Source organism: Chamaea fasciata, unplaced genomic scaffold, assembly GCF_029207755.1.
Source record: "Chamaea fasciata isolate MVZ Bird 193981 ecotype frontalis unplaced genomic scaffold, bChaFas1.0.hap1 SCAF_9, whole genome shotgun sequence".
NCBI lineage: Eukaryota > Metazoa > Chordata > Aves > Passeriformes > Sylviidae > Chamaea > Chamaea fasciata.
The window spans coordinates 35,511,414-35,577,035 of NW_027094094.1; the positions used below are offsets into that span (position 1 = coordinate 35,511,414).

General features: G+C 47.9%; 3 protein-coding genes across 3 annotated transcripts; 1 reads left to right on the forward strand and 2 right to left on the reverse strand.

Moving 5' to 3' along the window:
- The first annotated feature begins 14,232 nt into the window (after window positions 1-14,232).
- Window positions 14,233-20,114, forward strand: PCBD1 (pterin-4 alpha-carbinolamine dehydratase 1). The gene is made up of 4 exons (XM_066191908.1): window positions 14,233-14,437; window positions 17,559-17,690; window positions 18,042-18,122; window positions 18,633-20,114. The coding sequence occupies exons 1-4, from the start codon at window positions 14,435-14,437 to the stop codon at window positions 18,729-18,731; spliced, it is 315 nt and encodes a 104-aa protein (XP_066048005.1). The 5' UTR covers window positions 14,233-14,434; the 3' UTR covers window positions 18,732-20,114.
- Window positions 20,115-21,131: 1,017 nt separating this feature from the next.
- Window positions 21,132-51,033, reverse strand: SGPL1 (sphingosine-1-phosphate lyase 1). The gene is made up of 14 exons (XM_066191907.1): window positions 50,941-51,033; window positions 42,304-42,469; window positions 40,387-40,454; window positions 38,667-38,814; window positions 37,307-37,386; window positions 35,912-36,040; window positions 28,793-28,881; window positions 27,996-28,101; window positions 27,461-27,559; window positions 26,556-26,705; window positions 25,285-25,523; window positions 24,592-24,738; window positions 23,582-23,702; window positions 21,132-23,500 (listed from the first exon to the last, which is right to left on the reverse strand). The coding sequence occupies exons 1-14, from the start codon at window positions 50,941-50,943 to the stop codon at window positions 23,360-23,362; spliced, it is 1,686 nt and encodes a 561-aa protein (XP_066048004.1). The 5' UTR covers window positions 50,944-51,033; the 3' UTR covers window positions 21,132-23,359.
- A 4,901-nt stretch (window positions 51,034-55,934) lies between these two features.
- On the reverse strand, window positions 55,935-57,689 carry LOC136294287 (natural killer cells antigen CD94-like). Its single transcript, XM_066191924.1, has 6 exons — window positions 57,665-57,689; window positions 57,165-57,278; window positions 56,943-57,074; window positions 56,672-56,826; window positions 56,292-56,407; window positions 55,935-56,204 (listed from the first exon to the last, which is right to left on the reverse strand). Exons 1-6 carry the CDS (start codon window positions 57,687-57,689, stop codon window positions 56,081-56,083), a joined length of 666 nt encoding a protein of 221 aa, XP_066048021.1. The 3' UTR covers window positions 55,935-56,080.
- Window positions 57,690-65,622: the final 7,933 nt, after the last annotated feature.

The following is a 65,622-nucleotide window of genomic DNA, read 5'->3' on the forward strand; positions in this document are numbered from 1 at the left end:
CTTCCCTGTGCCCTGTACCAATGAAAGTGTATCTGTAATTGTAAACTATATAGAGTGTATAAAACCTGCCATCTTACACAGTGTAAAGGAGAAACGTAGCAGTAATCATATTGATTGGACCTGTGTTTGCTTTGCCAACTTCCCTTCATTATCGGGGTTCCCCTGCGACTTCGAAGACTTGCCTAGGAACTTCAAGGAGATCCTAGGAAAGGTTCTCTAAAACAACTCTATTCTTGCCCTAACATGGTTTGAGCATTGTGCACACATATGAATAAGGAAAATTCCCATTACCCTATAGATAACACCACCTGAGAGCTCCTCCACGAGTCTGCTGTAGCTCTGAGGAAAAGGGAGTCACCAGCCCTAGGGAGAGGAAAACAGGGATCACAGCTTTAACTTCACTTTTCACACTTTCCTTTGCAGGGGAAATACTGCATTAAGATGTTGGCTGAAGGATAACACATCGCACACTCCCACTCTCAGCTCAAAACGTGTAGCCTTCTGTTCCAGAATCCCAAATTGCTGTGCTCAGGCAGGTGATTCATTTATTAAATCATTTCTTTGGTGTTGCCTGGACTTGAATTAATTTTAGTGAATTCACATCCAAAGATGCCAGCCCTTGTCCCTGAAAGCCTGAACTGCTGTGACATTCTGTTTTCTCTGAGAAAACAGGGATTTCTCTTGCCTCAAAACCATCTCCTGGGCCTTGGTACCAGCAACACACAGATATTTGGTTCTCCACACAGCTTGTTTTGGGGTTCTTTTAGGGCTTTAAATAAGCTGTTGCAAAGACGGTGACTTTGCAAACAAAGTTTCCACACAGAGCAATTTGTCTGCTGTGTGGCAGCTTAATTTGGATGTGTGCTTTAAGAAGGGTTCTGCGGGCAGCAGCCGCCAGGCTTTGGGAAGTTACATAAATCAGTACATTCACGTCTGTATGTGCTAACAAGGAATGAATGCCTTTCCCTTCCAGTTAGCATTCGTGTGTTTCACGGGCGCCGCTCCCTCTCCCCACCTTTCTCACTGTCTTCAGGATATGACCACAGAAATTGTCACACTGAATTACACTGATAAGCCATCCAATTCGGTGCCCTCTCTCCAGTCATACCCCACACCAGCTGCTACGGATTTAACTCTCCTGCTAATTGACAATGATGGAACAGCACCACCACGAGGGACATATTTCCTTTGCATTAGGGGCACCCCTCCTTTCCTTCCACTCTTTGTCGTGGGGATTTTCATCCTGCCTCACATACCTGGGAACATTGTATATTGAGAACGCCTGCTGTGGTTGCCTGGGAGAGACATGGCAGTGCCAGCCATGAAGATGTTCTAAGGGCTGGAGCACCTCTGCCACAAAGACAGGCTGGGAGACCTGGGGTTGTTCAGCCTGGAGAAGACTCCAGGGAGACCCAAGAGCCCCTTCCTGTGCCTAAATGGGGTTGTATCAAAAGGAGGGAGAGTGACTTTTTACATGGGCTGATAGTGACAGGACAAGGGGCAAAGGTTTTAAACTGACAGAGGGAGGTTTAGATGGGATATTAGAAAGAAGTTGTACCCCATTAGGGTGGGGTGGCCCTGGCACAGGTTGCCCAGAGAAGCTGTGGCTGCCCCTGGATCCCTGGAAGTGTCCAAGGCCAGGTTGGACAGGGCCTGGAGCAACCTGGGATAGTGGAAGATGCCCCTGCCCAAGGCAGGACAGTGGAACCAGGTGGTCTTTAAATGTCCCTTTCAACCCAAACTGTTCTGTGATGCCGGCAAGGAGTTTTGCAGTTTGGCACATTGAGTGAACAACTACTGATTCCTGTATTGCCCCTCAGTCACAGGTGACCATCACTTAAACCTCCCAAAAGGGCTACCTATACAAGGGCAGGATGTGACTTGCCAGTATCATTCAGTGACTTGAACATCTCAGTTATTGTTCTGTCTCTTCTGCAAATAGGAACAGTCTTTGCAAGTAAAGCAACCTCAGGAAGGACAATTTAAAAAGTGTGAGGCTTGCTGTAGCAGGGAGGCCTTCCCTTGCCTCTAATCACTGTCAGAGCCTATCTTCACAAACCTTCTGTTTGTGCTGGATGGCCCTTCCTGCCCACTGGAGGGCTCCAGGCAATGCGCCAGATCCTACAGATACATCCAAGACCGCCTCTCACCCCAGGGCAAGGAAAGAAGGAGCCAGGCCAGACTCAGCCCAGCTGGAAGTCTTCCTCCTGTGCACCAGGCATGCACACAGCCCCGCGACTCAGATGAACAAAACCCAAGGATAATTGGATGTTGCAGGGATCCCAGACAAGGAGGGGATGGGGATGGGGTTGGACGACTCTGCAGAGTTCAGCTTTCTCCCTCAGCCAGGAAATTTGCGGCGTAATTAAAATGAAATGTTGGTGTCTGTGTTGCACATTGAAATATTGATGGAGGGAGGCATAAAGCATTTTATGAACACAGGCCTCCACTTTGTGATTTACTGCCCCCAAACACCACTTTCACAGAGCCTACTTGGGAAAAAACGGGGAGAGATGAAAGAGCAATAGGGGTTTTATCACTGCAGAAAATGGGAAAGGAATTGGACAAAGTTAAATACAATGTATTGAGATAGTCTTTGGCTCTGAACTTCAGATACAGCAGGAGCTCACTCACACCTGGAAAAGGTCCTCTGAAGTCTATGGACATTTTTGTCCCCTTTCCTTGTGCCATAGCAATGCTGGAAAGGGGCTACACTGCTTTTAACTGCAGTTAAAAAGAGGTCAAACCTCTGTTTATGATGAGACTTTCAATGAAGTACTCACAGCTGTGTGGGAAGGCACAGGAAGGACTCCCCATCACCTTTACCTGCCATTCTGTCATTATTACTCAGCCCACCAAGCACAGTTCGGCCAAAGGGACCGTGGCTCCATCCTTGTTTCAGAAAAGGGTAGGAGGAAATATTTAAAGTGTATTTAATTAATGACCTAATCACAGCACAGGCTAAGACAGAGGCCTTTGCTGTACCAACAGCAGCATCTAACCCTGCCTGACATATATTTGCCACAGAAATGAGAGGCAAATTTGCCTCCAGGATGAGAGAAATCCCAAATTTGAGACAAAGATGAGACATACACAGAAGCACTTGAGTCTGTAGGCTGGTACTCAACCTACCCATTCCCAGGCTCCTTGCTCCCAGTCCCAGGCACTGCCATGTCCAGCTGAGGTCATGGACAGACCCTGGTGAAGCAGTTCAACACACCCAGGGTGTGAGATAAAGTGCCCAAATGCTTCACACGTCAAGGATCTGTGCTGGTTTGCTCAGCCCAGCTCCCCCAGCTGGAATATTCTCTTGCTACTCGATGCAGGCATAACCTTGTCTCATTTATTTTAATTTCCATTTCTTACAAAAATGAAGTTCATTAGATTCACCTTTACATTTTCTACCTGTGCTACTTTCAAGTTCCATTTCCTCTGCTAAGCTTAAGAATTTGGCTTTCTGAGCCAACTTTAAACCATTAATTTTTGACCATACCTTTGAATTCAAGTGTTTACAGGTACAGTTTTGAACCCCTGGCACAAAGTAGCTGTTGTCCCACAAGCTGAGGCAGAAGAGGAAAAAAAACAGAAGCAAAAACAACCAGGCTGAATATTCAAAGCTGGCTGGGTGGAAGAGCCTTTACTAACTACTCATCTTGCAAAAATACATTTCATTTTAAGGTCTGAGCCGGTTTTAACATAGAGATGGGATTCATCTAACAAGGCAACTTCCTTACAAGATGAATTTTTATATTCCATGCTCCCTTTACAAGTAATTCACTCAGAGCCATGCAACAAAACACTTTATGAAGCCCCTTGATTTACTGGTTCCTCAGCAGAAAATATCAGCGAGAGGTCTGTAGAAAATTAAATATATGCACATATTGAGAAAAACAGTAAGTGATAGATACCACTCAATGAAGTTTTATGTGACCAATTGCTGTTGGTGGATATGTGATTTAAAGATTGCCTTAAATATCTGAAGCTTTAACTAATCACTGTATAAATAACTTACAGTGGTGGCTCCAGGCAAACGACTGATTTTCATCTTCTCAGCAGACCTGCATCAACAGAGGTGGATTCAAATCAAGATCTACAAGAGGATGGAAAAAAAACCCTAATTCCAGGAACGCTATTGGAAAACCAGAGAGCAAGCCTGAGCACAGCAACCTGCAAGGAGCAAAAATATCATCTGTTGTTCAGCTCCAACACCCACGGCGCCACAGGGAGCAAGGCTCAAAAGGTCTGAGAGACACAGGGAAATTATCCACTGCACAATCCTTCCCTGGATCACCCATGGGATTGTTAATAGGAGACAAATCCACCACCCCCAGGACATTCATGGGGGATTGGAGGATCACACTGGATAATCCAAGAGCAGGGGACAAACTTCAACAACTCAGGAGGCCTCACTGAGTCCTTTTAGCTCTTCAAATTAAATAATTTTAATCTGACAAAAGGAGGAATTGCTTCAGGGCAGATTCACCTGTCAGAAAGGAAATTACGTGACTTCCCAACATGACCAAGTGTTTTCTGTGTTGCAGGAACATTCAGAAAATGACCTCACAGATGAGCAGGGAGAGCAATACCCCCTTGTTTTGGGGAGCAAGGGTGAGCACACACCCGTGGCTTCCCAGGAAAACACCAGATGTTTGCCTGGGTCAGGAAACATTTCCAAAAAGTGTAGCTCCTCCTTCCAGGTTTTGAGGTTGTGCAGACAGCTTTGGACAATTTCAGGTTACCTGTGTGCAGATGTGGCTTCACCACTGGCCAAGTTAATAGTTAGGAGAAGAAAGGTAATTAGGACATCCATAAATATTCATTTTCACTTTCTCTCCTTTGTAGCCCAAGAGACATTCTTGGATTCCTTAGAAAACGAAGATAATCGTGTGCTATTTACGACCTTTAAAGAGCATCCTGTCTCCTTGTTTCCCCAAGGATGGTCACTTGGGATAAGGAGAGGACCTGAAGCTCCTGCCCACCTTCTCCACAACCAACACACAAGGGCCAGGGAAGGGAAGAAAGAAAAATATCATCAAGGTCAGTTTGCACTGGATGAGGAAGAAAAGTGCCCTTTCACTGTCCCTTTTGGCTCCTGCTCCTGATGTTGAAATCCAAGAGCTAATGAAGATAGATGGCTTCATCCATACAGCTGGGGTCTGGATACTAATGAATATTATTTAATGGTCAAGAGCTGTCACGGGGTGCATTGATTAATTAGCAGAGTTAGGAGGAGAGTGACTCCACCAGCACATCAGCTACTAATAATAGAACCCAATTCAGCTGGGAAGCAGAGCCAAAAGGATGAGGCAACTGTAGGCTCACAGCTCACCTTTACCGCAAGAAACAAAGGTAAAAACTCTTCCAGATGGATTTTTTGCACCTCCCACCTCCTGCTAGGAAGAGATGTGTTGTTACAGGGCCAGGTCTCCTTAGGGAGGACCACTGGGGGTGGAGGTGACTGATCCATGATCATGGCTGTGGGTCACTGCTGGGAGAGGTCAGTGAACGGAAGCTCCTTTCCCAAAGGACCTGCTGTTCCTTTTCTGCAAGGGGATCTACACCACTTTCAGACCTGATGAGAGACCTCAGCACAGCCCCCCTTTAAAACTTTCTACCTTTTGAGGATACAAACTTCAAGTCAGAATTGAGTCTTGAACACTTTGAGGTCTCAATTTCTCCTTGCTTCTGTTCCCTACCTCTACAAATAATGCTCCCCTCCCCCAACCATTTCAAGCATAATCTACTCAAAACACGAAATCTTTCACCCTGTGTGGCTATACAGCCTAGGAAAAAAACCAGACAACAACAACCACACAACAAGCAGCTTGTTATAGAAGTTTTCTACAGTACTGGAAAACAAACCAAAAAACGAATTAACAAAAGTGACCCCTGGGAGAGGAGAGCTGCACTTAAGATAAGCTTCCCAGGTGTCTGGAGGAGTGCAAGGAATGATGAGGAAATAGCTCTATCACATACACACACATTTGTTAGAGCATACACTGACACAGCTGGGAGACACTGACAGCTCTGCGGAGTAAGACTAATTTCTAAGCACTGAAAATCATCTTGGTGGAAGGCTTAGGAGTAAAAATTATCCAGCCAATCTGACAGAGTGGTCATAATTTTTGTGCCTAACATCTCAGTCATGCCTGAGCCATAAATTATCTTTCTGCCACAGCAGAAAGCAGAGGTCTTCATGATTTTGGTTGACATGGCAGGCTTGATAGCTTGCTACAGAGGTTTGGAAAGTAAGACAGGTGGGTTTTGCACCATGCTTCCTGCCAGTGAAGACAGAGGCACAGGGCAAAGAGGGGAAAAATCCTGGCCTATTCCCCACTTTGCTGGTTTCCCACAAGCTCTAAAATACCCTTTCTGAAGCTCTGTAAGGAAAAACCACAATTCCATGCACTAAAGCGCAGCTAAATCTCACAGCAGTGTAAATGGCAGCAAGTGAAATAAAAGCCAATCTAGTGTCCCTTAAACAAGGATACCTGGAGTGTATCTCAGGCTGTCCCTCAAATTTTATCAGAGGATGGTACCACAAAGGCAGCAAAAAACCTTCTCCCCAACTCCTCCCTCCTGGCTGGTGACTTCTGGCAATGAACACCCAAAAGGTGCCCCAGAACCCAGCACCTACAGTCAGATTTATCAGGTTTGTAGCCCAGAAACCAGCAGGTTTGTAGCAGGTACTTTACAGCACTAATTAATGAAAGCTGTGCGTCACTAATCAAAATGGGAGCCTGATGCTGCAGTCCACACCTGAGCTCCAGACACAACAATTCAGATCCCAAATTTTGCTGTGTTGATGAGGAGGGTAAGAGACGGGTGGGCTCTCACTGATGCCTTAAGTTTTGGCTTTCATAATTTCCAGATTCTGTACTGCATTAGAATACAACTCTGAACTTCATAGAAAGTGTTAGCAAGCTCTCTCCACAGTCTAGTTAGACAAAACAATCCTTTTCCAGCCAGATCTGAGGATTCTTGGGCTCTGATACCCTCTGGACCACCGCTGGGGCCCCCTGGGCATTTCAGTGAGAATGGGAGGGCAGGAGCTGGGTGTTCCTCTGGCCAAGGGGTTTCCCAGATGCCTTGCTGTCCCGGCAGAGTCACCAAAAAACTGATGCCTTGAGAGAGGCTACCTAGAACAGAGGCTAGACAATGTTAAAGGAATGAAGTAGGTATTTATGAAAAGGCCTTCAAAGGATACACCTTGGGCAGTACAAGAGCCTGGCCAGGGCTACACCCAAGATGGATGACCTGTCACACATATATTCACACTTTTATAAGTTTTGGTCCATTTACATATTGGGGTTAATTGTCCAATTACAGCTTCAGGCTGTGAAGTCCCATCCTCCCAGGTTGCTCTCCTCAATTTGCTGTTGTTTGCACTTTTTGGGCCTGAAGCTGCAACAGTGTCCTCGGTTCTCAGGCTGGAAAAGCATTGTTTTAAACTGTGAAGAGAACTTGCTAACATTTTATATGAAGTTCATAGTTATATACTAATGCAGTACAGAATCTGGAAAATATGAAAGCGAAGACTTAAGGCGTCACCACTCCTTTCCCCTCACAACAGCCACATCTGTGAACAGGAGAACTGCAGTGGCACTAGGAGGGTGCCCAAAACTGCAAGTGCTTTTAAATATCACAGTTCTGCCTCATGCTCTAAGCTGAATTTGCCCACAAGAGCAAGGCTGAATTTCCAAGGAGCTATTGGGGTGAGACACCCTCAAACCCTTCAGCTGATTTAAGGCACCTGTCAGTCACATTTAATCCTCAGTTACCTGCTTAAGAAGGCAGAGCAGCTGCAGTCACTAGGCCTGAGTGAATCAGCCTCACCTACTCCACGGTGCATCAGAAGAGACAGCTGAGTTATTGCAGAGTTCCCTGTGGCCTCAGGCTCAGGTCTGCAGCACCACCACAGAACCGGTATTTATTTCCATGCTGGGCATTTGTTATTAACTGCTGATCAATACCTGGAGGAAAACCTTCCCTTCGCTGACTGATGCTGCTGCTACTGCCCAGAGGTTGCTCTTTGATCTTGCTGGCTTTAGCTGCCCTGGTGGGCAATATCATATCTCCCACTTGCCCTGGAGCTGTTCAACCTTTTTGTTATCACAACAGAAATAGGAGTTTGGGGAGAAAAGTTCCTGGTTTGTTCTCCCTCTTCTTCTTCCCTTGGCCACCGGGTCTGTTCCTTCTTTTCTTTGTGGGCAGTTTGTCCAAAGCCACTGATGAGCTCTCCTGAGCCTGACGATATATTAGAGGTGGATTCCCTGATATGCCCTCACAATGGAAACCCTGCCATCCCATTAACAAACACTGTCTACCCCTGTGGGACACACTCCAACTCCTCTCCTTCCCTTGGTGTGACCAGCACAAGGACCAACATCTCCAAGGACAAGGACCCTCTGAGGGCCTCATGGCTGAGAGAAATCCTACAAGACACAGAACCCCAGAATGGTCTGGGCTGGAAAGGACTTTAAAGATCACCCATTTCCACCCCCTGCCATGGGCAGGGACACCTTCCCCTACGCCAGGTTGCTCCAAGTCCCGTCCAGCCTGACTTTGGACAGCTCTAGGGATGGGACAGCCACAGCTTCTCTGGCCACCCTGTGCCAGTGCCTCATCACCCTCACAGAGAACAATTTCTTCCTAATATCCCATCTAAACCTTCCTGACATCTAATTTAAATCTAAAACCTTCCAGAAAACAGTCAGGTCTCCTTCCCAGCACTACAACACTGTCACCAACATCTTCACTCCCCACGGTGCCTCGAGCGGGCAGCAGCAGCAGTTTGCAGTGAAAGCTCTGTTGCCACAGGACATTAGCTGTGAGATGATAACACAGGACAGCTGGTGCCACACGTCCCCCAGGAGCTCACAGCACCAGCGATTTTCTACTCTGGGTCAGAAATAACCGCTTCCTTTTCTCCTTCCTCCCCTCCAGCTCCAACACTCCAGCTCTGCAAGGTCGTAAACACTGAGGAGTCATTTCCAAGACGAGTCCAAGCCACTACTCAGACAACCTTCAGCAGCACTTTAGAGGGATGTCAGCAGAAGCCCAAGAGCTGAAACAAACCACCACGAGTGACAGGTCCCACCTTTTGAGCCCAAAGCCCTTCCAAGTGAGACACAGCTGTCAGAGGGGCAGCAGAGCTGGCTGGACTCACACACAGCTGTAGCGCACCCATAAAGAGCCCAGCCCAGGCTGTGAATCAGTGACACTTTGTAGTATTTCATCTCTCCCCTCCTTGCCATGCCTGCCTCAGGAATTCTTTATCCCTAGACTTTGAAGCAAGCTGCTCTGTTATCTAATTTGCTTCCCCCAGCGGGTGAAGCACAGTGGCATTTGGGTTCTTAAGATTGCCACGTACACAATTTTCCCATTAATTTTGATCCTGCTTTGAACAAACACTGCAGACAGCATGGTCCAGTGGTCCTTCCCACTAATAGCAAGAACAAGCAGAGCAGACGAATTCAGTTTGTGAGAGGCAGCACAAAGCTCATTAGGCTGGGGAGGAAGAGAGGTGGTAATGTAAATAAGAGAGTAACCTCATCAAAAGAGTACGTTTAATGCTAACAAGGAGAAGAAAAAAAAATCACTGCTGCACCTGACATGAATATCATGAGTTTCCAGTAGCAGGTTCTGCATTAAGAAAAATGCAAATTTTGACAATGTGTCTCCAGCAGCAGCAGCTCCATTGCCTGGATACTAGCCCGTGCTTCCAGCAGTGTGCTTCCACACCTCCCCGGTTCACCTACCGCCCTCCTGGGAGGGCTACAGATAAAGCTGAGCACCCGAGCACACTCCCACAGACAATCTGTGAGAGACAGGCACACTCCCCAACCACCGGGAGACCATTTATCACAAAAAGAAAAAACAAACCCCAAACAAACAAACAAAAAAACCCACCACCCACTCTGTCTGCTCTCTCAGCTCTGATCAGAGAAAAAAAAAATACTACTATGAAAACCACCCGAAGGCAGATTTAGGAAATAAAATCCACAACTCTACCGTATAGCAAAGCTGCTGAAGTTGGCCCTTGTCCCCTCTAGCACCCTCATCATTTGCCTTCGCCCACAAACTGCTTCTCTGTCTCCAAGGAAATCGCTGCCTTGGCATATCTTTTCTCCTCTCACTATCTCCTGTGTGTTAGAGTCACTCCTTCCTTCTAAAGCATCCCCAGGTGTTAAATACCTCACTAATTTCTGAGCAACTCTTCTCACCAAGCTTTGTAGCCTGATGTTTCTGGTTCTGATCAGAGGGTTTTTATGCCCAAAAGCTTCCCTACCTTCTCTAATCCTACCCCATAAAACACTGGTATAGACAGACCTCACCTTTACATCCACACTTAGGGCCCTTCTCCTGTCCCCTTACTGCTTTTTTTTCCTGCAATTGCAAAGTCGGGAATAAACCCCTAGGACTTCCAGAACTTGAAAACAGAAACGGCAGCCAAAGGATCTGGGAACAAAGCTTTTAGCAGAGCCTGTTGCAATGGGGACCTACAAGCTGAACAGGGTCTCTTCATCACGAACTGGAGTGATAGGACAAAGGGGAACGGTTTTAAACTGAGAGAGATTTAGAGGGGATATTGGGAAGAAATTCTTCTGTGTGAGGGTAGAGAGGAACTAGAACAGGTTGCCCAGAGAAGCCGTGGTTGATCCATCCCTGGAAGTGTCCAAGGCCAGGTGGGGCAGTGCTTGGGAGCACCCTGGGGTAGTGGAAGGTGTCCCTGCCCATGGAAGGGGGTGGCACTGGATGGGCTTTAAGGTCCCTTCCAACCCAAACCGTTCCATGATCTCCAGCAATCTGGCAAGAATGTCCCAGCAATGGCAGTGATGTTCCAATGGCTTTGGAGCACAACCAAAGGATCTGGAAATGCTTCTCATAGGAAACAACTTGATCCCGAAGGTCCAGTTGAAGAGCTACTCCGTCGAGCACAGCCACGCAGGGCTGGCAGGGCCAGGAACTACTCCTGGTTTTCGGGACCAGGCGGGTTTCTGAGAGCCCTCATCCTGTGCCCTCCTGAAAGGGACTGCCGTTTCAAGAACATCCCCGGTTTTCCAGCATTTTCCTGACCTCTAGTGACAAGATGTGGCTGTACAGCAGCACTTAACATGCAGTGTTGAACTCTCCCTGAATAAACAAGGAACAAAACTCCTTAACATGGGAAAATGGTTTCTAGATCTGTCAAGATACTCACCCTCCGCAACCCCTGCAAATTTGCCAGAAAATCCAGCCTGTTTAACAAAGAGACTCAAATTTGGACTGAAAGTCAGGAAACAAGCTGAATGAATACAAGAAGCTTCCCTTGCACCAGGCTCCAGCTGTGCCCAGGGAAGCCGAGTTACAGGACTAATCCATCAGCAAACCAGAAAAAACAAGGGGTGGGGAGGAGGCAGTTTGATGGATTACCTTCCCCCGGGACAAATGCATCCTGTTGCACGGACCCAGTGACCTTGGCAAGGCCAGAAACTCGATGGTCTCACCGCTGTCCACTATGGACCATGGAGCAAACTCCTGGGAAGCGGATAAGACCTGTGTCACAGGGGTACATCAGCTGCCAGGACCCAGGGCCCTTGTGTTTGGTTTCAAGGGCAAACACAGAATCCAAATGGGATTATTCCGTCCCAGCTCTGAGTTTCCTATTCTAAACCATGCCAACTTTCTCCACAAATTGGCTTGGAATGGGAGGTGTCTTCCCGCACCAGTCTGACACAGGAGAAAGAATCCACGGCAAAGTGCTCTTGGATAACTTGGACTCAGGTTTGAATCACCATCCTCCTCTAGGAAACCTCCCTTCAATGAAACACTGCTCACTCCTATAAGCTCTGACATTCCTGAAAGCAGTTACCTCCCACTTTGGGATTCATGCATTCGACATATTAGAAGTGGTTATGCCATTTTATTGCTCTTTTTTTCCATCTTATTTTCTATGCAGGGTACTCTGCCTGAGACAAAAGACCTTAACCTGACACACAGTGTGAGCAGAACAAAGCCAAAGCCCCAGTTTCTGCCAGCCTCCAATTTATTTTCTTTATTGCTCTGAGGGCCTCACTGATTTTGATAAAACACAGCTACAAGAAGAAATCTCGCACATAATTAATTAATGATTCATTTCTATTTACTGGGCCCTTTTGTCAAATTAAACTTGTCACATCTGCCATAAATCCCCTCCAGTGCTAAACAAACTCTTTAATTAAATCTATTGTGCCATGAGAGCAATGTTTCAGATTGCAGATGACGAAAGGGTTTGGCCCACCCTAGTTTAAAACACCCTTTGGATCACAGCTTCTCTGGGCAACCTGTGCCAGGGCCTCGCCACGCCCACAGGGAAGAATTTCTTCCCGATATCCCATCCATCCCTGCAAAAGCAAATTTTGAGGTGGGAGACAGAACACTGCTCCCAAGCAAAGCAGCTTTCAAGGTCAGATGTATATTTTTAAAGAGTTATTGACAAAATAAGAATATCAGTACTGAGCAGTATGAGACCTCCCTCCAAACATGCAGAATTCTGTACACATGTTGGTTTAGCTGCCACCAAAAGCAGCACAGCTGTAAAACAGACAAAAGGGAGAGGGAAAAAGAGCAAAACTGTTCCCAGTAAACAGGTTCACCTCTTGCACAGGGTGCAAACTGCTCTGAGCAAACACCTTGCCCAACACCCCTCAATTAATCATTAAAAACAAACCTAGAGGGTCCCATTTCACAAAGGGAAATTAAAACTGTGCAGAAGGGGAACTAAGAGGTTCAGGATTTGGAGTCAGCCAAAGGATGCCCCTGGACACCATTTCACTTTGTAGAGTGAGGAAAAATCTCAACTGCCCTGTCATTTTTCAGGACCAGTCTGACCCTCTGCAAGAGACCCCTCCCATGAAATGTTGGCAGTTAGGGCTGGATTTATCACCCAGGAGAGAAAATGCCATTACAAAGGAGCTGAGCAATCAGAAGACAGTGCAAGGAATCCTTTTTCTCCTGATGTTCCCCACCTTTAGGGAGCTGAGGTGGCCATCAGTTGCTCTGCACTGGCAGCACACGTGTTGCCAAGGGAAATAGGATCAGATCCCAGGCAGGCTGGAGCAAAATCCAATGAAGGGAAAACCAGGTAACATGAGGGATTTGCTTCCTTCCCATCTCCAGATCAACAGGGAGGCCAAGAGAAGCACTGCCACCAAGCCCAGCTGCCCTCAGTTTACCTGCTCCAACTATTATTTACAAGTACTCTTCTTCTGGGCTGTGATGAAACTGCCAATCCTACACTTCCAGCTTAGGTCAAGAAAAGATTCTGCTGGCCTTTCCCAACCCTATGAGCAACCCCACCTCCTAATGTCATTGCTGGAAACCTCAGAGCACACCTCCGCCTGCCATCCACAGCAAAGCTGCCAGCCCCACATCTGCACACTATTATTTTCTTCTGAGGTGCTTCATTGCTCTCTAAGTCTTTTTGCCCCGGACAGACACTCAGGATCTCCCAGGACACAAAAGACGCTCATTTTTCCTTTTCATTATCCTGGCAAACAAACCTAGAGAGGGGAAAAAAAGCATTGCTTCCCTCTGACTTGCATGCTGGAAAAACAAATCATCTCTGCAGTGCTCACAGTCCCTTACAGTAGAAAACAAAATGTGCACAAGGGTATATACAAGGGATGTATGTCACACTGTTTTTAAAAAAAATTCTGGAATTAGTTGCTTCAAAGGTGAGGAAAGCCATGAGGGAATAGCAGGGGGCTGAATATCTGTCTGCCACATACACCAGCACAGTAAAAAAATTGTTGTCAGCACTGGAAAACTGCCCATCATGTGACTGGGTTTAGCAGACGACGAGCTGCAGGACATGGGCACAAATCCAAGTTCCCTGGAGAGGGAAAATGCCAGGGAGCAGCACTCAGCATCCATGAGCACACCATTCCCTCGGCAACGGCAGAAAACACCTTTAAAACGCTCGGAAACGTTGTGTGGGGCACTTCGCCTTCCTCCGCCCCATTTCCACGGCTCTCAGGGCTCGTGCTGCGATTAAACCCGGACTGCAGACGATGCAGCCAGGGATTATCGGTGCACGGAGTTCATGGACCACCCTCCTCACACGTGCTGCCAGCGGCATCCAGCGGTGCCATCTCCAGCTGCCCCCCTCCATTCCCGCTCCACCTTCCCCTTGTACCCCACGTTAAGGAAGTGACCCGCAGGGGAGGGGGCGAAACGCGCCGCGCCTTCGTCGTGCAGGACTTCCAAGAGAGCCTGTGTGGGCATTTCCCGAGCCCCACGGGGCCCCACAGGCAGGTGGCCAGCGGTGGAAAGGCTCGGCGGGCCGTGGGTGGACCCGGTAGCCTCGCCACGCCTCCGGCCGTCCCGGACAAGCCCCGGCTCCAGCGAGATCCGGCACGGCGAGCATCACCCGAGGCGCACCGGGGACGGAGGCCACGGAGAGCCGCGGGCCATGGTAAGTCGCTGCTGGGAAATGCGGCTGTTTGTTGTGCCTTTTCGAAGGCAGAAATGTTTCAGCGGCAGCTTGAGGCTCTGAGGAGAGGCAGGAGGGAAGGGAGAAAGGAGTAGAGCGCGGCGCTGTGGTTAATCAGTAACGCGGAGGCTGCTGCTGAGTTTCCAAAGGCAGCCGCTCTCCAGGCTCATTCCTCTGCGAGGGGGAGAGAAAGGGTCCGGCAGCAACGACTCCTCCTCACGTTCCGTAGGGCAAGGACGTGTGCTCCATCTTCACAGCCCTGCAACACACCCGGGCCGGCTGGAAATCGGCTTTTCCACAGCAGCAAAAGACCGTGGGCCTTGTGGAATACACCGTTCCAGCCCTGCCCGCTCACCCAGGGCTGTCCACCGTACTTTCTCCTAGGTAGAAATTCTACCTTTCATTAAGAAAAAATCCTTCCCTGTGAGGGTGTGAAGCCCTGGCACAGGGTGCCCAGAGAAGCTGTGGCTGCTCCTGGATCCCTGTAAGTGTCTAAAGCCAGGCTGGATGGGGCGTGGAGCAGCCTGGGACAGTGGAAGGTGTCCCTGCCCATGGCTGGGGGTGGAATTGGATGGGCTTTAAGGTCCCTTCCCACCCAAATCATTCCATAATTCTACAGAAGGGAAGATTTTAGTTATAGCAAAGAGGGTTCAGATTCTCCCAATCTCCCTTGCTGGTTCATTTCCCTCAGCTGCACAATGCATCTACTTGGTTTCCTGCTGGCAAAACAAAACAAAACAAAACACGACAACAACAACAACAACAAAAAAAAAAAAGGAAAAAAAGAAAAAGAAAAAAAAAACCAACACCACCAAAACCCCCAACTTTTTGGCAGGTGAGAACCAGCAGAAGAAAACAAAATAATTTTATTTCCCTAACGAGAAGAGTGTGTTTTAAAGGAGCAAGAGCACATGAAAGCTCTCACATGATTAACATGCCATCCTGACAAAACTAGCAGGCTGGCCAATGTCCTGGGGTGCAGAAGGATGGATTGGAGCAGGATGGAGGGCAGGGGGGTGCTCCAGGCAGGGGGTTTGCCCTCTGACACAGCCAGAGGAGTTGGCTGTGTGTGCTCAGCCTTCCCATGCCTCCCGCTGGTGCTGGGAGGAGCTGGGCTGGAAAAAGCCCCGGGGGCCATCCTCCAACAGAGTCACAACGGAGAAAAAGAACAATTACACCACGTCCCTTTGTTGCCCTACCCAGGGAAAGCTGCTGTGGAACCCAGCCCCCTGCATCCATACCCCTCTGCTTCAAGCAACAACTCCAGCTTTTACCTTTCCTCTCTTTAGCACCGATAAGGAGCAGGTTTCAGCCCGTGGTCCCAAATCCTTCCCTATTCCCATCAGAGCCTCCCCGGGTGCCCCCCTGCCAGCGCCCCATGCAGAGCCATCCTCTGTCCCCACGTTATCCAGTTGCTAAGCTACCTGTGCCCGGCTTATCACACCATCAGCAGGGCAGGGCAACGGCTGAGAGTTTATTGAGCTAAGTCATGTTTACTCACTGCCGTCCCTCCCAGCCTAGAGCTCCCATGACATTTGGGGGGTGGGGAGGGGGTGACAGAGCCGGGGCTGCCAGGGGGTCATCCATAATGCAGTGAGGCCAAAATATGCAGAGGCAAGGAAGGCCTTCCCCAAAAGTCCTGCAGCTACAATGCCCAGGGGGACAGGAAGCATGCCACCTCCAGCCCACCCCACGCTAGGGTTCAGTGACACCCTGGCACTTCCCATTCCATGCAGTCTAAGGGTCGTGGATACACAGACAGGCACCCACACAGCCATGGAAATGGGGTATCATCTTTCCAATCTTCCCCAAAATATGCAAGAGCCACCCACAAAAACATCAGCTTCACAGCTGGTTCTCTGTTTTTGTACAGCCTGGGAGGGAGCAGGAAAACCACAGGAGAGGATGATTTGCCTCAGTTGCTCAGTTGTTTAAGATGCCATTTGTGAGCACTGATGCCCAAGCGAAGCGTCTCAAGGGGCTGCTGACCAAATACCCACAAAAAACTGGGCCAGATTTGTCAACTCATATCCAACTTGCCACACTTGGCTCTACAGCACACAAAAAGGAAAGAAATTGCAAAGAGGTCTTTATCATCACCAGCTGGAAAGATCACCTCACCCAAACCTGACAGAGCTCAAGGAGTGTTTGGACAATGCTCTCAGGCACACAGTGAGATTCTTGGGGCTGTCCTGTGCAGGGCCAGGAGTTGATGACGCTAGTGGGTGCCTTCCAACTCAGAACAATCCGTGATTCTGTGAAAGAATTTTAAGTGCCAGAACATAACATTTCAGAGAGCAGTGCCCCTCTGCATTCACTCCTGCCTTCCATACTGAGCCAGAGAAGAGCTGGCTCAGGCAGCCCCCATCCCCAGGAGCTTCATTTTAGTTTTATTGCTAGTAGCTTTATTGCCTATAAGTACTCCTCAAAGCCAAGAACTGCTGCTTCTCCACTACCATCCCTTAAAAAGTACCAGCAGCTCTGCCTTGGGCACACAAGTACAACCACAATCCCTCCCTCTGCCCTTTGTCCCTCACAGGCAGAAACAGCCTCTTAAAGTTCATTGTAATATAAAGGAGATAGAAAAAGGAGCTGAACTGCAGCTTAGTGTGACTAATCCCTGATCCACACTACTTCTTTCTCCTCAAAAGCAGGCTGCTAATAAATGAACGAATGAATGGATAAATAAATAAATAAAAAGCCCTCCTGCTTCAGAAACCCTAAAGCAACTCACAGATCTAGAAATAATCACAAGAGCTTCAGCTTTTAAAGCTTTTATTTTCCCAGAAGATAATATGTAAAAGAAAATAGATTTTGGAGTTTAACTTCACATGGGTATCACATTTCTTAGTACTTCAGGCACTGTGGGAGGTGTTGCAGGTGAGAGGACAGAAGGGACCAGCTGGACTTTCTTGGTACATGCAGGATGTACTCCAGGCAGGGTGCGGAGTACATTGATATTCCAACCCTCCCACCCACTCTGCAGCTGCCTCCATGTTCCCATAACTCCAGGACCCATGGGATGCCTCATTGCTCTGAACATCTGCTTCATCCCACTTCTGCCGCACTGACCTGCTCCTCTTCACTTTCCTTTCCTTGCCAGGCAGGAAAAGCCCACAGACTGAGCACAGAGGAGAGGGAGCAGCTGCTGCCAAACCTGCGAGCCGTGGGGTGGAATGAGGTGGAAGGCAGAGACGCCATCTTCAAAGAGTTCCACTTCAAGGACTTCAACCGGGTACGAGCACCACGGGCACAGAGTTTTATAGACTGGGACACCTGGTTTGGGGAGCAGGGAGTCCCCGCTGCAAAGCTCAGCCAAAGAAAGCCTTCTGTGCCCCTCCTGAAATGGAATGGCTGAGCAAAATAACCTACCCAAGACACCAAAGTGCTCGACCCGGCATAGAGTTTGTCTGGGAAAACACTCCTCAGGAAGAGGAAAACCCATGGATAACTCCCAGAATATCCCAGGCCTTCCATTTTCGTTGGGTTATGTAGGCACAGGCAGTGTAAAATTATTGTAATGGATTGAAAATCAATATATGGCAGGGTAAATGGTTCAGAGTTAACTTTCCTTCTTACTCTGCAGGCCTTTGGCTTCATGACCAGAGTGGCTCTACAGGCAGAAAAACTGGATCACCATCCCGAATGGTTCAATGTATACAATAAGGTAAGAAACACGGATGGTGGGGACAAAGCAGAGCACTTCAGGGAACAACTCCCTTTTTTGAGGGATAAAACAGGAGCAGCAAGTCCTGGTCTTATCAGCAGGACCTCTTCCCTCAGATGCTATTTCCATATCACCGCCAGCCTACAGCTATCACAGATCCTTTCTTCCTCCTTTTTCCCTCATCCAGCTGAGCAGTAGCTGCCAAAGGCTGGCACCAGGGTTGCTTTTTTGTATCTATATCAAGTAGCAGCCAAAGGAAAAGCTTCTGGGGAAAAAGTGAGTTGAAAATGGACACAGGTGGCTGCTGTGACCAAGGCAGGGGTGGCAGTGACAGCTTGTGGCCAGGATGAGCTGTAGGAAGAACAAAAACCAGGCAAAGTGCCAGAGCGCCTCTACCCCCCCAGGGAATTTTGCTAACAAGTTTGGAGCTACTGCCTCATCAGATGCAGCACTGGGGAAACCAGCCCTGCCGTTTCTGTCACCAACACTCAGCCTGTCTGTCTGCCTTAGGTTCACATCACCTTGAGCACCCACGACTGCGGGGGTTTATCAGAGCGAGACATCAACCTGGCCAGCTTCATCGAGCAGGTGGCAGCTTCCCTCTCCTGAGCAGGGATACAGGCAGCCAAAACCCCACTGTGCCACTGTGTCCTGCCTAGATGGCTGCACCCAGAGCCTTTTCCCATTTCCAAGCTAGATCCTGGATCCAGACAGCCAGGCACCTCACCAGCCTCCCCAGCGCAGCTCAGATGGATGGAGGCACTTCTCAGGGTGCATGTATCCATCTCTGAGCTTGCAAATGCCATCCTTAAATCCTTCCCTAGCCATGTGATCCCACACCCCCAACTGCTGAGCCTCTTACCAGGAGTCAGTCATAGCACAGAGTCACAGGATGATTTGGGTTGAAAGAGACCTTAAAGATCATTTTTTTCCACCCCCTGCCATGGGCAGGGACGACTTCCACTACCCCAGGTCGCTCCCAGCCCCATCCAACCTGGCCTTGAACACTGCCAGGGATGGGACAGCCACAGCCTCTCTGGGCAACCTGTGCCAGGGCCTCACCACTGTCACAGGGAAGAGTTTTTTCCCAATATCCCACCTAAACCTATTTTGTGTGAATCCATTCCTCCTCATCCTGTTATTACGTGCTCCTGTAAAAAGTCCTCCGTGTTTCTTGTCAGTTCCTTCAGGTACTGGAAGGCTGAAATTTGGTCACCCCAGAGCTTCTCATCTCTGGGCTAAACAATGCCAATTCTCTCAGCCTTTCCTCATGGCAGAGGTGCTCCATCCCCTGTGATCATCTTGGTGCCTTCCCTGAACTCTCTCCAACAGGTTGATGTCCTTCCAGAGTCAAGATACACCATGGCACCAGTAAATCTGTCCAGTGCCTGCCCCCAGTCTAGCCCTTGTTGTTGCTCCTTACCTCCTGGAATGTGCTTTCTGCCCAAAACGTGTATTGTGAACCCTTTGGCTTCTCTGTAACCAAGCAGCAAGGTGCTGTGCATTTTGTCATTGCTGTAACCCCTCTCTAGCAGTATTACATGGCACGTGGTCTCACCGCGACTGGATGCAGCCTCTAGTAGGATACCAACTGAAAATGTTTACAATAAACATCTCGTTTAACCTGATGGCTCTTTGGAAGGAGGCTTCACTGATCAAATGACACCACCAGGTTTTCCCAAGGGCAGGTACTGCCCTGACTGCTCTCAAGAAGATGCTTCTGCCACAGAAAAACTTCACACAGAAATGGCAGTTCCCTTCACCTCAGAGTGACTGGGGTCTGAAAGATAAAAAGACAATCAAAGCCAGGGCAGGTAAAAACTGCTTGTGTAAAATCACAGCTGTGCCACAGCCAAGGCAAAAACGCAGGCAAAATACAACCAAAAGGCACAAAAGCACCAGAGCACTGGGGCAGGGGCTGCTTAGGGTAGAATACTTCCCAAAAAGAGGTTGTGGGTGGATTCGGTGGTACAATGTCTTCACTGATAGAATAAACAATCTTCATGTGAAACCAACAGCATGTGCTTTCAGCACAACAGTCTGAGGAAAAACACTACAAACACCCAGTTGAGGTCTTTTTTCTTCTCTTTTTTTAACGCTTTAAAATTCTACAAAGTATTAATAGAAAATCTGTAGCTCTTAACTTCCAGCATCCTTGAACATCACAGACAAGATGCAGACACAGAGGACACCTTCATTTTGATAGAAGGACAGAGCAGCCCTCAGGCAGAGTTAGTAAGATTCATAAACCACCCTGCCTGCCACAGACCAGGCTGTGCATGAGCAAATTCCAGGAACAGGTCCCCATTCATTCAAACAAGCACTGAAGCAGAAAAAGAGCTCAGTGAGCCTAGATAGCTAAACTCACCATTTTAATACAAACCAGGCCCAATTTCACCAGCTCTCCAGCTATTTCAGCCTCCGGTTTGACAGTGGCAAATCAGAGCAAAGCAGAAAAATGCCATCAGATCAACTCATCCCATTTGTCCATTAAAAAGTTCTCATAGATTTATTGGGCAAGGTATTATTGTGTTGTATGCAACCCTTCCACTCCCCTCTTCCTCAAGTCATCAGAAAAGTGCAGATGAAATCCATGGCATGAAGACACATCTCTTCTTGGTCCATTCCACTGGATATTCTTCATTCTAGTACCTAAGAATAGGTGAATCCCTTGGAGTGCTTTGTACAAGCAACAAAATGAATGTCCTGCTTGGAAAACCTGAAAATCCTGTAGGAATTAACTGTGGCAAGGATCCCTCCAGGTATAAAAGTACCATCCAGTTTCAGATCATAATCCAGTTCATCAAATTTTTTTTTTTTTTTTTTTTTTTGTCTTAGAAACAATCACACAGCCTGTAAATCCATTTTTCCAAGACCATTTGGCATGATAAAGTAGATGCAGGTTATACGTTGGTGACAAGGATGAATAAAACCTACACACCAGGGAATTACAGTGGCCTATTCCCGACCACAGAATTACATTTACAGTATTGGACAAATACACATGGAACAATTAAACCCACAAATATTATTAATAAGCAAAGTCCAGAATAGAATACATTGACTTACAAATAACATCTTCAAATACATCCAAAAATGTGAAATGGAGCACTGATCTGTTAGATCCACCTACTTCCTGGGAGGAAAACGCAACCAGGGAAGGAAGAGAAGTAAGTTTCACTCTCCTTCAGCCCACCCCAATCCACCCCTTCTTTCTTTTAAAGCAGAAACAAAAAGAGTACCTCCCTTTTTTTTTTTTTTTTGTTCTGTTAAATCTCGGTTCCAAAGAGAACCATCACAGTAGCCAGACACTGAAGCCTGTCTCCAAAGTACTGCAAACTCAGAGATACAGCAATGGTCACATTGGCAAGACCTTGAGAGAACAAATAGGTCCAATACAAACTGCCAAAGCTGATATCACCATCAAGAGACTCTCGGGCAATTCAATGATTTCAAAAGAGCTCAGAGACTTACATGAAGTCATCAAGCTCAGGGCAGATGGCCAAAATGCTTCTGTCTCTTAGCACAGGGAATAAAGCTTTTGGAAAGCCACGATCCTTCCCACAATGGCTGGGCTGAAGACTCAGTGGTTTGTGCAAGAGCTGGTCAGTGACCTCATTCCTTAAAACTCCTGTGCTTCAGCCAGGGTCAGCTTCAGGCTAACAGGCTACAGCAGACATATGCCTTCAGATGCCCTGCACAGGACTCTGCAGACACAGCATGAAGTCTTCGCCCACATGTGGGATTCTGCCTGGGAAACTCTCTGCTCCATGCAAAAAGCTGAGAGGAAACATGGGAAAGCCCTGCAGGAGTAACTCTAACACTATTTGAGAGATTCTGGCTTATCCTTGAGGCCACAACTGCCTCACAAGGCTGCACTGGGAAAACTCTCTCACCCTAAAAACAGCGGGGAAGAATAGGAAGGCTAAGCCACGTGCCCAAGGCTGGAACACCTCTAACTTGCTGCATCCTTTCCTCTGCTTCTCCCAGCATCTTTGTAATACTGTGAAGGGACTTGGCTCATTACAACTACTATCCTACCTAACAGGCAAGGGTGCTTCCTCTGAGGCCAGCCTGCCTTTGAGGTTTGTTTTCAGAATTAGTACCATAAAGAAACGACCACAACCAAGGTTGTGGTCAAACAGCTGAACCCTCCAATCCTCCCTGGCATGCCACAAAAAAAAAGCCAGAGAAGCATCAAGGCACAATGGTGAATGCCCTTTTGAGAATGTGCCTTAAAAGAATCAGTGCAAAGAGCTGAGATTACTCCTATTATAAAAGTCACCTTTTTGATACTAAAAGACCATGGTAAAAAAAACCATCTGCGCACAATGCCCCGGCTGTGACACAGGCCAGGGCCTGGCTGGCTCTGCTACAGCATTGTGAGGGGACAGTGTAAAACCTTCAAGTTCTGAACAGTGAAATGAGTTTTGCACCTCCCTCCAGATTTGTGCAAGGGAAAACAGCACTCCTGGGTGGTCAGTGCATGTCTTCTACAAGAGGCAGGGGACCAAAACAGCGATGATGTACCATCATTTTCAGTACCATCCCGTTCCTCTCCCTACACCACCCACTTGGTTTCTATTTCCGCTGTTGCTCAAGAGATTCCAGAAAAGGATTTTGTGTTGTGTTTTTCTCCCCCTTAGCAGATATTGATTGCAGTCTCACTGAGGTCTCCAGAGGGGATTTCAAAAGGAGGCCATGACTACTTTCCCTCTGCCAATTTATCAGCTCTGCATTACACAGATAAAAGGCTCCCAGCACAGTCTGTTAAATGCAGCAGCGTACAGGAATACTCAAGAGAAAACAAATTTTCCAGTTTGCTGTATACCATTAACTTCGGGGAAGATCGGAGCCGTGGAACACAATGTGAGAACTCAGATTTAACACTTGGCTGGACACTGGCTGAATACCAGGTCTGAGGAGGAGAACAACACAGAATGAAGTGACATGCAGAATACCTGAGGAATTCAAGAGCTGTGGAATGGACATTCAATTCACCATCAATAGCCATGATGAAAACAGGCAGAGAGGAGGAAGGAAAAGCCCTAAACCAGAAAGTGGGCATGAAAACAACGCAGATTTCAGAAGAGACTAAGACAGGGAAGGAATTCTTCCAGATCAAGCCACCCTCAGACCTGCAATTATAGGAACAAAGGTACTGCAATCTCTTTCCCTAGGAAACCTTTGGAACCACCCCAGTGCTCGCAGGCAAGGCACCGATTGTTGCACTACAGTCAGTGGTGGCTGGGAGAGCCGTTCATGTGCTTTTCACTGCCGGGAACATCCGTGCTGTAGAGGCCATCCAGGTACGCCTGGGAAATCTCCGCTACCAGGCTCCTATCTGGGACGGACTGTGCCATTCCATAGATGGCTCCCTAAGCAGAGAAGAGCAGGCTGTTACACCGGAGAAACACCCTGAGCCCAAACACCCCCGCGCTGTCTGCTGGCCTCCTCACCATGCCGGTGGTCTTGGCATTGAGGTCCTTCATGATGTCCTGGATGCTGTCCCTGACATCCTTCAGGAACTGCTCAGCAACGCCGGGCTTTGTGTGCAGCTGGGTGATGCAGAGATGGATGCTGGGCAGGCAGGGCAGAGGGCAGAGATTAACCACCTCCAGTACACACAGCTCCACATTTTCTGAGCACCCCACAGCAGCTGAGCCTCTCTGTGGCCAGTGATAACTGTATATCTCCTTAAAACAGCATTCCCACTAAGGGTAATCCCTGCAAAATGCTTGCTAGAACCAGCTCCTTCCTCCTTCCTGACTTCACTTAGGTTTAAGTTTCTCACCTCATTCCACATACCTCTGGTAAGGAAAATGCAGCTGCCTGCAAGCATCGTGACCCCTGCCATCATTCCTCTCTCCTTCCTCTGCAGCTTCTAAGCCATCACCAGAAAGGAAGCACCCACCTCTGAACTGTCACCTCAGGCTCTCTGGACTTTGCTTCACATGGCCAATCAATTTTTTTTTTCAGTGCAGCTGCATCTGGGAGCACTGGTCCCTTTTCCCCACAAAAGCCCAATTTCCCACTTAAAAGAAGTCTCTGACAAAGATTAATTTTACATTGAAAATGATCAGCTCTTCACTATTGTTTTAATTTCCTTCATCTTCAGTGGGCAGGACGAAGACAGTAAAAATAAATCAATCTACAAACTCTCAGTTAACTAAACATGAGATAGAGCCTTGGTTATTTATATTTTTCTGCTTGTATTAGATAGAGGTAAATAGAACAGGAGCCTCAGATATGTCCTTTGCCAGACTCATTAAAATTACTATTACTTTATCTTCACTGCTGTATAACGGCAATTACAAAAGTGATTCCTACTCTGCAGAGGAAAATTCTACATACAATTTATCAGCTATGGACAACAGTACTCTGCAAATCACAGGAGCTACATGGCCTGAAGTTGACCATCTTGCATACCTCGGCTAAATACATCACCCCCTGGTCTCCCCACACTCACCTTGGTGGGAACTGTAGGACATTCAAGTTCCATCCTTTTGCAGCTAAAAAATTAGATAATCGATAGATGTCAAAAGTGTCCGAGCCAATGGAGAGGACAGACACCTCTGGCTTCCCAAAAATGAAGATGCTGTCAATTTTTCTCAACCTTGAAAAGAAGGAGTAAAAAAGAAATGATTGGTCAGGGTTACAGGGTTCAGACATTCTGTCCACCCAGCTGGAGCCTTAAAGGGAAAGTTGCAGAAGGGAACATATTGCAGCACATTCCCACCCAAAAATCATGCACCCAGCCCAGGCCATTGGGACTTGCCAGAGAATCTGGGTCATTACATACCCTAAAGTCAAGTAAACTCAGGAAGAAATGGAAAAGAAGGAAGACAGAAAACCAAAGAAAATCAGTCTCTCTTACAGAGTCACACAAGCACCCCAACAAGGAAGAGTAACCCTTCTTTTCTCCTCCCTCCAGATTCCCCCTCAGGCACGACTGAGGCAGAAGGAATTTTCAAAAACTGAATAAAAGTGCCTGCACCCCTCCCATCTGTATCCCTCAGCTATCTGGGCACAAACAAATGTTCTCTGCCCAGTTGGTCCCACCCAGCAGGTAGCAGGGAAAAACAAAACAAAAGCAGTTTGGGGAGGAGGGGTCCAGCCCAGGGCTGAAGAGCACAACCCACACACTGAGGCACCCACATACTCTGATTCGAGGAAACGGGCTGTTTTAATGATCTTCTTCGTAGCCTCAACATAGCCCGACTCTCCAATGTGCAGCAGGGTTGCCCAACATGCAGCTATGATCCCACCAGGCCTGGAGCCTGCCACGGAGGGGGAGGCATAAATTCCCCCTTGCCAGTCAGGGGCTATGAAGAACTGGTACTTCCTGTAGTCCTTGTCACTGTAGAGCACCACCGAGGAGCCCTTTGGAGCATAGCCATACTGCAAGGGGCACAGAAAGGGTTAGAAAGCAGCAAGAGGGCACAGGAATGCATCCCAGTCCTCATCAAGATCCCATCTGTGGATGTGCTGGAGAGCAAAAGGCTCTGTAGAGGGCTTGAGACAGGCTGGATCCATGGGCAGAGGTTCAGCAAGCCAAAGTGCCAGACCCCCTTGGGTCACAGCAACCCCCTACAGCTCCAGGCTGGAGCAGAGGGGCTTGAAAGCTGGAAAGGGTCTTGGGGCACTGGTGACAGTGGCCATGAGCCACCATGTGCCCATGTGGCAACGGCACCTGGCCTGGATCAGGAATAGTGTGACCAGCAGGACCAGGGCAGTGATTGGCCCTCTGTGCTGGGGGCCTGTTAGCGCTGTGTCCAGTTCTGGGCTCTCACAGCCAGAGAGCCCTGGAGGGGCTGGTGTGTGTCCAGGGAAGGGGGGAAGGGGCTTGAGCCCCAGGAGCAGCTGAGGGAGCTGGTAGAGCTCAGCCTGGAGAGGAGGGAAGCCGGTGGGGCTCAGCCTGGAGGCTCAGGGAGGACCTTCTCACTCTCTACAACTTCTTGACAGGAGCATGGAGCCAGATGGGGGTGAGGTTCTGCTCAGAGGAAACAAGTGACAGGACAAGAGGAAACAGCTTTAAGTTGTGCCAGGGGAGGCTAAGGTTAGAAATCAGGACAAATTTCTTTGTGGAAGGGGAAAAAGGAGCTGTCAGGACTGAAGGGGCTGCCCAGGAGGGTGGTGGAGACTCCATACCTGGAGGTGTTTGTGGAATTACTGGATGTGGCACTCAGTGCTCTGGTCTGGTTGATAAGGTGGGGACTGGTCACAGGTTGGACTCAATCTTGGAGTTTTTTTCCAAACTGAGGGGTTCTGTACTTTGGCACACAGCACAAAGCACGTGAAAAGAACAGCCCCTACCCCTGCACCTCAGTGCTCCTCCACACAGTGGGGAAGAAATGCCTGAAGGCCAGGATGGCAACAGGAATCACACCCCAAAAATGAAAGCACAGGACGACACTTCTCCCCTGTCCTTACCTTGTGGGTGTCAGCAGAAATGCTAGTCACACCTTCCACACGGAAGTCAAAGGGACGCTTTAGGGGGAACCCTGCCTTGTCCATGAACACAATAAGGAATCCACCCAGGCAGGCATCCACATGGAAGGGGATTTTGTACTTCACTGCAAGCTGTGTGTGAACAAGAGATCAGGGAACAAAATTATGTGGCTGGGGCACCCAAACACCAGTTACCAAAACCTATTTGCCATTTCACAGTTAAAGGTGCACTGAACCCTTTGAGATCATCACACCACTCTCGAGCCGTGGAGGAGAGGCGATGTGGAAGGGCTGGCTGTTTCTGGGATGCCTTTTCCTGCCTTCCACACACAGGAAAAACATAGTGGCATTTTGGTAGTTTGCTGTGTTTGCCAAAGGAATGTGACAACATTGTCTGAAAGGAGTATCCACAATAAAGTAAAAGGGCGTGAGTCAAATGAACAGGTCAGAGGCCCTGGCTGGTCACATACAAGATAAATAACTGGAACACAGAGAGGAAAGAAATCAAGAGTTGTGTTCAGAAAATAAGATCCCTTTGACTCCTACTCCCTTCACGTATTCCTCAGACTTCCACATCAGTTTTGCTACAACTAGCAGGCCCTAAATCAAAGGCTTTCCACCAGGTTAGCCATTTAGGCATTCTTTCCTTTCAGGTAGCAAAGAACAAGCACTTCTGGTTGGTCTCACAGTCACATTCCCCCTCACTCCCAAACTGCATCCTACATACCCTGCTGTTGGTCAACAGCTCATTTGAGGACAGTAATACCCTTCCAGCCAGTGGGATCCCCCCACCAAATTCACTGCTTGACATCCTGGAACCCCTCTACTCTTCTTGTGCTGGTTTTACTGCTGTAACACACAAGTTCCTACAGGTAGGCATATCCTACCTCTGCCACCTCTTCAATGGGGTCCATAATTCCATGTGGGAACTGAGGGGCAGAACAGACCAGCATGGCTGTGTTCCTTGAGATAGCTCTCCTCATTGCCTGAAGATTTAAAGAGAGAAGATGCTCACATTCCATTTACCAACTGCCATCCTGCCAAAAAAGATAAAGAGTGAGAACATGCAGAGTCTGGTCTTAAAAACCAATGCATAAAAGTGTACAGAGAAGAAAGCAATCAGCTACAACTGCTCATCCACTTGGAAATACTCTAATTTTTTTTCACCCTCCTCTGAAATCTGGGGCTATTTATGAAATATGTAAATTACCTGAGTCTAAATGAATCCCACGGGACAAAGGGGTAACATCCAATTATTTCAAATACAACTGCATCTGCAATGGCACTTACTCATGCTATTTTTCATTGTTTCCAGAAAGCATTCCTCCCTCTTTATCCACTGACTCGCTACCTGGACAGGCAGATTTCTTGCCTAGTTGTTGTGCAATGTTAATTCCTCACAGAGAGAGACTAAAGTGATACCTGAACATCCACTTCCATAGCCTTGGTCAGTGGTATTTGGATCAGCTTCATCCCAAAGTAATGTGCTGCCTTGTCAAAGGCGGCATGGGCGCTCACCGGGACCAGCCTGGAAAAGGAACAGATCAGATGAACGTAACATGTGCTGTCTCCCATTTTGAGTGGCAGTGGCTGAACAGCATTAATTAACCCTGTTTTCTGAGGCCTCAGATCATTGTCAGAGCCTTAAATGTTAGAGAGGGAAGAAAAGAACCACCAGTGTTTCGTTTCTTTTTACATTTTTCGATCAAAGCAATTAACCAGAGAAATATTTTCCATGCACCATCTAGAAAAGAGACAGCACATTAGAGATTGCAAAATCCTCTATTAGCAGTGTAATGATTAGCACGATTCCTCATTGGAGCTCTAACCAGCCCAACTCCAGCCTCAGAGTTTTAAGGCTAAGCCCTCTTTGATCTGAATAAATCAAACCCCTTGAATACTTCAAAGGGCCTGACAATCTCTGCTCGAGAGCAGAGCTGATCTGAGCAGCCTGTCTAGAGCAGCAGACAGGTACTGCCAAAATACAGCTGCTCAGCACAGCCCCCAGCAACATCTGTGCCCCCCAGGCTGCTTTAAAACTTCCTGTGCGTTTGAACTTTTCTTTACACGGGTTTCTCTCCTTCAGACAGAGATGGACAAGGAATAGGTGGTAATGAGCTATGAAATTAAGGATTATTGAGGTCCAGCACCATCTCAACTCAAGGGGACAGTAAATCCCACAAGCCTGCAAAGGAAGAAGCTGTGGTGGCCCCACTCACATTTCTGGCTGTTTGATGCCTCTCTCATAAGCCAGGTCTCTGTATGCCTTGCAGGCCATCAGGATGCTCTCAGTCCCCCCAGATGTCATCTGTCACCAAAAAAGAAGCAAACAGGGAAAAACAACAATGGGTTGAAGGAAGGAAAGGCAGAAAGGGGATATAGGTGCAGCATCTCCTGCCTCTGCTTTGGAGGTGCACAGGACAGTTCAATGTTTAAAGGGCAGCAGAAGCCACTGAACAGCATGAGGCAGCTTTCTGACACTCAGCTTGAAAATGCACATTTAAATGTTGAAAACTCTATTTAAATGGGATGGGGGAAAGAGAAAACAAAAAGTATAGGATTCCAGAGCCCAACAGGAGGGGACCACATTGCACAGTCACCTCACCGCATAAAACTACTTGTACTTAAAACTCTTGATTACCAGGGGATTGTTTACCTGCATTACAGATTAATTATGCCACGTATACGGAAACAAAAAAGTTGATTCTGCATTAAGTCAGCTGAAGTCCAGCAGGGTTTATTAGGTCTGGAGCAGTGCCACGGCAAGGCACAGTCATCTCAGGGTTGGCACCACTCCTGAGCTACAAAACCTTCCCAGAACCTGGAACACTGCAGGACTCAGAGCTTTCTCCCACCTCCTCTCTGCAGAGGCCAGCCTAGGTCTGCTCAATACCAGTGCTTCCAAGCCCTCAGGGACACAACAAATTTTACACCAGGAGGAATTTGTGCATTCCTCTCCTATCCACACTGCCCACTAACCCTGCTGTCCCAGCCCTCTTCACCCTGACCACAGGGTTTCCATCAGGAGGTGAAAGAGAGGAAGGCAACATACTACTGCAGACTTGAACTCAAGAGCTGGTGCGAACACATAAATTAAACTCTTCACAGGAAGGAATTCCTCAAGAGGGTGGACTGTCTCTTGTGGGTCAGCTTTTATGAGTTCTGGCATGCAGGGGACATTGGGCACGACCTTTCCCAGTAAAATTTTAACCTGGGAAAATGTGAGGTTGGTTTTTCAAGCAGCCTGCAGGACTGACTTACTGGGTGAGCCATAACCTGAGGATACAGGGTAGCTGGGACAGTTTTACTGTTACTAGAGGTTCAGGTAAAGGAGCAATCAAAATCTACTTACACTGCATACGGGGATCTAATTTTGCTCCTCAGACCTGCTGAACCAACTTGCAACTTCCCCTTTTAACCTCTTCCCCCTCAAAAATAAACATAAAAGGGACCCAATCACATTTGTATGCCTTATGATATCTGGAAGTTTGGGTTTTCCTTTGGTTTTTCCCACTGACATGGCTGCAAACCCCCAAAATGCCAGGAAGTGTGACTGTGTGACAATAACTGAACATTAAGTACAGAGATAAGGAACAAAGTTCACAGCCTGCCAGGATTTGTTCCTAACACAATCCAAGCCATGAGCAGCTGTTGCCACAGGCAGTGTGGAAGCGACTGTCACACCACAGACAATTCCTGCTTTTTGAGTGAAATTTAAAAGCAACGGCTGTTAGAGATAAAATCTAACAGAGCCTCACACTGGATAAAGACTCACTGCATTAATTGTGAAGCAAATGGATGGCAGCAGGAACACAATGTTCAAAGGGTTTTATGGGGTGTGCCAATTACTTCTAGAGGGCCTTAAGGAAAAGATCTGTCAGGTTGTGATTACCTTTGGGAAAAAAAACCAAAAAGAACCAAAAAAAAAAAAAAAACCAACAAAATCAGCTGGTGATAGACTGCCTTCCTACTGGGTGGGAGAAGAGGAATGGGATTATTGCATACTTGTACCTATCCTTGCAACACTGCTTAGGATAATGATTGTGAAAACTTTGCTAGGAAGGTCGTGAGGATCTTGCGATTCGTATTACCGAACACCAGGCCTGCCTCTTGCTGGGCAGCATTCCCTACGCTCACCTAGATAATCTGCCCTTGAAAAAGCAGACTCTCTACAGTATTATTCCCATTTCAACCCTAACATTAAGACACCAACATCTTGCCTTCATATGTAACAAGAGTTTCCTCGAAGTCTGGCTTTATGCCCTGCATGGAAATGCTAAGCCACACAGTTTTTGGTAGGTCAGAGCCAACACTTGTCAGCAGTCAGTCACATGCAGGGTAAGGAAGAGCTCCCATCCAGGATGGATCCTTCTCCCAGGCACCCAGACTGGCATGCAGACGACCACACAGAAAGCTTGTTCAGACAGCTGAAAATGCACTCAAAAAGCTGAATTTCAGCCAGTTCAGCTTCCTAAAGTGACCCACAGTCAGCATCATGAGTCTCCATCACAGAGAAGTGCCCGAGTCTGGGGCAGCACCTTTATCCCAGCACAGCTCCAACAACAAAATCCTCTTGGTCCACATGGATTATACTTGTGGATGGAGTCTGCTCGTTTAGAGGAAGCTTTGTCTGCTTAGCCACTGACAGCAAACTCGTTCTGCTGTAGCTAGAGCCTGAATCACTGTCACAGGATCCAACTTCCCCAGTGCCTGTGGCGCCGGGCACCCGGCCAATGCTCGGTGATTCAGCACCCGCCGAGGGCTCACACACATTCTTCTCTCCCCTCAATGAAAGTCCACAGGCTCAGGCCATGCCAAGGGCAAAACAGGCTGGAAACAGGCATTGTTTTAAGCAACTCTGCACTATCTTCAAAGGCCAAGCAAAGTGTGGGGGAAAAAGAAAAGTAAACAGACATTTTGTGTTCTTGATTTATTTGTTGTTTTGCAGATGGAAAGGGAGAGGAGAAAGCACAGGGAATAAATATCCCTCCTGCTTTCCAAACTCAGTATATCGCTTCCATCACTCCCTCCCTCCAAATCCCAGTGCTCTGGAACCTCAACATTACAACAGCAATAAGAGATATGGTAACTATTCCAGGATTCCTTTGGCCGTGTCACTATCAAACTGTCAGACATTAAAGAACCACTTTGGTTCATGGTCTCTGAAGTTTTGCTTCCATTTTCACCTGAAGAAACATGTCCATTCAGACGCTGGAGACAAAGCCGACCAAAAGTTTCACTGTCCTGAACCACCCCATGAATTAAAAAAAAAAAAAAAAGAGAACTACAACTTATTTCTAGGGTAACAGAGTAAAAAATACACACCACAATACACTGCATGGTCATAATGTTGTGGACAGCCTCCCATAAAACCCTGGAAACCTGCAGGTTCTAAATTCCATAACTTGTGTCTCTCAAGGTGACCTGGTCATCACTGCAGATAAAAATCTGACAGATCTACACAGTTTAAGCCCCCCTCAAGACACATCACTCACATCTCCCTACTTTAAATGTGCAGCCAAAGTTTGGAAGCCACAGAATTTGGGGAGAAGAAACAAAATGGGTTTCTACAGGAAGCTTAGGCTTGCATCTGGTGATTTTGCCTTCTCTCTCCTGTCCGTGGAAGAATTCACGGAGATCCACATCAAATACTCACATGTCACCAACACACAGAATTTTCCCCTACACTTTAAATCTGCCCTTTCTTTCTAAAGTTCAAAAAGCTACTTAAAAAAAAAAAACTGTAGCTTGCATAAGGGGTGATTTCTCCCCAGACTACAGGGGAAATTCACACAGCCAACACTGCAAATCAAAGCACCTTGTGAACATGAACACATCAGACAAGAACAAACTCTCCTGTTCCTCTTCTATGTGCTGAGTTTAATTCATCCTTCCAAATCATTGCAAGAATGTGATTAGAATCTTCCAGGTGTCTAAACTCACCAATTCCTGTCCCTTTGCTCTTGCATAACACAGTTAAAGTAAGAACAATAGTAGTAATTAGTGAGAAATAGGAAGTATGCATCCACTGCTGAAAATGATTTCTTTAAAACTGCTTAAAAACTTGAAACATCTCTCAGAGCAATTTAAGGCAAAGGCATGTCTGAACCCCTCTAAGCACCAGGGCATTGTTAGAGCTTTTATGCCCATGTCGACAAAGGAGAAATACAGCCCACATGGCTCAGCTAAAGGCAACTCACGTAAATAACGCAAACTGCTCATCTGATTTAACACTCAGAAATGTAAAAAACACAGGTTTCATTTTGGCATTTATGAAACACACCCAAAAACCTTCAAAGAGGAAGCTCCCCAGAGATCTTGCCAAGGGAGATGTCCACATGACACTGGGCAAGACCATGCAGAGATCCCAGGTTGCTGAAAACCTTGGGAACTGCATGGATGTGTCACTGGGCTGCCTTTCCCAGATTGAGCAGCAGAATATCACTGCCACAAAGTGCTATGGACATCAGAGCACAAAGGAAGTGAAACTGCTCAACTGAGAAGTCCAGACAGAAACTTTTTGGTGCTTTCCACGCAGCACAGATGCAGACACTCTCTCCAGAAACACCAGCAAGTTCCATCTGCCTTCAGGGACCACCACCAATACCAACAAAATGGCCAAGCAGCCCCTGCTGCTTAAATCAGGTTAGTAAATCCAGTGGACAGGGGCCTGTCAGTAAGACACTCTGCCTGTCAGAGGTGGCAGTGAGGAAGTTCAGGGGGGAAAAAAGCAGTTGTTCTAAATCTCAACACTGCAAAAGTTGAATCGAGTAAACCAGAGACCTTCTCAGTAGAATGAGCCAGCCAACCCTCTTGAACAGATTAAAGATAACTCAGAGCATTGCACCTTCCCTGGTTTAGCATTAAAACCTCTCTGCTTTGCAGTCTCACCAGTTATAGAAGTACAACTGCAGCACTCAGCCACTAGCTGCAGCAGGACCTTCCCAAGACATAAGGCAAACCATCAGTTTGAAAGAATGTTCTTTTTAATTTAGTTTGTAACTCAATGTCCAAGCCTCCAGAAATTATTCTGAAATGTTAATTCAGTTCTGAGGAGAAGGAAAGAAAATCAGGGAAATCTTTGAGCCCAACTGCTTAAAGAACATGTGAGCACATATACCCACCCACATCTCTCAATCAGTGATCAGCAACTCAGGACACTTCACAGTCAGGAAGAGCAGTGGGAGAAAGACAAGAAGTCCACTGGAAACACTCATTCAGACATTGTCTTAGTTTAGATAGACAGGTATCTGCCAAGGAGGGTTGGAGTCTCCCTTGAAATGTAAGCCCCTCCCCCCTTTTCCAAATTATTGTAAATTTAAAAAGGCTGTCAGGCAAAGATTTTGGGAATAGGTATAGCAGTTCTTTACTAGGGATACAAAAATACAGAAGTTGTAGTACAGAAGAATAAGCAGACAAATAAACAAGAAATCCTAGAAAACCCTGACAGAGTCAGAAATACAACCTGACACCCTGTTGGTCAGGGTGTTGGAAGCAGTCCAAAGTAAACCCTCCTGGAGTGGCAGATGTGGTTCTGTTGGAGTAGAGATGGTCCCGTTATAGAAAAAAAAGGGTCCAGTAATGGTGAGATGGCTCCGGCCTTCCTCCAGGGACCCAGTGGAAAACTGGATACCTAGTGGTACTGTGGCTCCTTTTTATCTAGGTTAAGATGGTTTGGCTCCTCCTCCCTGTGTGGAGCATCTTACACCAGTACCAATATAATGTGTAATGTCATTGATGAGCTCTTAATGGTCCATTAGCAGAAGGTATTCCCATGGGAGTAGTGAAACAATGAAGAGAGATAAGTAGCACTCCACCATCTGATAAGTGACACCGACCCATTTGGGCAAAGATAAGCAATTCTGCTCCACCCAGATGGAATAGAATAATATATTCTTTACAAAACCAATGACAGACATGATAATTACAGGGGTGCAATTAATCTTCCATTTCCAGCTGATCAACTTTCCAGCCCTCCCCTTCTCCCCACAAATGGGGCTTTGTTCAAGCAGCTAGGACAGAATTCCACAGCAGGTTGTGCACTTCCCTTTTGCTTTGTGGCACCATCTTCGGGAGGGAGAGAAGGACAGAAGGAAAAGTAGGATTCCCCAGAGCATATTTGTGCTGGTCTCACTTGGGCTGCGGCAGTTTTTTACCTGTTCTGACCTTCTCTTAGGCAATTCCACTTTTCTATTTCAGTGGGAGAGCACCCAGGGCCAAGGCTGACACTCTGACATCATGTTTTACATAACAAAACCCAAAGAACCCCAGTGCAGGCTTCAGCAAGCAAAGTTCACCAAGCACCCCCATCAGAGGCACACAGCTCTCTGCCTGCTGGATCAGCTCATGTCACATCTGCTGACAGAAACGAGTTCTAACAGCTTCATGCCCAGCCCCTGCCCCACTCCAGGGATAATCTCCCCGGTGTTCTCAGCACTGCAAGCTGGGAAGGAGCTGAGGTGAGGTGAAATGGTTTTTACAGGCAAAGAGCTCCTCTAAACTTGAAGGTGGTGCAAGGAATACAGTCCTGAGAAGAAAAGTCAGGTCAGAAGGCGTCACCTCCTCCTCTCAAAGGCAATCACATCTTGCACTCCCACACAGCTGGGTTCATCTTCAATCTCACTGGGTGTCCGATCCCAACTACACCTTCGGCAAAGCTACTCCAGTACTCAGCTCCTTAACACAAGCAAGCCTCCAGCTGACAGGAAAAGCCCACTCAAGGCCAGCTCAGGTCATAAGCTCTTGTGTCAACACTGCCTTCCAACACTGAGAGCATCAGTTTAAGAACACACATTGGGACTCTTGCTGGGAATTTTATCAAGGCTGTAAAACTGGTTTGCACTGGAAGGCCACATGAGCCTGGGAATACAGCTTTCCAGCTGGACAGCTGACAATCCATGCCATGCCTGCTTGTTGGTGAGTGGCCAGCCAGCCAGCCAGCCCTGCCCTCGAGCTCAGCAACCTGGCAGGCTCACAGATTTCCGGCTCAGAGACTAAAACTGAGGGGAGCTTCTCAGAGTGACACTTATCCGTTCACAATTCCCCACTAACATCCAGCCAGGCTGCATTACACCAGTTCTCATTTCTAACTGTCATCAAGCCTGTGTTACTTAAGAGTGGGGAAAAAAGCTGAAGTAAACAGTCTTGTTTAGAGAACTGTTTCTCTGAGTGAAATTCTCTCATAAAGAGGAATTAAGCAACCTCCACACAGCTGGCATGGAACACACCAGAATGAGCTTACCCTCACGCTCATCTGGAGAGGACAAGGTGCATTTGCACTTAGCAAAGTCAAAAATACCCTGAAATGTTCAGGAGGCAGTCGAAGACAGGCTACTTACAGCTCCACAAGAGTTGGGGCCCCCGTGGAAGAGCGTACAGGCCATCCTCACCACTTCTGCCTCCATCTTCCTCAGACCAGGGAATATATCCGGATGGAGAGGATTACTCCAGGCAAACTCTTCATACACCTTCAGAAAACAAAGAGACAAAGTTAAACTTGCGGATGAGGCTTTGAGAACTCCCCATGTGCACTGCAGAAGCACATTAGCTGCATTTCACTGAAAGAATATTACAGGACTTAACTGTTCCTGCAAGTAAATGCCACAAGGTGGGAAGCTCAGGAGTAAAAGAAAAAAATAAACATTTTTCTATTCACACCTCTGGAGTGATTCTGCAGCACAGCAATATCTCCTGTTGTAAGGATGGATCTAATAATTTTGCTGTTTTTAAAGAAGAGCACAAGATACACCCTGCAACTGCTTTACATAAATCAGGAAAAAAAAAGTGACTTTGCAGAACTTGTTCTCAAGTTTACTGTTAAGAGGGGGTTCGGAAGCAGGCAGTAAAGCACAAATGCCCACCCACACCACAAGAAAAGTGGCTGTGGAAACCAGTATTTCTGCTCATTCCATAACTGTGGACTCACAGGATACAAGGCTGGAACAGGACAGTCCCAACTGCCTGCAGTCCAGATCAAAAAGCAACTGCAGGGATGTTAAATAAAATACAGCAAAACAAACCAGTGAATAATCAGCACAAACAAAGGGAATGTTTCCAGAAAGTGATCCAAGTCAAGGCCCCCCCAGAAAGGCTGTTCTGAGCTTTGTTTCCCCAAAAGTGGCACAGAAAATGTCAACATGAGGAAGAGAACAGCAATAGCAATCACTAAACAGAGCCCATTACAGCTGCTACAAAAGCTGTTCCCAGGAGCAAGGGGGCCAGGCTTCCCTTCCCAGCAAAAGAACTCTGGAAGGAGATGTACTTGAAAACAAACCTTTAGGCTGTTTAGGTTATTTTGCAGCCTTCTCAAAGGGAGAAGTTCCAGAGCAGGTAAACAGACCTCACAAAGACACCACTGAAGCGTGTCAGTGCTCCATTGTCTAAGATTTGGATCACACAGCCATGCCAAAAAACATTTCCCAAAGCTTCTGTTTTGCTCAAACCAAGAAGAGTTTGGTTTTGCTCAGTGAAAGTTGTTCCAGTACCAGTCTCCAGTTCAGTTGTAATTATTAATTCACTCAAAACAGCACCTCATCTGATTAGAGCCCAGTTACCTCTACGAGGTGTTTTCACAAGGACAGTTACATGGTCAGAGTTATGCTGCCCAAATTGCCACTAATTCCCCTTCCCAGACTTAAGTTTTAGATCTTCCCTATTTACTTTGGAATGCTGGAACAGCTCTGAGGGGTTTCTGATCATCCTGAAGATGCAAAGTTGGCCTGCTTGCACTTTACCTTCACCAGCAGATGGGTGAGTTTCTCTTCACCACTGTACACAGTCCCAGAGACCTTCCCATCCTGCCAGCGTACGTCTCCTGGAAGAAAGGGAAGAGCACACTGCTCACAAACACAGCCATTCCCAGTCAGGGTGGAAAAACACATAGAAAATCCCCTCAGTTCCACAGAGGAAGACTCAGCTTTTGAGATGTCCCCAAGTTTTGTGGCCCAGGCACAGCTGTGTGTGAAGCTGAGCCCCTGGCACCGTGTGAACTTAGCAAGTAAATGACGACTAAAGAGTCAGCACATACTCAGCATGCAGCTGGAGCAAGCAGTTATATTAATAAATAATCCACTTAATCCCCAGCAGTCTCCTCAAACTGCTATCCAACCAACTGGACATTAAATTAAAGCCACTTTCAAAGAGCACCCACCACCACTGTAAGCTGAGAAGAGATGGAAAAGCCAAGTTTGTACTGCTGAAATCCACAGTGCTGGCACCTTGATTAAATTTAACCTAAACTGGCACTTCAGGCAACTTCCAAAGGGGAGTGGAGGGGTGGAAAGGGGAAATAGGGGGGACTTTAGAAAAGAAAAAATAACCCAGTGAAGGCAGGAAACAATAATTTAAAAGAAAACACAGAAGCAACATTAGCAATACACAGCAGTAGGAAAGAAGGAAGTTGTTACAGGATACTCGATCATGAAATTGTTCACTTCTGAATTTGGAGCAGATGCACTGTTCTAGCAGACAATTCAGGGCATTTCTCAAATTTGGGATAGGAGCAGGGCAGTCGTATCTTCTCTGGACAGCAAGTCACCCAAATTTGTAACTGGCACAAATCAAGGGGAACATGTTTACATGAGAGGCAACTCCAATTAAGTGTCAGACACTGCTTGTGTGGACTCAAGCCAGGAGAACATCATCATCACTCTTCCTTAAAAGGCTTTTTCAGGGCACAAACCATTGTCTCTCTTGATTGAGCTCATAGTCTTGGAAATTCCCTAACAATCCTACTTGGAAGATGCTTTTTTTGACTGTGAGTATTTTCTGGGGCTTCACATTTGTGGTAAAAGTCAAACATGAAGGCAACTGTTCAGAAATGCAATCCAAAAAGAGAACTTCCTCCATATTTCCCCTTTGCTCAGCTCTCCCCATCTCTCCATCAGCCTAGAATTCTTGTGGAAGGAACAGAATTTCAATGTAAATACCAGAACGCAGCATTAGAACTCATGAATCTTGGTCATGTCCAGAAGAAAAACAGACAAAAACTTGCAAAGGGACAAAATATTTAAGCTGAACCCATGAGCAGGAGTCACTGCGACTCATTTAAGAGAGGAAGTGTCATGTTTGGTGTCTGCTGCAGTAAAGACTCACCTTTTGAGCTGTACTCTTTCATCTTTTGCAGCACTTCAGGCTGGCTCATGCCTTGTTCTGGCAGCACTTTGATATAATCCTTTTCATCTTTCAGGAAAGATAAACTGGAAGTGACATCATTCAAGGCTTCATCAATCTTCTTTTGAATCTAAAAAGAAAAAAAAAAAAAGCCTATCAAACAATGGCACTGGTCAAATTCTAAATAATTGCTGAATGTGTGCAGGACAGGACCTGCTGCCTACATCTGTGGTGTTGATGGAACAGACAGGAACTGCTCCACTGGGAATTTTGACCCCTTTCCTTAGTGCTTGAGAAAATAAAACTCAAGGAAAAAAACCCGCATTTTTATCCAGAAAACCTTTTAAAGTCACAGTTTTTAATTTGTAGAGGTCTTCAGATGCATTGCCTCCTCTACCACCACACACAGAGTTTAGAAACCCATGAAAACAGAGACAATAAAGGAATCTCCACCACAGGCACAGTTCAGAGATTTCTTTCTTCCCACCCACACCCTGCACTCGGAAACCCCAGACTCCTTCTCACAACACATTCCAAAGTAAAGATTCTTCTTACAGGCAACACAGGTGTTGGGATATTGACTTTTGGACACTGGAATGCCTCAAAGCCAAGGCCTCTTGTGACCCTCTGATAAGTTATCAGGTATCAACCTACCAGAGCATAAAGAGGACACAGAGCAGGAGTGCTCTGGCACAGGGCAGCAGTGTTAGTCCTGGAAAGGGATGTCTGGACACAACAGGGATTGTATAGTGTCCTTTTCTAACAGGCAGGCAAGAAGCAGAAGAGAATTTGTCTGATCAAGGGCTACTAAGGTTAGGAGCTAAAAGCTGGGGCATTTAACAGGCCAGAGAGGGGATTTAATCCCTTCCAGGGGATGTGAGAAAAACTGGAGAACTCCTTCCATCTCCAAAGCAGAAGAATTCCTCTGTGCTACTCTCTTTGGATAAAACTGCCTGGAACAGATCCGACCCCTGGAATCATTGTGTAAACACACCAGCACAGCGAGCAGCAGGAAGTGCAATCAAGTGTGATACCATCGTTTACGAGGTAAAATAAACCCAGCTGTGCATTTCTTCATCCTGAGTCCTTAACATGCTAAAACATGCTGACAGTTGTGGTTTCAAGTTTTTGTAGAAAAAAAAATAACACACCAAAAAGACCACCAGCTCCTAAACACTACAGCTCGTGTGCCATTTTAATGATTACACAACGTGCTGATATCCTTCTGCTAACTTTTGCTAATAGTTACCTGAGCCCTGAACTAATCATGGCCAGTTACTTGATTAAAATAAATACAGTTCCACACTGCACAACAAACCCTTGGCTGTCTCACACTTCACACTGCTTCAGAAGAACAACTCCAGTTCAATCCTGTACCTTCTTCCAGAATTAAAATCATTTTCTTAAAAATCTAACAATGAGAAAATGTTACTGGAGAATTCACTCATTCTTGGTTAATATGAATAGCTCAAAAGTTAAAAAGGGGTGGAACCACCTTCTTAGGGGAGTGATACGATGACAAAAAGATTGGGTAGAAATTACACCTATCATTAAACCAGGAGGCAGCAGAAGACATTCCAGATCTATATCCTGGATCATTAGGATCAGACATGACAACAAAGATGCACAGAACTCTATATTCTCCAAGAGAGCTGAAACTAGAACCTGGAAAAATCCTGTAGGTACTTGCTCAAATACTTACTATAGCCCCAACAAATGGCATTTTTCTCAGCAGTTTAAAGAACCGTTTTTTAGTTCGGGATGTCAAACCTGAAAGACAAAAGGCAGAAAGGAACCTGAGAAACAAAAAAAAGAGAAACTTCTGATGCAGCTCACGATCCAGGCTCAGCATTCCTGATTCAAGCTGAAATAATATAGTGACCCTTGGGACACAGTGGGACAGATGAGTGAATCCAAGTGCAAGGTTTTCAGGGATGGACCACACTTTGGAAACATTTGGACTGCAGAACAGCAGCCATCTACAGGAATCAGCTGTTTCTTACTTACATTGGAATTCACACCCACATGTGGAATTTTACAGGAAAAACAGAGATTCCACAGTTTGCTAAAGGTAAGGAACTATTATCATTTCCTGCCTCTTCAAACCAGAACAGTTACTTGAAAACAAAATCACTGAGCAGTGTGAAACAGGCTCCCAGACCAGAGGAGGGAACAGGGACATTTGTTACAATGTCAGCCACAACACAGCATGGATTAGCCCTGTTTGATGCACTGGGAGGTGACGCAGAGAAAGGCGATGGACAGAGGAAAGAGCAGAAATTCCACCACAGCACAAAGACTCAAATGAGAGAAGCCACTGATGACAAGCACTGGAAAACTCCTTGATAGATCTCAAGGCAGGAATGAAATCAGGATGACACAGATGCTTTGTAGCCACCAAAAATACCTTCCCAGTTCTGTCTGCACATCAGCAGTTACAGGAAAAACCAAAAAATAATTAAATAAAGTTTAAAAATCAACCATTTTAAGACTTTGCAATTTTATGTACACTTCATATATATATTTCACTTCATATATACAAATTGAAAAGCTACCAAGGACACTAACTGGCACATTCTGTAGTAAATACTTCTTAGTCTCCTGATGGTAACATTTCTGTTGCACATCTCACTGCGCACACTGTTTCATGAATAATTTTCACAGCGAGAAAAGACTGCAAACTCCTGAAAAACTCAGACAATCTAATCAGATCTTATAAGAGCTACTCCACACTTAAACAAAACACATTGTGCAACAGTACTAACACTAGCTAGGAAGATAACTGTCCTGAATAAAAGTTTCATACCAGTTTGTTCCTTACAGACATTCCCACTGTTCAGCTGCCCCTATCTCTACAAAGAAAAAGGGCTGCTTGAGAAACAGAGACATGGAAGGAGACATCAAGTTAAAACCTTGGCAATTTTTAACAAGCTGCCACCAGAGTGTAACCCTAAGGGGCCTGTGGGAAGTGAAATGCATCTCTGAGGGCATGGCAGTGACCTCAAGCCATCACACGACCAGAGAAAACTGCAGATTCTGCAGAGTTCAGCTCCACTGAAGGGCTGCCAGTATCAGAAACCACTCAAACCAGGAAGATACTCCAGAAATAGAAAAAAAAATTACAAGAAGAAAATATCCTCACACTATCACATGCAATTATCTTGAACATTCTGAAGATGAAATGTGCCTCCAGTATGGAATCAAGACCACATCTCCTCCCCCAGCAGGAAGAGAAACAACCAAGAGTTATCCAGACACTTTGCAGCAGTGACTAAGTTCACAGGAACCCAGGTCTCCATAAAACTCCCCAGGGTTTGCGCAGAACAGACTGTTGTGACAAGCAAATGGTTTAGTCAAAGGAAAAAGGGAGATGAGGGAAAGGGAAGGAAACAGAAGCACATTCCACGCACCCTCTGACAGAACAGGGGAGCTTCATTTACCGGACGGGCCTTGACTTTCATTCTGAAGAGAGCTTGGTAAGTATTAGGTGACCGCAGACAGTCTGTTTTAACAAGTGTCTGGTCTTGTTCCACCCTTTTTCCTTCCACTGCCCAGGAACAACTCAGGGCCACCTCCCCTCCCTCCAAAGGTAAGAAAATGCCCCACATCAAATACTTACTCTCAGGCTGGCAGAGGAAGCCATGCAGCCACACACTTACAAGTGTGGAAGAAAAGGTCAATCCAATGAGCTGCCAGGGTTCAAGTCCATCACACTGAGCGTTCACAAAGCCTGTCACTTTCTCCCAATACATCTGGAGGATTTCCTTATAGGGAATGATGGCCTCCTGCACAAAGGAAAAGCAGGAGGAAATTGAGGAAAGCACAAATGAAAACAAGCAGAGCATCAAAAAGCCAACTGTTGAATAAAAAGGGGCTTTCTGGTACGCAGATTCCATGCTTTCCTTAATTCTTACAAACACAACAGGTAGGAGATAGCTTTTATTCACTTCCGCTTAAGAGTCGCAGATAAAAATACACAGCTTGAGAGACATCAAATACTGAGAGAGACACACCAAGAGCAGATGAGCAATGTAAGGTTCTCTGCACAGTCCCAAGAACCACCACCAGATATTACCACTGCCTAAGAGAAGGAACTGTGTAAATAATTTTTTTCCAAGGAATTCTCCGGTGGTGAGCGAAGGTACCACCAAAACAGGTCAATTAAGTACCTCAGACTGGATTTTCAATGAAGGTGGAAGCACTCAGCAAGTCCTTAATTTAAAGATCTAATTAGCATGTTACACACCAAGGGGGGATGGGAGGAAAACACTGCTGCAGCCAAAATAACCCCCAGAAAATGGTAATGCAAGCACAATTACAATGTCAAAACAGGAATTACTGTAGGGACATAGCCCAATTTCCTAATCAATAGCTTCAAACCAGATGCTCTTCAAGAGCATCAGAACAGAGCAAGGAAAACTGGACGTGCACAGGAGAAAAAGGACAGTTCCCCCTAAACAAAGGTCATCCAATTCTCTGGGAAAAAAATTCTAGAGATAGGAATAAGCAAGAACAGAGCCCACTTTCAAATCCCTCTTCCCTTTTGACCACCCAGTTAAACTGGGGAGATCTCCAGCACTTGAGAGCTTCACCCTCCAAACAATAGGGAAAGAAAGTACGAGGAGCCTTTCAAAACACTTACAACTAAGCCTTGGAAGGAATAAATCCTTGATTCCTCTGCTGTTGGACTTCAGGTGGGACTAGAGCAGTTTTTCAATAAACCACTAAATTAAAAACTGCTAAAACTTTGCTTCTCAGGACGCTTCACAGGTCTCACTTCTGGGTCGAGCCAACAACAGATGAAGCATTAAATTAATTTTCTTCTGGGGGATAATGTGTCATTCCAATACAACTGGAGAGGCTACTAACAATCTAAAAAAACGGCCAAGTTTTCTCAAATAATCAAAGGAGGAAGGCAGCTTTCCTTGCCAAAAAGCAACACTAATGAATACTCACTACATTGGAAAAGCCGTAAAATGCATATAATGTGTCAGAGTTTGAAAGTATTTGACAACCAATTGAAACTGAAAGTATTAAGCAACCCAAATGTAAATTCCAGCAGAATCAACAGCGTTTACCCTTAGCAGAGGAGGGTTTTTCACCCATGTACCGGCACAGGCTGAAGGGACAAGGGCTGAATTCGGCAAAAGCAGGCAGCACTCAGCTCTGAGAAGGCAAATTAGCACCTATTCACTTGGCAAAGGGCAACTTAAAAATACATCAAAGCCACTTCAGCCTCCAAAACAAGGCGGCCACACAAACAGCTGCAGTTTGGCAATGTCCCAGCTAATGAATGCCCCGTCCTCCAAGCCGCTCACCACGAAGCCGATTTAACCCCAGAATTTAAGGGGAGAGCCACCTTTTCCAGCTAACCAGAGGTGGTACTTAAGTTCCAGCGAGTTTGCACAGTCTTCACTGGCAAATCCCTGGAAATGAGCGTTTAACCGGCAACAATGACTTCGGTTCTTTGCCTAGGCTGAAATGCCAGGATATCGTTCTGTTGGAACTGCACTTAAAGGCTGGAAATGGAGCCACTAATGGGCTGGCGTCTCAATAGCTGCCTTCAACTCATGGCAAGAAAACGCTGCAGCATCAAATATAAAATGGGCTGTGCTTTTTTTCTTTCCTGAAGATGGAGGACACTGTAAGCCCTGGATCAAAATGGAACATGACCTTCTTGACAGAAGCCACTCCAGTCAATGACCAAGTCAAAATAAATAAATCTGGCCAGAGATTGACCTCACTCTTGGAAAAAGCTCTGGACAGAAGGTCCACATTTTGTTATCACTGAAACCCCTGAGCACTGACATATGGGAACTCAATGGTATATCCAAGTTTTGAACAAATAAGAGAAGATTTTCATTATGTTCATTCTAAGACATTGAAGAATTTCTTCCCCTTTCTTGCTTAAAAAACACCCAGTCTGAAATCAGTCCACAAGTGTTACAGTTTGACCAAGTAGTTTCCTCTGTATTTCTCACTTTCCTTCTTCACTGATTTCATACTTAGATGAGTTTGAAGGATGAGGCTGATCCATTTAGGAGGATATTAAAAACTGGGATTAAAAAACCCAGTGGAAATTGCCACGGAAGATGCGTTAGCAGTGAATTACAATTTCTCACCTCCCTGGCTAACCATGCACTGAGTCTTTCCCAGATGCTCCTTTCCCTGGAAGTATCCAGCAAGACATGACAGACCTTTACTTTCTGAATTATTCACTTAATCCCACAGAAACCAGAGGGCATTTAGAAGGTTGCACTCGAATGTTTTCGTTATACCCAGGAACACGCTGGGTTAAAAGGGAACTTATAAAGGAGAGAGAGGGGAACTTTTTACATGAGCAGAGTGACAGGACAAGGGCGTGTGGCTTCACAGTGACAGAGGGCAGTGCTGGATGGAATGTCAGGAAGGAATCCTTCCCTGTGGGCTGGTGAGGCCCAGAGAAGCTGTGGCTGCCCCCAGATCCCTGGAAGTGTCCAAGCCCAGGCTGGACAGGGCTTGGAGCACCCTGGCTGAGCAGAAGGCGCCCCTGCCCATGGCAGAGGGTGGCACCGGACTTTGAGCTCCCTTCCAACACAAACCATTCTGAGATTCTCTATGACTGCAGTCCCATACCGCTTCCTCATTTTACAGGGAGCGGGCAGGGGGAATAAACAGCCTCTGTGTAGCTCAGCCATCGGAATCCCTTGCCCTGCAGTCCTGGAGGTGCTGCTCGGAGTAAAAAACTTCCTGCTTCCCTAGCTGGGCTAAGGACAACAGGCTGACCTGATTTTAAACCCGTCTACAGGACAGAATTTCATGTAAGACAATAACCTGCTTAACTGTGAAGGCATCAAAAAATAAAGGTTTCCCTTCCCATTAGAAGAGAGTAGATAAGCTGTTTTTATTTCTGTAAGAGAACCTTCCCCACACAAAAGCTTCACAAGCCACAGGATTATTTCAGAAGCAGTTTAAAAACCTGCCTTATGAGCATAGTAAAGAGCAGGGAGAAAAAAAATCCACTGGAGGATTTGTTTTTAATTCTCAGAGCAGTAAGACAGACCCAGGTATCAGATAAAATACTAATTGCTATCATTAGGACTTGCAGTGCTCATTTGTACTGATATTAATGCACTCAGCTACCTAAGCAGTTTACATACTGAATTTTTAGCTGCACAGAGTAAGAATACATCCTCAGTACTTTATTTCTAAAAGCCATTAGCTAGCTGAGCTGGTTCCAGGGATAGCATTTAACGCCACTACAAAAGAGCACAAATTAACTGCAGTAATGCTCTTTGGCCCCAGATGACAGAAGAGGGAGGGGGCAGGAATACCAAAGCTAATGAGAGCATTGCATTTTGCCATTTCCGCCAGAACAGCATTTCCTCGGCTGCGAGTTTTAGGATGAAAAAAAAAAAAAAAAGAGAGAGAAACAGAAAGGCAATAAACTGGAGAACCTCAGACTTTTGTTACCAGCTGAACCTTCCTTCCTCCAAAATAACCTTTAAAGTGTGTCTAAAATGGGGCCACAGAATAAAAGTAGCTTTTAAAGGCAAGTTTATGTTATGCAATACCATGAGGCTGACTGTATGAGGAGGAAGTGCTAAGACCAAAGAATCACAGAAAGGCTTGGGAGAAACCTTTAAGACCATCTTGTTCCAACCCCTGCCATGGGCAGGGACACCTTCCACTATCCCAGGTTGTTCCAAGCCCCACCCAACCTGGCCTTGGACACTTCCAGGGATCCAGGGGCAGCCACAGCTGCTCTGGGCAACCCATGCCAGGGCCTCTCCACCCTCTCAGGGAAGAATTTCTTCCTGAAATCCAATCTAAACATACTGTCAGTTTACACCACATACTCAGCTTTCACCTGAATGCACACATATTCCCAAACTAGGGACCCTCTGACCACTTCCCCGCACCCTAGCCTGAACGTATATCTGCCATCAGCTTCCCTGATGTCCCCAGAGCTGAGGCAGGAGGTGGCTGTCACACAGCTCAGCACACAGTAAATCAAGGCCGAGGGAGATGGCTCCAACAGCGCGAGTCAGGCCAGCTCCGACTGCGGGAGCAGGCAGAATGCCGGTACTGCCACTGTAATTGAGGCCTCTGCTCCAACACGACGAGTTTTTCCGAGGAGAAGCTTCCTGACTGAAAACCAACTGCACAAAGCCAGCAAGGACACGGCAGCTTTGTTTATTTATTCTGCTCCTATGCAGAAGGAAGGCTTCAATTAGCCATGCCTTCACTGACACCTCGTTGCCTTGCACGTGGCTCTGGCCGCAAAAGGCAGATTTGACCGGAGTAACCAGCCTGGCCGCAGGGAAGCGCCGGACTCACAGCCACCAACCTGGCGACTTCCTACCGGAGAGCCGGGAATGGGATTGAGCAACACCACCCCAGCCTCCTCAAAGAGCGCTCGTTGCTGCCTGCGCCTGCGGTGTTTTGATTCTCGCCCCAGTAATGACTCTGCTCCTCCGTCCCTCCCTGCCAATGCCAGCCTGACAAATATCTTTGCATAAGCACCAGGCAGGGAATATTTGTTAGTCAGCTCCTAATTACGGCTGGAGGTTTGGGCCACGTGCTGCCCAGCCTGACCAAAGGATGTGGGCAGACAGAGCAACACTAGATGCGTGATCTCTCAGAAATCAAAAATCACGAACTTTTGGATGTGTGGGCTGAAGTAAGTGAAATTAAAAACACATTCGGGCCACACTCATCTCACCACAGCTCCCCAATACCACCAGTTTCACCTGCATTGCATTTATTTCCACCACCGCCACACTGAAACTTTTTCCAGAGTGACAAGAGTTTGGGCGGGGGGTTGTTTGCCATTTATAATGTCTGCAAAATGAACGTATACATACTGTACCACGAGCCCTGAGAGCTCGAGAGGAGTGGCTAAACAATGGCTAATTATAGCTTCAGCATAAAAACAAACAGGGCAGCAAGTCAGAGTAAGAACATCAGCATTCCAGCTTCCACTGAGGAGATGGAATGTAGAACTACGAAAACAAAATGGGAAAAGACTGATTGGAGGCTCAAAACCTATGCGATTTTACAGGAGCCCAAAGGACTCCAAAAATCAAGCTCAAATTTCATTTAACCCAAAAGACACACAGGGCGTCATGTTCACTTTGCTCACTTAGGCAAAACAATTTATAAAAGTTTCTGCAAACATCTAGGCACACTCCAGGCAGTACAGACCTGTCACAAGAGACAGGATCCACCCAATGGATGCTGCATGTGAGCTCATCAAGGATATCTGTGGGTTACCAGCTCCAGGAATGTACAAGGAAATGTCCTCTGCTGACACCCATAATAATTAGGGTAAAAGAAGTGCCCAGTTCCCCGAGTGCTGGGGTTCATCCGGATCTATTTCATTCCTCCACTTGGCCTCCTCTCAGCCCCAGATCCCTGCATGCCTTCCAGAGAATAAACTGGGTATTTCTTTGAAATATTTTGTGAGCACCTGGGTGCCACCAAGAGGCACCCGCAGCATTAAGACACAAATCCTTGGCAGGAGCTGTCTGGAAGCAGACCCCGGCATGGCAATTGTTCTGGGAGCAGGCATCCATGAACAAAGGCAGCACCCAGCCCTGGCACAGCTTCCCAGCAAGATTATGCAAGCCTCGGACAAAGCCCCCAGTATCAGCACAAACTGAATGCTGCTATTATATGTGAAGGGCACTGCTCTCGGCCAAGTCCAACCAGGGCAGAATCCTCAAAAATTATCTTATCAACACCAACATGGAGAACCCTTCGACCTCTGGAATATCTAGTCACATGCCCTTCCTGATATGGCATGGATAAATCTTTGATGAGCAAAGAGAGGCAAAGGAAACCTTAGAACACAAAAGATTCTGAGTGACTTTTACATGCAAATTTCAAGGAAATACAAATATTTCCTAATACAGAAAACCGTATCACAATCACCACAGCAAATAGACCAGAACACCTGCTGCTACATCAGTTGGTAGAATCCTAAATCTCAGTTTATGCTCTAAGGGCAGGTCCAAAGCATACACTAGGCCTGCAAGTACTCAAAAGGGAATGTCTTTCACTGCCTGATGCAAAGAATAGGAGCCACAGAACCACAGGCTCATTTGGTTTGGAAGAGACTTTGAAGATCATCTCATTCCATCCCCCTGCCATGGGCAGAGACACCTTCCACGAGACCAGATGGTTCCCAGCCCCTCCAACCTGGCCTGGGACACTTCCAGGGATCCAGGGGCAGCCACAGCTTCTCTAAGCACCCTGTGCCAGGGTCTCACCACCCTCACAGGGAGAAATTATTTCCTCCTAATATCTAATCTGAACCTAACACTCTGTCAGTGTGGAGCCATTCCCCCTTGTCTCTTGTAAATAGTCTCTCTCCACCTATCTTGTCAGCCCCTTCGGACACTGGAGGCCACAATCAGGTCTCCCCAAAGCCTCTCTTCTCCAGACTGAACAACCCCATCTCTCCCAGCCTTTCCTCAGAGCAGAGCTGCTCCATCCCTTTAATGATCCTGTTGCCTCCTCCAGACTCACTCCAACAGCTCCACGTCCTTCCTGTCTCCCCCCCCCGGACTGGGGGCAGCTCTGCAGGTGGGGTCTCAGCTGAGCAGGGGAAGAATACCCCCCGCTCTTGCTGCCCACGCTGGGGGCTCAGCCCAGGGCAGGGCCAGCCGTCACCCACCAGCACCTCCAAGTCTTCTCAGCAGTTCCGTGGTGGAAGCAGCTGGTGCAGGAGGAGATGAGATGGAGGCATCTTTTTATTGGCAAAGTTGTGTATTTGGAAAAAGAGACAAGCAGAACCACAAAATCCTTACTCAGAAAGGGCCTCTACTGAATCCCTTAGAGTCACAGTAAGGCTGTGACTGCTGCCACACCACAATAAATGCTGTGATTAGGTTTATCTCCACACCACCAAGTACTGCTGGAGAAACCCAAGGCAGGAAGTGAGTGAGGCGTCACCTGACCAGACCCTCCCCTGCCCAGCGATTCAGACACAACTTCTAAGGGTAGGAAGAGAGGAGGGGGAACTCTGAGTAGGCTGGACATGAGCAGAACATGGAAAAATAAAGATTTCACTCTGTCTAGGTAAGAAAATTTCCAGTGCTTCACACTGCCTTTTGCTAAGGTTACAGGAAGGATGGCAGAGTGAAACCAGTTTAGGAAAAACATTGTGCATCAGTGTTTCTCCAGAGGAAGCCTCATTCTCAGAGTACAAATCCAACTTCCTAAGCTTCCCAGAAGCCAGGAGTCCTGTGCAATAGCGATGTCTAATCTAGTGAATAAAAGAGCAGACCTGAGCAGGTCTTTCAGGTGCAATAAGCAGCAATTTTCTCTGCAAAGCTTTGGCACAGAAGGGACTGAGGTGAGGAACAGCCTGACCACACAGCACGGCCCCAGCAACCCCAGGCCAGTCTAGACCGCCCCCTGCACAACAAGCAAAGCATTTAGCCAGTGTCACATTTTGGCTGCTGAAAGCAACAGCAACACAAGCTGGGCAGGCTCTTGGTGCTGTCCCAGGCTACCCATGGCTGCACACAGCTCCACGCCAAAGCAGGAGGAAGCAGCAGCACTTGGGAATAGAGTAACCAAGCGGGACAAAGGAGTGGGACAAAGATAATGCTGTTTCATTTATCTCCCAGCAGCTGTGACTTCAATTTCCCTCGCTGACAGGGGGGAAAAAACCCAACCAAACAACCAAAAACGTAGTATCCCTTCCAGGTTTGAGGAATTGCAAAATTCATGCCGCACCAACGTGGGCTAGGGCCAGCTATATTCCAAGCAATCCTGAAGTTTGCTTCTAGCTAAAAAATAATAGCCAATTAGCAAAGAGTGTCCCTAAAAAATAACAATCAATCAGAAAACACGATTTCTTTTAGCCACATCCCAAAATCTTAGCACCTTCCCCAAAATCCTGAGGAAAACGTCATTCTGCCCCACCCAAGAAATTACCCAGAGACAGGCGAAAAGACCGTTTCTAATCCTCTCTGCCCCGAAACCAGGTAATTGTGGAGAATAAGGAAAGCAGCGTACGAATAAGAGGACGCATTTACGTTCAGAGGAAGGGTACGGGCCTCGGGTGGGGGCCGAAGAAAGGGCCTGACCACCCACCCTCACACCCCGCCAGGGCCGAGCTCGGCCGGGCATCCCCTGCGGCCCGCCCGAGACCCCTCAGCCCGCACCCGGCTCTCGCCGGACGAGGCCCGGGCCTCGCTGCCTCACAGGCCGCGCCGGGACACCGCTCTCACCGCCCCACACCGGCCACGCACTCCCGGCTCACCATCGCTCCTGCCGCCGCCAGCCCTTTCGTTCCTTCCTCCCTTCCTTTATTCCCTCCTCCTCCTCCTTCTCCCGCTCCCCGCGGGGTCCCGGCGCGGCCGCGCCCCGCCCCGAGCCCGCCCGTCCCCACTGGCCCCGCCCCCAGCGCGGGGAGGCCACGCCCCATCAGGGTGGGGCGGCGACGGGACAGCAGCGCCCTCGTCTGGAAGGAGGCGGTAAAACCTTAAAGACAGAGGTGGTTTTTGTGAAAAAAACAAAAAAATACCCCACAAAAAAAAAAAAAAAACAAACAAAAAAAACCCCACAAACAAACAATAACAACGAGTTTGTAATCCCGCCCTGGTTATGAATTACCTGGGGCTGGAGGCCCTCTGCTTTGGATCCAGCCTGGGAGAGCTCAGGATGTGCACCGGGAGAGGAGAAGGCCCTGGGGAGATGAGACCTCAGAGCCCCTGCCAAGGCCTAAACGGGCTCCAGGCGAGCTGGAGAGGGACTTGGGACAAGGGGGAATGGCTTCACACTGACAGAGCACAGGGTTAGATTGGATATTAGGAAGAAGTTGTTCCCTGTGAGGGTGGGGAAGCCCCTGGCACAGGGTGCCCAGAGAAGCTGTGGCTGCCCCTGGATCCCTGGAAGTGTCTGAGGCCAGGTTGGATGTGGCTTGGAGCAACCTGGGATAAGTGGAAGGTGTCCCTGTTCATGGCAGGCAGTGGGGAGAAGACAATCCTTAAAGTCCATTCTAACCCAAATCATTCTGTGATACCTTCTGAGGAGAGGTTTTGTTACGTGCAAAATATAAGGCAGGAACTACTGGCCATTATAGCATTATCCGGTCTGCTCATTTTGCTAATCCATGGATTAAAACCTACTCTATTTTGGGTGGGTCAGGTGGGACCCCTCATCACCTTCACTGGCCACACCTGGAGCTGAAAACCACTTACACCACAAGGATCCCAAAACCAGTTTATTGGCAGGAAAAGGATTTGAGGGCAGCTGACTCCTGAGGCTATTCCATAAAACTTAACTGTGGGAACAGTGCCAACAGCCAAACTGCCCAGGTATTCAGGAGAGTTTTAAGAGGTTAAAGGTCTCTGTGTCCCCTGGCGTTAATTTCAACCTCACGAAACAAATACAGTAAGCAGAATATTGTTTGGGACCAGCCTTGTACAAGTAGAGTGGGTTTTAGACATTCAGGGCAAACCTGACAAACAGCCCAAGGCATCTGGGTTATGCAAAGGAACATTTTGAAGCAAAAATTTATGTTGTAGAATAGTCGCAGGGAGGGAAAGGCAGCGATGGGCAGCAGCGAAAGGAAGAGAAAACTTTTCACATCAGCAGTTCCCGGTGCAGTGACAGCAGAGCTTCAGCTGGGGCTGCATTTTGAGGGCAAACACACAGGTGGGTGCTCTGGTTGCCAGTAAGTGTGAACTCAAGCGATACCACAGCAGCATTTGGTCATTTCCCAAAAATTAACACCTGGAGCAACTGCAGCGCACTGTGCGATGGAGTGCTGTCTCTGCCACCTGCAGGATGCGCTGCCTGGACAAACTGCCCCTCTCCTGGGAGATGGCAGCAGAAGCAAATGCCCACGTTAAGCCATTTCTGATCAATCTCTACAGAACATTAGCTTTAGAATTTATAAATCTGTGCAGTCTTTTAGACTAATTCTGGGACAGCATTTTAAACTTTTGCTCCTAACCTCCCTCGATTTTTGTCTCTACACTCTTTTGAAGCAGATATACCAACATCAGCTCCTGGCATTTGTAGTTTGCTGCGTGACAGGCGGTGACTGTGTGTCTGCTGTCACCATGCCATCCGAGCTGTCTCCTCACAGAAGATGACACCTGGCGCAGGAAAGTGCTTTTATCTCAAGCAAACTGCCCTCGTGGGATGGTTTTTAGAACCATGCCTAGACATCAGATGCTCTTTTTAGCAGAAAAAGGAACAGACAGGTCTGTTAGTAACCCAATACCAGTCCCACAGAGTAGGTCTTCTTCCCGCATGCTTGCCAAGACAGAAAGCACCTAGTCAAGAGAACCCCAAAGGAGCTGCATTTTCCCACTATAAAAACCTCTGCAAACACCAGCGAAACCAGCCTTCAAGAAAAATGTTGCTCTTTGGAAAAAAAGCCTTAAGACCCACATTTATGTATCCTCAGTAACATCTCGCTCTCAAGGGAGTGAGAGGAAATCTTGTTTGTTCCTTCAGCCCATCAGAAAAGAGACTCTTCAGATGCAACACTGTGAGCTTTGCTAATCTTCAAGCACACCTTCCTATAACACGCCAGTAAAGAAAGAGCTCTGTTTGTTTAATACAGCTAAAAGCACAGGTAGAAGGGAATATCTTGCTATGAATATCTGGGTGGAGAGGCAAAGCCACACCAGGGAGGGAGAGGAGCCATTTGAGTAAGGGGACAATGGTGGCACAAGAGAAAATGGGTGTAGGTTGTCCCTGAACCCATTTCCATTTTTCTTTGGTCTATCACATGGCACAGGTAAAAACTGGTTTCCCCACTATTCAGATGAATTTTAAAAATACCAGAGTAGCTTGGCTTCTCCTCACAGGTGGCAGGATTAATGCTGAGACTACCAAAATGACTGCTCTCCCAGAGAAGGGAGTTGCCTCTCCCAGGAGAGGCCAAACATCATCTGGCCAATATTGCCCACGCTAAAACAGCTCTCATGCCTCCTTTAAAGGACAGCTTGGAGGGGAGCTGGAGAGAGAAAAATCCAAATGATTCATGGTTTTGCAGTGCTCCAAGATCCTGTGGGGGGTTGGCATTACCCTGTGAATTGATACTACAGGTTACATATTTATGAGAGAAAAACTGCCACGGAGACCAATCCAGCAGGACCAATGGGTTCATGTTCTGATGCAAAAGTCGAGTCTGAAAGCAGTCGAGTTTGAGAAAAAAAGGAGGGCTTTTTCCTCTCTGCACAAAGAAATGGAAGGGGGAATTCTAACTACTTTCTGAATGGAACAAACCCCTCTTTCCTCCTCGGCCTTGCTTCCCACTTTCAGCCAGGGGGGCCTGTCTGTGAAGGATGGCTCTTTTCCAGAGGATGGGAAGGGTGTCACTCAAAATGCCTTGGGGGCAGCCTGAGGTGACCCCTGGGAGACAAAGGCCAGCCAGAGCTGTCGCTCTTTTTGTCTGGGAGCAATCTTAGATGTTCCTGGGCTTCCTGGGAGGGTCCTGGAAAGTTCCAGGATGTCCCGGAGGGGTCTAGGGGGAGTACCATGCAGGTCCCAGGGGTGTCAGAGGTCCTGAGAGGTCCAAGGGGGGTCCTGGAATTTCCTGAGGGGTCCTAAGAATGGGTCCCATGGGGACTGCCCAGGACCCACACCCAGGACCCCATGGAACCAGCCCAGAGACAGCCCCAGGACCCCCTGGGACTGTCTGGGAGTGCTCAGGGAAGGGGGCCATGCCCTGAAGGGGGTGACTTTGGGATGAAGGGAGGTGCCTTTCAGATGGAGAGGGGGTGTCGTTGTTGTTGTTGTTAGTATTGTTTAATGAAGCGAGTCCACCTGAGGAGAGGGATTCTGCCCTCGTTGCTGGGTCGGCTGCAGGACATTTCCCTTTCTCTCCCCTTGTTTATCAGCGGCAAGGCCTCCGGTGACTCGCCCCTTCCGTGCCTGGATTCCCGCGTTCACTGCCCCACCCCGTGTTCCTTCCCCCTCGGCGAGTGCGTGGATGGGAATCACCCCAAGATGGGTTCCCAGACATGCCAAGGCCCACACTCTATCCAGGGAGCAGCAACTCCCACGTGCAGTTGTGACCTTCCCGACCTGTTTTAACTCCTGTGGAGGTACCGATAAAACCCCTCGGTTCCCTTGGATTGTACTCCCCGTTTCCTGTCCGCAGGGTCCCCAGCCATATCCCCATCTGCCCAGTGACCTCTGGGACCTCCCCTCCAAATCCGTCTGGGACCCCCAACCCCCACAGTGACACCCTTGGACTCTTTCAGGACCCTTTGTGACCCCCACCCAGTCTCTGGGTCGCACCCACATGATCGGGGGGTCGCAAGGGATGCGACCCCCCAGTGCCTGCACCCTGCCGGGATGGGCAGCTCCCCGCAGAGCCCCGCTCGCCCCGTCGGTCTAAGACCACGTAGCCGTCCTCGTCCTCCATGGGACGGCAGAGCCGGGGGTGCGTGCATAGGCTGGCGACACGGGGATGGTGACACTGGGCTGGCGACACGGAGGAGGGGACAGGAAGCCAAAGCATCTCTGCCCGCTGCCGGTGGCCCGGTGTGGTGTGAGCTGGCGGCGGGACCGGAGCTTCCTGCCCCCGCCACAGCCCCCTAAAATGGTATTAAAAAAAAAAAAAAAAAAAAAAAATTCGTCCTGATCGCTGAGAGATGAGAACCAATAAATTGCCACTGAAAGAGGCATAAAACTTCGGGAGTTGATCCATGAAATGCCAGATGTATCTGAAAATAGACATATGGTTTTGCAGAGCTCACGGCCCGGCTTTCTCAGCCCTGTGCGTGGAGTGCCACCACCTCAGCGGGAAGCCCTGGGGCCTCACTTCTCCTGCCCTCTAATTAGGAGCCGTTGGTTAAGCTAATTAATAGCTGTTTCATTGTCCTTGAGCCGTTTTGGTCCTCCGCACAGGCCAGCACGGGCTCAGAGGCTGCGGGTGCCGAACGTGGGATTCCACCTCCTAAAACTGAAAATATCCGAGGATTGCTCCCAGACAAAAGCTGCCAGGACCGGCGACGGTGGCTGGCCTTGGACTTTTGGGGCTGTCTCTAGACTTCCCCCGACACGGGGGACACGAGAGGGACACGGGGACGCATGGGGGGGACACGCCGGAGAGCACAGGGGACATGGGCAGGGACACTGTGCACCATCAGTCTCAGGTTCCCCCGTCTGGCTGAATCTCGGATCATCCTGCCACCAAAACACTGCTTAGAATGCCACATTTCTCCCTCCCTGTTCCCGATGTTCGTCCCAAAAGTGCAATTCCCCAAGTTATTTTTAGGTTTTATTCGGGTTTTTTTATAAATTTCTCCCCTACATCGCCCACCTGGGAGAGACTTTCACCAGCTGCGGCTCTGCCCATCCCCGCGGGAGCTGCCGGATCTGCGGGAATTGGGATTTTTCCTGCATTAGCGCTGGTTCTGGGGTGCAATGGAAGCTCAGATCTCGGCAGATTCTTTCTGGCGGATCCACTGCAGCCTCGTGTCGCAGTTCTGAGGGACGATCCCATTCCCCTTGAGCGCTCCACAGGCTCCAGGTCGCTTCCCGAGGTCCAGCTGGAACCTGCGAGGGGCAGAAGGAGTCCGTGTCACCCCCGGGGGTCCCTCAGGGACAAAGGGGTGCCCTCCCAGAGCTCCCCCCCGCGCTCACTGGTCCTGGTCGAGGTCGGAGCCGTTCTCCCACATCCAGCCCGTCCCTGCCAAAGGCACCGAGAGGCCGATCCAGAAGTGCCGTGTGGGTTTCGGCAGGCTTTCATTTAGGAATTCCTGGCTCGGGAAAGGAGAACTGATGACGCTGTTTCGGTCACCCCAAAACAGGCTCTGTCCTCATCCCGGAACTGAGCCCCACCCGTGTCCCCCGCACTCTGCCACAGGCACCTAGGGGGGCTTGGACACAGCGTGGGGGCTGACCCCAGAATTCTGGGAACCCCCTCACCCTTCCATGGGTGCCTTCAGCCCCTCTGGCACCACCAGCCCCCCGGGTTCAGCCTCAGGTCCATCCCACATCCCCGGCGCTATCATTTCCTTCACCAGCTCATCCTGATCCCACGGCACCACCAGCGCGGACTCCCAATTCCCGCAGTCCTCCCGGCTCTTGTTCCAAGGGTTCATCCCGTCGGAAACCCAGTAGCACTTGGTCCCGATCAGCATCCAGCCCACGGCGCAGAGCCGGCATCCCTCGCTCTCTGCGGGCACAGGGATGGACCCCGGCGGGCTGAGGCACCGCTGCGGGACCGGAGGGAATCTCCGGTCTCCCTTTATCGGGGAGAGGCTTTAAGGAGCCCCCCGGGGGCTGCATTACCTCGGGGCGGGCACAGGATCCTCTGCAGCTCCCTGACGATGCCATCCCAGCCCGAATAGACAATTCCCAGGGAGGCGTTCCTGTAACCTGCGGTCCCCTTGGGCTGCCACCGCTGTGCCACCCACCAGGAGACTGGGAGAGAGGGACACCGAGCTCGGTCAGAGAAATCGGGACTGGGGTGAGAAGGGATGCCCGGAGCCCTCTGCCACCCCGCAAACTCACGGGAGAGCAGGAGGGCCAGCGCCAGGGCAGCCGTCAGGGCCTCGAAGAGGCGGCGGGGACAGCGGGGGGATGCTGCGGGGACCTTCGGGGATCTTTGAAAGCCAGAATCTGCTGCTGCAGAAGGGAAATGGAAAAAAGAACGGGCTCAGGAGCACCCGTCGCCTCCCCGAACCCCCAGAGCCCAAGGCCGGAATTCCTGAGGCAAAGCAACCCAGTGAGACCCCTCCCTGCATAGGAGCAGGAGGAGTTGTGTTATAAATGGGCAGGAGACACAGTTCCCTCCTTTAAATGCCTTTATTAATAAACAGGGTCTCGAGGGGTGGCCTACGCCGCTGCTGCTCCCTTTCGTCCACACCGCTGAGAAGGAGGTGCAATCCACTTTGCTGCTGGTGCTGCAGAGTGGGAGTTCTCGCCTCGCAGGGGTTCCAAAGAACTCGCTTAGCTCATGGAGTCCAGGGGTGTCTTGCTCTTTAAGTACTTCGTAAGTTATGGCGAGATACAAAAACTTATGAAAACCCTCGGCATAAATACCCCTGTGTATGCTTAGTCCAGTGCTGTCTTTGGCAGATTGAAACTTTGAGCTGGCTCGTTTTGGCTCGGGGTTCTTGGTGTTGATATGGTCCCATCATGCAGCTGGGCTCTTCTAATTACCATAAGGGTGGCAGCAGCAGCCTGACTGACAGGCCGGTTGTCAGCAGGAAGTGGGAAGAGGATCCGACAGGAAGTGGAGCAAGCAGGGCACAAGCCGATGGGACAGGCTGGGTGCAGGCAGGCAGAGCAGCAGCAGAAATGGAGAGTGGTGATGCCAGGGAGCAGTGATGCCAGGGAGCAGCAACAGCTTGACTTGATGGAAAAGCTAAGTGGGATTTTGGGGTAGGGGATACAGAGTGGACAAAACTGCCAAACAGCATTATAACTCTTGAACAAAACATTACAACTCTATAACCAACAACTTATAACTTAATCACCATTCTTATTTATCACAGTTGGGTGACACCCAAACGCCCCTCTGCTACATCTTTTGGGGTCACGGCTCTGGGGGCTGGGACAGTAGACAGCTACAGCATCAAGAAAAGCCCCCCAGAGCCGGTTCCCTCGAGCCGTGCCTCAGTTTCCCCACCCTGGGCAGCTCTTGGCGACTCCTGGGTGGCTTCAGCCCGCACCGGTCCCCGTCCAGCTCCTCCCTCCCAACAATCGGGGGGTCCCAGCGAACACGATCCCCCAGTACCTGCACCCTGCTGGGAGGGGCAGCTCCCCGCAGAGCCCCGCTCGCCCCGTCGGTCTAAGACCACGTAGCCGTCCTCGTCCTCCATGGGACGGCAGAGCCGGGGGTGCGTGCACAGGCTGGCGACACGGGGATGGTGACACCGGGCTGGCGACACGGAGGAGGGGACAGGAAGTCAAAGCATCTCTGCCCGCTGCCGGTGGCCCGGTGTGGTGTGAGCTGGCGGCGGGACCGGAGCTTCCTGCCCCCGCCACAGCCCCACGGCTCCTGGGGCGACTCGCCCTGACACCCTGGGGAGGGGCTGGGGGCAGTGGGGGTTTGTCTCCAGACGAAGGAAAACAGGCACGCGGGGCTGCTCCCCGCGGTGGGAAAGGACAAAGAGCCGCGGCAGAAGCCCCGGAAAATGGTGAGAATAAAAGACCAAGATGTTGGTCCTGATCTCTAAGAGTGCGGACTGCAGCCTCCACGCCCCTGGGCCACTGCGGAAGTCGCTGCCGGTTTGGACTCAATTTATCCGTCGAGGTTGCGAAGACAGACAGACAGACACCGAGTGCCGACGGACGCCCAGCACTGCCTATGTCGCGCCACGACGGATCCAACAGGTGCAGCTCTTTTAGTGACACGGGGCCACTACTGGTGCAGTACCATTTTATACCCGTTTATTTCAGTTGACTGGGAATCACCTGAAATCCATGATTTTCAGGTTTAAATGGAAGGAGAATACCTTTATGGTGCTGTTCCATGGGTTTGAATTGAGGGAAGCCGCCCCATTTTCATCATCGTAAGGTTCAAATTGAGGGCAAACACCGCTGTTTCTGGTTTTAAAGGGCTTCCCTCGAGACGATCATCTTAATGTGCCATTATAAGAGTTCCATCGAGGGGGACCCTCCATCTGAAGGGGCCTTCAGAGAGGAAAAAGATGTCCAAATGCCCCCAGGATGGTCTGTCTTGAGGGAAATTAAGGAGGAAACGGCATTTTCCCTTGCTTTAGGAGGCTAAATTGAGGAAAAGTCCCCCTTGAATCACTTTTTATTCGGTATTAAATTGAGGGGAGAGCATTCTTATTCGTGATTTAGGGGTCTAAATCGAGAGGGACTCTCTCCCACTTTCTCCCTTGATTCGAGGCTTTGAAATGGTGACTAAAGGGAGTTCACCCTTGGTCTAATCCACTTAAAAACGGGGAAAGGACGGGGAACGTGAGCTGGCGCTGCCGGTTTGGATTCCGTTTACCCGTCTGCATTCCCATTCCGAGAACGGGCAGCCACCGAGGGCCAGCGGGGCAGCCCCAGGGCATGCGGGCACCGGAGAGCTCCCGGAGGCTGCGCTTGTCCCCGCAGGTGCTGCCGCAGCGTCGGCGGAGCGGGGACAGGACGGGACTGAGCTGGCAGCGCCTTCCCGAGCCTCGGTGTCCCGCAGGGCCGGGACCAGCAGTGACCTCTCATCATGTCCCTTTCAGGGTGTCATCACCGCAGGGGTGAAGCTGTTCCCGAGGCCGATTTCCGAAAGGCTTTTTTAAGTGCTCCTGATGTCTCGGGAGCAAGGTGATGTTCCAGGCAAAGAGATGCCGGCTGTGGGCTGGAGGAGAGTGAATTCTGCACTGTTCCTGGATTTGTGAAGGACCTTCTGGAGGACGAATCAGCAACCGGGAATATACACACAAGGATCCTCGGAAGGTTCCTGGGTGAGGGCCATGCCTGTGGCCTCTAGGGAGGGGACAGTGTCATCTCCAAGGACAGGGCTGGCAGGTGTGTGGCTGTTTCCCGATGTCTGGAAGAGGCCTCGTGCTCTGCTCGGCCCCATCAGTGCCTGGAACCAACAGCCCCACCTGCCCCCAAGCCTGTGCAGTTCTCCTGCTGCAGCCTGTCCCCACCCCTGTGTCCCTGGCAGTCCCCAGCCCTGTGTCCCTGCCTGTGTCCCAGGCTTTTGGCTCTCTGGCTGCCAGCTGAGTGAGAGGCAGACTGGCTGAGGGCTCCCTCCTGTGCTCCCTAGGCATTGGGTGGGGGATGCAAGGGCCGGCTCTGGTTTTTCCTAAACTATGGTTTCACTATGCCATCCTTCTTGTGACCTTAGCACTGGAAATTTTCTTACCTAGACAGAGTAAAATCTTTCTTTTTCCAGGTTCTGCTTATGTCCAAGTTACTCAGAGTTCCCCCCCCCCCCCCCCCATCCTTAGAAGTTGTGTCTGAATCTCTGTGCAGGGAAGGGTCTGCTGAGGTGACACCTCACTCACTTCCTGCCTTGGATTTCTCCAGCAGTGCTTGGTGGTGTGGAAATATGGGTGTTGTGGCCAGGACACACAAGTACTAATTCCTCTAGAATACTCCATTAGGAGAGTTCTTGCTTGAGTAGCTCTTTATCTCGGCCTGAGCAGAATTTTCTACGTCCTGATCAGATCAGGAGGAGCGGTGGTGAAATGCATTAGGAGGAGCAGTGTGTCAAGAGACACGCCAACCAAATACTGACAGGAAAAGTATCACCTCCATGCAGTAATAAACGTTGTGTGTCATTGCTGGATCACTTGAGGCAGTGAATGTTCCCTGCAGGTGATTTTTTTCACACCAGTGTCCACTTACTTTCTCTCTGGTTATACTTGCTTTGCTGCCATTGGTCAGCAGGACATACACAGTAAAACAAGGAAAACAAATGTCACGAAGGCAGCAAGGCAATGACAATGGAGTCTGTGGACACAGCACAGAAATTCTGTCATATGCATTTTGCGTGGCAAAAATAAAACACAGCAAGATGATTTATCATCTCTAGTAAAGGTGTGCCGTTTGATTAATTGAGTTTCTCCTTTTAGAGAGAGGAATCTAAGTGCCAATTTGTTAAAGGTCTTGGGAGTCTCCTAACAGTGTCTGGTAACAGGGATGAGGGAGGGATTGGGAAAAGTCTCCTGAGAGTGTTCTGGTGACTAGAACTGTGCAGATATTTGAATATGGCTCCTTTTACACAACCACTGTGCAGGAAGCCTGAGTGGTTACTGCCTAATCCTGCAGGACCTTTAAGGAGAGGCACTCAGGAAGGGAATTCCAGCCTTGAAACCATTTTATACCAAGAGAAATAGCAAGGGAACTTTGTTGCAAAGTGCCTGTGACCCTCCCAGCGCATCAGTGCAATGGAAGAGAATGTGCTCCTTGCCCTGTTTCGCTGCAGTGCCCCCACAACCACCATAAAATAGTGCAAGATGTTGCCTGCTTTGCCAGGAGCAAATGCTTTATTTAAAGAAGAAGAGGATTGCCAGTGCCAAAGTGTGTTCACAGTTGGTTTAGTGGGAGTGTGAGGTGGCTGGGGGAGCAAAGGGAGCTGCTCTTTCATGGAGGCTACAGTGCTGTGCCCATTATTGCCTGAGCCTTGGGCTCACTGAGGGAGGGGATGAATCTGCTCCTGCCCCCGCAGCACATTTGGCTGCTGTTTCAAAAATGCTCCTTCCTGGGATCACTGTGGTGATGGTGACCTCGGGAAGTTTGAGTGCTCTGTCCTGGATTCATAGCGGGTAACTCACTTTAGATGAGGTGGAAAAAGAAGTATCACTGACTCCAGAGACAAATATTGACCAAGAAAAGTCTTCCCTCTGAAAGTACAGGAAACATTGTGTTCTTTGAAACAGGCCCAGTATGTTTGATTGAGTGTTTCACATACTGAAAAACTTCAGTATGTGTTGGCATTAAAGCCACAAAGAGATTCAGGGAATTAGCCCAGCTCCTCTCAAACCCAAAACTAGAGCTGGCCCAGCTGTACCCTTATCAGAAACCTGAGTTTCGGCTGGGCTACTGAGAAATATCAGTGGGGAGGGGCAGCTGATTTTATTCTTCCTTTGCCCAGGGACATTTTGAAAAGCCCAAAGTTTTGAAGTGGTCCATGCCATTGGGACAAAAATTAAGAGCTTGGATTTACAGAATTCCCTATCAGAGCTATTTTGGCTTCAACTTTTAAAAACAGTTTTAATACATTTCATGGAATTTGCTGAAGCTAAATATCTTGGCTCCAGGGCTCAGGTGGAGCTTGAACCAAAATTTCTTGTGTTTAAATTGTGCAATTAGTATTTTTTTTTTTTAACTGGAGTAACATATTTTCATATTTTACCAATCTATAAAAATCTTTCATATTGCTAAATTTTACCATCACTTTTTGTGCATGTTTTTAAATAGCCTGTTAGTTAATGGGCCAATTAAGACTTTTCCTTATTTTTATACAAAGTGGAGAGAGATGCACAACACTACAAATAGAAAGCAAGACCATGGCCTTTTATCTGGGTCTAGATTCATTTTCATGAGACAAATTCAGTCTCACAAAGTTTCAGGGACCAGCCATGTAATAGAGGAAAAGAAGTGCAGAGATTCAGGTCTCTGTTTCACACTAAAAAAAATAAAAACCCCTAGTAGGCAAAACTGACTTAGGGAATTGCAATCCCATCCCAGGGTTCTGGTGACTGTACAATTCCCTTGGGCTGCCCCAGCAATGGCCCTGAGCACATGAAGCCAATAATCCCAGCAGCAGCTTCTCAGGGTATAAAAATGTAAATATTATGCAAAGACGAGAAAACCTGCAAAGTATATTCATTGCTTGACTGCTGCTTTTACTCAAAACAAGAAAAAAATGCAACCGGCTGTGGAATTGTTTCCCTTGGTGTCTTCATTAGAACTTGTAACCCACTGTTCACCCACTGGTATTTGGAGAAGGAGAAATAATAGTACCAAGAGGCTGCAGTCTCTATTCCTCCTAGGCTGCTGACATGGAAAAATGTCTATTTTCATCTCCTCAGAATAGAAAAACACCTGAAAGGTGACAGATTCTCTGCCTACTTCTTTAGGGGGAGAGAAGAAGTAGTGGAACAAAAAAGTCAACACAAGATCAGTTTACCCTGCTTTTTAATGGAAATAAGGCTGATGAGATCACTCATAAGCACATATGGGGTAATTTCTTCTGCAAAACTGCCAACAAATTTAAGAAAATTAATTTAACAGAGAGTGAGCATCTTGTCTCAGAAGCACAGTTTCCACAAATTTTGAGAAAACCGGCAGCTGAAGAAAGAGAAACACCCTATCAATTGCCTGAGAGGGAAGTGCTGTAACACAAATGCAACCTCTGTTAAGCACCAGGTAATCCAAATGGTAGAAAAAAATGTTATTAAGGAGAAAACAGGGGGAAAGTTTATGCCTGATTTTTGGGTTTTGCTATGCAAGTCACATGCCAGAGACTTATATCTAATTTAGCTAAGCAGTTTGAGGTTTCCCTGGTGGAATTTGGGGGATAATAATCTGCCCTAACTTTAAAATTAGGAGAATCAAAGGAGCTGCTCATAACTTGCCTGGTCCCAGCTGCACCAAATGTTGCTCTTTCAGCATTAGAGAGCTAGTTTTTCTGTACAGAAGGATGTGAATATTCACACCACTTTCTTTAAGGTGTGGTGCTCTAAGTTTGGAGACAATAAACTCTCGGCTAAACCAAGTGCACAGAAAAGCTTTTCTAGAGGTGGAGCAGTGTCGCTCTGGTTAGGAACGGTGGTAGAAACAACATACAGACTCTCAGGCTTATTAGCAAGTGAGAGTGATCTTCACTCTTTGAAACTCTTTTTTATAGACAGTTCCGATGGAGTAAAACTTCATTGGACAGCAAACCAACACATCACCATCATTGGATAGTTAGGAACAACACCCCTCAATCATTTCTTGCAAGTAAACAACAGGGAGACAAACAACATCTGCAAGGATTGCTTTACTTTCTGCAAGGACTGTTTAAAATCCTCCTTCCAATTTCTCAGGCCACAGTATCTCAGGCCAGTATGAGAAATCTGTGTGACGTAGTTTCCCACAGACACTGTGCTGCTGCCTGACTTCTCGCATTCAGCATCCACAGTGCAGAGTAAGTTTCTTCTCTTTTTTCCTACTGCTGTCCAAGCAAGCAAAGGACAAGCAGCTCCTAACACAGGCTAATTCAACTCTCACCATCAGAAAGGCAGTTTCTCACATTACTAGTGAGAGAGATGAAGATATTTGGAAAGGCCATCACATTTTCCTGGAATATGTAATAATTTCACTGTAATAACCTTGGGAAAAACAATTTCAGTCTCTGAAAACACATCTGCACTAAATCAAAGGAGGAAAGGTAAAATAATATGTTTGCAGCTTATGGTTCCTGGCTAATTGAAACGTACATTTGCTTTACTAAAAGTCAGAATGTTTACCAGTTGCAATGTCAACCTTGTCCCAAGATGAAAACACAACATTTTAATGAAAACTTCTGCTCTTTCAGTAGTGAACTTTGGTGACAGTAGCACACAGGCAACCAGCACCCCACACTACAGATTTGCAAGTCATCAAATTTCCCCTTAGCAAATGACTCAAAAAAAGTCTGTCCTTGTAAACAAGAATTAGTGTCAGCAGCCTTATACCTTCAAGTACTGTAAGATAAAGCCCAGAGTGTGTGTTAGTAATTTGCCAACCTGAAGGCAGACACCCATTCACACAAATCATGCACTGGCATGGACTCTATTGCAAGGAAACAAAACCAGGTCAGCAAGACAAGCTATGCAACATTTTTCCTGTGCTAGATTAGCACCTGTAATAAACTAAGATTAGACAACTCTGAGTAACGAAAGTTATTAGTTGTATGTTATGAGATTCCATAACATTAAAGGTTAAAATGTCGTTTATAAAAGCTGTAAAATCTCCATTCCGTACCCCAAATCCTGTCCCCCCCCCCCCTTAGAAACCCCACTTACCTGTCTCATCGTCCTAGGCTACAGACCCCATGCTGAGCGTTTAAGTTGAAAAGTTACTAATTATACCCCATTAGTGGTTACATGCTATATTTATCCCAGTTGTGCCCATGAATTGTTACACGTTATATGTATCCCAGCCCCAGTTTTTTCTTCCTTGAGTTGTAAGGTTTGTATCCCTTTTGAAACCCTTAGAATGTCGTAGCAATTCTCCCAAGTTGGACTGCTGCAGCTGCCCTGCTGGCTTCCCGCCAGCCATCTTTTTATTTCCTGCTAGCCATCTTCCTCCATCCTGTCAGCCCCAGCCTGCCTATCAAGCTGCTGTTGCCACCCCTATGGAAATGATGGAGCCCCACTGCAAACTGGGACAGAACTGACCCAAACAGTCCCCGGCCGAGTCGAATCTACAAAGAATTCAACCCCCCACAGAACAGCAATGGACTGTGGACACCTTGAAGTGTTGGCTGACTGATCCTGGTATCTGGCCATGACCTCAAAGACACGCCAAAAGAAAG

Excerpts from the sequence above, each read along its gene's own strand:
- LOC136294287 (XM_066191924.1), bottom strand. The coding sequence starts at position 57,689 with ATGCCGAGGGTTTTCATAAGTTTTT. Across the intron at positions 57,279-57,664 it reads GAGGGTTTTCATAAGTTTTT|CAGCAGATTCTGGCTTTCAA; the intron begins GTATCTCGCCAT and ends TCCCTTCTGCAG. Across the intron at positions 56,408-56,671 it reads CGTGGGATCAGGATGAGCTG|GAATTCCTAAATGAAAGCCT; the intron begins GTGAAGGAAATG and ends TTCCCGAGCCAG.
- SGPL1 (XM_066191907.1), bottom strand. Across the intron at positions 37,387-38,666 it reads GAAAGAGTACAGCTCAAAAG|GAGACGTACGCTGGCAGGAT; the intron begins GTGAGTCTTTAC and ends CCTTTCTTCCAG. Across the intron at positions 24,739-25,284 it reads GCCCGTTTCCTCGAATCAGA|GTTGAGAAAAATTGACAGCA; the intron begins GTATGTGGGTGC and ends CTTCTTTTCAAG.
- PCBD1 (XM_066191908.1), top strand. Across the intron at positions 17,691-18,041 it reads ACTTCAAGGACTTCAACCGG|GCCTTTGGCTTCATGACCAG; the intron begins GTACGAGCACCA and ends CTTACTCTGCAG. Across the intron at positions 18,123-18,632 it reads GGTTCAATGTATACAATAAG|GTTCACATCACCTTGAGCAC; the intron begins GTAAGAAACACG and ends TGTCTGCCTTAG.